Genomic DNA, 72,089 nt, shown 5'->3' on the forward strand with positions numbered 1-72,089 from the left:
TATTAAATAATGTCCTGTATTTGTCTTGGGTTGACTGCAGTAGTAATAACATTGTGTAGTGTCATTGGTCTTTATATATGTTTAATATATATGTTTAATAAACTGAACATGTTTCTCAGACATTTGAGGAACTGAAATGGAATAATGAGTCCCCAAAAAGGGGGGGGGGGGGCGGGGGGTTGTCAATATTAAAAGGAACAGTCAGTATCTGGTATCCTCCAGCTGCTTTAAGTACTACAGTGCATTTCCTCCTCATGAACTGCACCAGATTTGTGAGTTCTTGCTGTGAGATGTTACTCCACTCTTCCACCAAGGAATTAGCAAGTCTCGATCACATCTGGGGGGGTCACGGTTACATGTAATTTTCCACTGCAAGGAAGATCAGCTGTCCTTCCTGTCTCCCTGTAGCACTGTCTTAGGCGTCTTACATTACAGACATTGTAGTTTATTGTTCTGGACACATCTACAGTCCTCATGCCTCCCTGCAGCAGGCCTATGGCATGTTCACGCAGGTGAGCAGGAACCATAGACATCTTTCTTCTGGTGTTTTTCAGAGTCAGTAGAAAGTTCTCATTAGTGTCCTAAGTTATTGTAAATGTGACCATAATTGCCTACCTCCTGTAACCTGTCCGTGTTTTAAAGGACTGTTCCACAGGTACATGTGAAATAATTGTTTATAGTTCATTGAACAAGCATGAAACACATTGTTTAAACCCTTTCCAACAAAGATCTGTAAAGCTTATTTGGATTTTACAAAATTATCCTTATAATACAGTCTCCTGAAAAAAGAGACATTTCTTTTTTCGCTCATGAACACAAACTTCCTCGTGGGAAGTTTGTATTCAGGAGTTGTGAAGCCGTAATTATGATGTCAGGTGCGTTCGAGTCACTTTTGTCAGAGCAAGATGGTGGTGTACCTTCTCCTAATTAACTATGAAAAATACAGCAAGGTTTTAAAACTCTACTTCTAGGAAATAAAGCACAAAGAATGCGTATCAGGTGTCTTTAGCTTTTTTATGTTTTTAATCAATTTATAAAGCCACTGTAAATTTTATCGTTACATATTATATTGCAATTGTACCATGCCTTTGTAGTTTGTGCAGGCAGTTAGCTTTCAACAAATTTACCTTCAACTACAGACGTTGCATCCATTGATTCCACTGTGTTTTCTTACTGACACACCCCCAACTCGGAAACTCAGGGCTCAAAGAAAATCCAATTTTCCACTCGTAATTACGACTTTGTAGTTGGATTCATGTGCGTTCAACTCGTAAATACGATCTTTCCGACATGACTTGAGGGCACCATATAAAATGACTGACAGGATGCACATTCAAAGCCAAACAAGCATTCTGGACTGGAAGTTATTCAGTACGTTTACATGAACATCAATAATCCGATATTAACCAGATTAAGACGATACTCTGATTAAGAAACTACCATGTAAACAGCAATTTCTGATGAACTTAATCGGACTAAAGTCATACTCAAAGTAAACACAAATCGGATTAAGACTTGTGGAGTATTCCTATTTCAGTCGCATTATCGAAGTGCATTACAGACATATAAACACCTTAATCACACTATTAATGACGTGTGAGAGTTTTCACTGCATTTTGTGACATTTTGTGACTACAAGCATTTTGTATACACAAAAATTTTCTTTCCATTCAGCGTAATCAAATTCCATTAAAACAACTCTCCCACCAGTATTTACTTCATACTCTCATCCAGTACCTCCGAGTTTGTCGCGGTGGCATGAATGAAATGTTGGCGAATGAAAGTACAGAGGAGGCCTGTTGCTGGAAAAATTGTATCCGCCGTCGTCTATTTGCATGCATAGCATGACAAATAATAAACTGCACTTGAAGCTTCCGTAAAATTAAAAATGAAACACCCAAAACTGTATACAGTACTATAACAAAGACGAACTGTATGTTGATGCGTGAAATTCTGGAGGGAACATCGGACGACGTGGCGTGGGGACTTAATGACGTGACGTTAATCGATCTTTGTTCTATAACATGTAACATGGGAACATGAAAGGAATATTCTAAAATCAACTCATGTAAACACCTTAATCAGAAAACTGTCATTCAGAATAAGGTCAGTAGTTAGATTACTGCTGTCCATGTAAACGTACTCAATGTTCCAGATGTTAATTCATTGTTTGTTTGTTTTTTAATCATGTTCTACATATCTTACAGGTTCTTTGTACAAGCAAGAGAAAAAAAAACCCAACTATTGCACCTTTAATTCTTTCAGTCTACTGTAGGCATCACATTCATATTGGCGGCGCCATGCCTTGTTACTGACACGCCCCCATCTGTTACAATTAATTTACGACATTGTGTTGAGCTCTAAGTGCGCTCACCTCGTAATTGCGAATTTCCCACAGGCCTTTAAATCGCGTTATTATTATTATTATTACTATTATTATTATTATTATTGTTATTATTATTAGACATTGAACCGCTCACGCGCGGTCACTTTAAGGCGCCGCCACGCCCACAGGAGGCTCGTGCACGCGACGCGCTGCTTGTTGTTTGTGCTCCAACAAGATGGCGGTGGCTCCAGAGAGCAGAGTGCTTTCCTACACTGTTTATAAATGGAGTTCATACTCCTCGACATATTTACCCGAGTGAGTAATGCAATGAAACACTACTGCGATTTTTTTCCTTTCCTGTCCAGTCACACTGAAGCCGTGGCTCAGCTGGATAAAACGGGTGAAGTGCTCTACCCAATAGATAACCAGGGTATTTGCAAGTCAGCTGGGCGGTTAGCTAACGCTGCTTAGCTTAGCTTAGCTCAGCTCAGCTCGTGGAAACGTTCGCGCCGAAGCCCGCGCTGCATTTCCGCGTACACGTTCTAAAAATTAGGCTGAAATAGTTACGTTGCTAGGAAACCGCTAACTGACTAGCTCGCGAGCTCGCTCAACGCTCAGGCAGTCATGTTAGCTAGCTAACTTGCTAGCTAGCTAGCTAGCCAACTTCTGTGCAGAAAGAAGACCATTTTAAAGATATTGTTATCGCGGTTATTTTGTCATGCGTGACATGTATCTAATGAATCATCTGGACAAGTTATCCAAGCTATCTCTAACATGTTCGAGAAGTTCACCAGCAGGCTTCCTTCAGGGAAAGTTTAAGCTAATGTTTCGGTTTGGTCCGAATTGAAGGCTTTAATGCTCCAGTTAACTTCGCTTTAACTTGAGTTTATCCATAAACTAGCGAACTAGCTGTTCACTCTGGTTAAGTCCAGTGTGACGAGACGCCACAGGAATGTGACCCGTGTTTGTACCGCTATTTTTACCCCAGGTTCTGTCATCAGGCTGTTAACGCTTTTACACACACACACACACACACACAACTAACTTATGAAGTAATTTTAGCTTTGATATATTAATAGATAGAAATGCCACCGAGTAATGTTTATAGGGTTACACGCTTTGTAGCTGTAATCTCCGAGTGTGGCTTCAAGCGCAGAATTATTTGCACCCTTCACTCAACTGAGCAAATATGAGTGTGTGTGTTATAAACACACACACACACACTCATTTTTGCTCAGTTGAGTGAAGGGTGTAAATAATTCTGCGCTTGTAGCCACACTCTGAGATTACAGCTACAAAGCTGTAACTAATATATCTATATATAATAATATTATCTATAATAATATATTGTATATAATATCTATAATATATCTATATATTAGTGTATGTATATGTGTATAAACGTGTTAGTATGTTGTATAACTTTTAATACAAAATGTTGATGTATTTTAACACTTTTCAAACCGAAATACTTTTCTTTGTGTGCTTTCCCCTGTAATACTATGTAGAGTTTTTGGTGTTGGTTGTTATTATTTTTATTACTATTTTAGCTGATAGAGAGCAGTGGTGTGCTTTTAATGTTAGTAATGAAATTCCTTGAGTAAATATATAAAGACAGATGCACTTTAATATGGAAGCCCTATGCGTTGCTATGCATGCATTATTATTATTATTTTTCTTGTTTTCTCATGATCTCGACATAAGTTGTTTTCTCCTGCTGACCACTTGTATTCTCCACATAATAAACAGTTGTCTTCTCATCATAGCGATTGTTTTCTCGTGATCACGACTTTTTACTTTGATCAGGGACTCGCTCATGCTGAAATTGCTCTACAGTCGTTCAGTACGTGTACATGGACAACAATACTCTGATATTAACCCGATTAAGACGATACTTTAAGAAACTAGCATGTAAACGGTGATTATTGATGACCTTAATACGACTAAAGTCATACTCGAAGTAAACACGAATCGGATTAAGACAAGTGGAGTATTCCTGTTTTAGTCGCATTATCGACGTGCATTAATGACTCTGTTTACATGGACAGCAGTAATCTAATTTTTGACTTTATTCTTTATTCAAATAGACCACTGCTTGAAGCCGTGGGCTGTGTCCAGAATCGCGTACTTGCCTACTATATAGTAGCTGAGATACGTGCATTTCTCCTACTAAATAGTAGGAAAGTACGCCGTTTCGGACGCAGCCGTGCTCTCTTGTTTGCTGTCAAACGTTGAGCACTGCCGTGTGTGTACGTGTCCTGTCGCAAAATGTGGTGAAAACTCCCACACGACGTTAATAGTGTGATTAAGGTGTGTACATGTTTATAATGCGACTAAAACAGGAATACTCCACATGTCTTAATTCAATTTGTGTTTACTTCGAGTATGACTTTAGTCGGATTAAGATAATCAATAATCACTGTTTACATGCTAGTTTCTTAATCAGAGTATCGTCTTAATCTGGTTAATATCGGAGTATTGTTGTCCATGTAAACGTACTGAGTGTCTGTCAATGACTGAACGTCCACGTCATTGTCCGACACTCGAGAAGGGAACATCCCTCTCCTCTCTCTTAATGCTGATATAAAGTCCATCTCTACAACGGGCAATTATTAAATTTATGATGGCGAAGACAACAATGTGTATGCAACACCAGTCCCGTTCACAAGGCGTGAGATTTTCTTGTGATAAAATTAAGTTGTGAGAAAACAGCTTTTTGCTATGTGGAGCTCATGATAAACAAGAAAGAAAATAATAATAATGCATGGCCTGTTAGGGCTTCTGTACTTTAACCGTAATTCAATCCACATTTTTTCCCCCTGTGGCTCAATTTTAAATGATATACACTATATGTAGTGCACTGTGTAGGGTGTACAAGACAATGATGTTATACCCTAGAGTGCAAGAAATGCAGGTCAAATATTATTTTTTAAATAAAATATTTGTCAGTGTAGCACAATAACTTTCTGAATGTTGGTATCCACTTGAATGCGTTATTAATTTCATTTAATTTAGCTTTATTAATTTGAATGATGAAAAGCAGTGGGTCATTGGAAAAGTGTCATGTATTTTGCTTGTTCTTGCTTGCAGGAACATTTTGGTGGATAAACCCAATGACCAGTCTTCCAGGTGGTCATCAGAAAGCAATTATCCTCCACAGGTGTGTATTTGTACCACATTCAGCACAATGCCAAGCCCTACGTCTTGTAAATTAGTGCAGTACATTTAACCTGAGTATATTGTTGCACCAGAAACCAGGATTATTGGGGTCTTAAAAAAGTGCTCTTGCTTTGAGTATTTTGATATCTGGATCCTGTTAGGCTTAACATGCATGTTAAATATCTGCATTGCACTGATTGAGCTTTGAAACAACACGTTATAGTTCTTAGTGATCTCTCTGTGTACAGTCAGGTCCATAAACATTTGGGCATTGATAACGTTATTGCTATTTTAGATGTCTACTATACTATATAGGAGTTGAAATTGAATAATGCCAATTTCCCCTAAGCCTTTTTAAAGCACCAAAGGTAACTGGACAGTATTCTGCACAGTGGTGTTATTCCCTCGTTACGTCACTTAAAGGTAGCAGAAAAAAGGTCTAGGGTTGATTTTAAGTGTTTGCCTTTGGAACCTGTTGCTGTTAACGCTCAATACAAAGTCCAAAGAATTGTCACTGCCAGTGAAGAAAATCATCATTAGGCCTAAAAATTAAACAAACCCATCAGAGATAGCAAAAGCATTAGGTTTGGCTAGATCAACTAAGCATGAAAGTTTTGCATGGTCTTTCTCAGTGGTGTTTGTTGGTAAATGAGGCCTTTTAGCTGTACTCCTGTTCAGTGCATACGAGTCGAAGAGCTTTGACTGAACGCCCCTTGTGATGATGTCACATGACACTTTTTTTTGACCCAAATCTGTGGAAAATGTGCAGTAATTTCTTTTAAATTGCAAGCTTCTCTGAATATTGCACTGTTTGCTTGATTTTTGCATTAATTCCTGCGATCACAAAATCCTGGAGAGACTGTTTGGTTGTAAAGACCCTCAAATTAAAGCTGAAAGTCTGCTCTCTGAGCTCTTATTCATTATTTAAGTTAAACATTTGTATACTGTGGTAGATGATGCTAAAATTATGGTAAATTTACCCATGTCTAAATGTTTATGGACCTGTCTGTAAATGCTAAGTTAATTTTGGTCAGTGTTATGGAATATTCCATGTAATGTTATGCTGATGTCCATCGTACTCGAATAAGTAAATTTTCCTCAGTTCTGATCTAAATGTGTTTCAGTGATTTGGCTCAGAAAATCATGGATGTCCAGAGCAAGGTCATATTTGTATGGCTAGTCACTGTATTTGATAATCATATTAAGGAGACCTACAGTCATGTAAAATAAAATAAGTACACCCCATGGAAAATGTTGTCTTTCTTGGCCTATTTGGACAAGCAAACAATTGAACAAAACCACAAGGAAAATGAGCTTTTTCAATCATTTATTGAACAGAAATATCAATAGATGTGATATTCTTCTGTGGAAAAAGTAAGTACAGTCTTGGCCACAGAAGTTAGTATTGTCCCCTTTAGCAGAAATATAGTATTGTGGGTGATGATATGCACCCCTGCACATATATTTTGAGAGAACTCCTTCTGGCCGGTGGCTCTGAGTATCAGGTGCAAGAAGATGTTTGAGGGTTTTCTTGCATGTGCTGCCCATTTCAAACCCCCCCCCCCCCCAAACATTTAAATGGGATTCAAATCCGGGCTTTGACTAGACCATTCCATAACTCTCCATATCTTCTTTTTGTGCCATTCCTTGGTGGATTTACTTGTGTGCTTAGGATCATTATCCTGTGAAAATTCCAACTTTCAGACAGATGGCCTCTCATTATCTTCAAGCACTTTTTGATACGATGCAGAATTCATAGTTAAATCAATGAATGCAAGCTGTCCAGTCCCTGAGGCAGTGAAGCAACCCTAAACCATAACATTTCCACCACTGTGCTTCACAGTTGGTATGAGGTGCTTCTCCTGAAAATCTGTCTTTGGTCTGTGCCAAACATGTCTTTTTGTTACTGTGGCCAAACAGACAAATTGGCAGTCGTTTGAAATCTGTGCAATTTGTAAATGATTTTCCTTACAGTGGAATGATGTATTTCACATAATTTGGAGATCTTTTTACAGGGTTTCTGTGGGTCCTTAAAAAGTCTTAAAATGTCTTATTGGTAAATTGCTTAATGTAAATATAAGGCCTTAATTAGCATTAAAATGTGTTGCTTTCATGTGTCAAAATGCAACCGAACCAACACCGTAAAAAAGATTTAGATTTTATTTTTGCTTGTTGCTTTTTGAAATGGTAAACTCGTGTCACTGTGTTGCACTCAGCATGTGCATTGCACTCAGCGGCTCAGGTCACAGGAAATGCTGCTTCACACCAACTTCATCTCTGTCCGTGCTGTGGGATTGAGTCGCTTATAACCTGCTTTTAGACACAACACGTGCCAGGTTCACTTTAGTTTTACGTTAGTGTAATCTCAAATATTTTACAAAAAAGTTTACAGCATTTCATCTGATTGGTAATGAGAAGTGAATAAAAAATTGTTGGTAACTAAATGGAGGTTTTCCTGCTGTTTTCTGCCAAAATAAAGGTCTAACGCATAAAAGTGAATTAAGTCAGAAATATATTACTATTGGTACCCCCAAATAAAGATGTATTTTATTATTAAGTATTGTTCAGTGCAGTAATATTACAAACTAGCAAAGATTCAATTTTATTTGCATAGCGCTTTTAACAATGGACATTGTCTCAAAGCAGCTTAACAGAAACATATAAACACAGGATACAGATTTAAGTGTGTGAATTTATCCCTAATGAGCAAGCCGGTGGCGATGGTAGTGAGGAAAAACTCCCTAAGACGATATGAGGAAGAAACCTTGAGAGGAACCAGACGCCGAAGGGACCCCGTCCTCAACTGGGTAACAACGGAGAGTGTGAAAGTAAAAGAAAGTTCAGTATGGTTATATATGAAGTCTGTTTGTTGAACTAAACCAGTCTTCACTAAAGGACACTTGAGTGCAAAACTGCATGTTGTAATTGCAGTCCTGAAGGCATAGCAGCAACCGTAGTCCCAGCAACCACAGCACAACTGGTGCCACTATGGCACTTCAAGTGGCACCATCCTCAGCAGTCTCCAGGCTGCACTGCTTGGGGTCGTCCTTAGAATGTAGTCTCCAGTTGATAATAACTCCAACCAGAAGTAGGGCATCAGGATGGATCAGGAAGGTCCGGAGAGCAGAAAGGGTCAGGATCACTGGCATCTCTATAATATTGTGTGGCTCGACAGAATGAGAGAGGGAGATGGAGGTAGAGAGAGAGTGTTCGGTATGCTTACTATACCTTAATGGATAAGACTGTGTACTTTTTGCGTAAAAGAAAGTCTATTTATGGTAAGCTTGAGTAAACAAATGTTTTCTGAATGTGTCTGAATCCTGAACACTAATTGGAAGGCTGTTCCATACCTGTGGGGCTTTGTAAGAGAAAGTGCTTCCCCCTGCTGTAGCCTTCACTATTCAAGGTACCAACAAATAGCCTGCACCTTTTCATCGAATTAGGCGTGGCGGATCATGAAAGACCGAAAGTTCGCTCAGGTACTGTGGTGCGAGACCGTTTAGTGTTTTATAGATCAATAATAGTATTTTATAATCATTGTGGGATTTCACTGGGAGACCATGCAGCGTGGATAAGATCGGGGTGATGTGGTCATACTTTCTGGTTCTAGTAAGGACTCTTGCAGCTGCATTCTGGACTAACTGGAATTTGTTTATGCTCCTACTGGAATATCCAGACAGTAAGGCATTACAATAATCCAACCTAGAGGTGACAAAAGTATGAACAAATTTTTCTGCATCATGTAGTGGCATATTTTTTATCTTTCTGAGATGAAAGAAGCTTCAAATGAAAGACTGGAGTCAATAATCACACCAAGGTCTTTTACTGCTGCACATGATGAAACAGAAAGGACATCCAGAGTTACTGTGTAATCAGAAAGTTTTATTTTAGCTGCACGTGGTCCTAGTACAAGTACTTTTGTCTGATCAGAATTAAGTAAAAGGAAGTTAATAAGTATCCAGTGTCTAATGTCCTTTATACGTTCCTCAACTTTATTAAGCTGCTGTGTGTTGTCTGGCTTTACTGAAACATACAACTGTGTATCATCAACATAACAGTGGAAGCTAATACCATGTTTATGAATAATTTGTCCTAGAGGTAGCATATATAAAGTAAAAAGCAGTGGGCCTAAAACAGAACCTTGTGGAACGCCAAATTTAATCTTAGTATGCATGGAGAAATCGCCATTTATATCTACAAACCGATAACGATCGGTCAAATAAGACCTGAGCCAGGAGAGGACTGTTCCCTTAATGCCAATAACATTTTCTAGTCTATCAAGGAGAATAGTATGATCTATAGTATCAAAAGCTGCACTAAGGTCGAGTAACACAAGCAACGAGACAGAACCCTGATCAGAGGCCAGTAGCAGGTCGTTTACTACTTTAACTGACGCTGTCTCTGTGTTATGATGAGGCCTAAATCCTGACTGATACATTTCATGAATGTTATTCCTATGTAAGTATGAGCACAGCTGCTGTGCTACAACCTTTTCTAATATCTTGGAGATAAAGGGCAGATTTTATATTGTTCTATAGCTGGATAATTGACAGGGGTCAAGGTCAGGTTTTTTAAATTAGGGGTTTGATAACCGCTAGTTTAAATGATTTAGGTACATAGCCAGTGCTAAGGCAAGAATTTATTATTTTTAGAAGGGGTTTGATCACTCCTGGAATAATCTGTTTGAAAAAACATGTACTTAAGGGATCTAGTATACAAGTTGATGATTTTGCTGAAGAGATTAATGAAATTAGTTCAGTCTCTCTAAGGGGAGTGAAACATTCTAATCGTTGATCTGTTATTGCTATATTGTTATTTACACGGTTAGTTATAAAACTGTCTGGTTTGAATTTAATAGCCTGAATTTCACATGTAATATTTTCAGCGTTACTACTGAAAAAAAATATCATGAAATCATTGCTACTATATAACGACTGTGCACCTGTTTCTGTGATGGACTTATTCTTAGTTAATTTTGATACCGTGTTGAATAGAAATCTAGGATTGTTTTTTCTTTTCTTCTATTAAGGTGGAGAGATGGACTTTTCTAGCATCGCTAAGAGATTTTCTATAGTTCAGGAGGCTCTCCTTCCATGTTGTTTGAAATACTTCCAATTTGGTTTGACGCTATTACGTTCTAATTGTCGAGTGGTCCATTTTAAGGTATGTGTTTGATCGTTATACCAGGGTGCCAGCTTTTTCTCTGTAATTATTTTTCTTTTAAGTGGCGCTACCTTATCTAGAGTGTAGTGGAGCGTTGACTCGAAGCATTCAGTCGCCTGATCAAGTTCTTTGGGATCAGACGGTGATTCAAATATAGTAGTTATCTCTGGGAGGTTATTGATGAAACTCGGTCCAATAGCTGCCGTAAACGTACGTTTTACTCGGTAGCGTGGCGAGGTGCAAATATTATGATCGATACGTAATTTAAAAGAGATAAGATGATGGTCTGAGATAGCTTCAGACTGCGGAAGTGTTACTATATTTCCTATATTTAATCCGTATGTTAATATCAGGTCAAGAGTGTGACCACCATTATGAATGGGTCCTATTACGTTCTGGTTGACCCTTACTGAATGTAGAATAGACACAACCACTGTTCTCAGCGGGTCTTTTGGGTTATCGAAATTAATATTAAAATCGCCAACAATTAATGCTTGTCGAGTAGGTTGTGGATCTGTTTCTCCACAGCCTCCAATTCCAAGTGCACCATGTGCAGCTCGATCGAGTCCTCATCTGCACTCAAAGGTGGAGAAACAAGCGACATATTTGCCTTTATAAAAAGCGGAAGATGAGTGAAAAATATGTTACAATGCTAGCAGGCTACAAGCTAGTCGGAAATGGATGTATATGCATGAACAGAATCCATTATAGCTGATGTATCATGTAGCATGATTGCAGGTCTTACAGTTTTTTGGAAATGTCTTGAATGTGGTATTAAATGGTATTAAATTTGAAGTGCAGCTACCCTCTTTTAAATTTCTTGCCAGACTCCTAGGCATCCACAACCTTTTTTCTGAAGGCCTTACAGAGCTCTATAGATCTTGGCATGATGACCGCACGCACCTCAATAGCAAAGGGAACACCAGACACTAGATATGAGAGGGGTTTAAATAAGACAGGTTCCACCTGCACTCCCTAAGCAGGTTCTAATCAGTGTCACCCAATCTTCAACACCTGATTCTAATTTTATGCATTTGAAGCTGTGATAAGTGTAGGGGTGTACTTACTTTTTCCATGTGACTGATCTGTTTTTTTTTTTTTGTTAATTTAAATTGTGAAACTTACTGCAAAATATAAATTTTGTGTCATTTCATGGAGTATATCAACTTTTAATAGGCACTGTCAAAGAGGATCAAATGTTTGCTTGTCCAAATATGTAAAAAAAAAAAAAAAAAAAGCCAACAATTTCCATGGGGTGTACTTATATTTTCACATGAGCGCACTTGAATTATGAGAAACAATGTATGAGAGGTTAACTGTCTTATTCATCTTTGCGAATGAAAATGATGTCTCAGTGGTTTTATTGTGTAAAACTGGATAGAAATATGTTACAAAGCTGGTAAAAACATATTTACACAACACACAGCTCAGATCAAGTAAACATGAGTTTTATCAAGTAGAAAATAATGCAAAGTGAAATCTGTTTACTGTGAGTTTCTGAGTTGTTGACCGCTCCATTGCACTTGGGTGAAACTGCTTGCAGTGTTACTCCTGTGTCGTGATGATCTATTGGAGGTGTATTGGATCAAATGGTTGAAAGTTGCAGTAGATGCCATTTTTTGCTTCGCTAAAGATCCCTTAAACCTCGCTTCTTCATTCTTAAACAGCTGTATTTTCCCTCTCTGACACGGGGAGCTTAACACTACTAACTGCTGTTCACCGTGAGGGGAAAGAAAACTGTTGCGTGCCAGTACTGGTCCAAGATGTGGTCGTTAGAAACCTCAGCTCTAGGATAGCAAGCACAGTGGGAGAAATCTTAGTGAGAATTCTTACACTGTTAAAAACAGACTTTCTTCAAGGTTTCGGCTGTGTATTTAACTGGGTTGCTAAGCCACCTTTATGTTTCTTAAGGTTAAGTGGGTGGTGTAGCTCATCTCAAAAGCTATTATGGTTGTTTGTGGAAACTGGTCAAGCCTTTTGACACACTCTCTTCCTGACTCTCCGTTTTAAAAGGAAATACATTAGCGCATGCGATCAGATCACAGTAATTTCATGGGCACTCAAAAGAGCCATCGATTTAAAAAGTTCTTCTGGAAACCAAAAAATGGTTCACTCTAAAGGTTCTTTTTATGAGAGTGTAGACAGTTGCAGGGAAAAAAAGGTCGGACTAATCGTTATCGCAGGCATGGCAACTTTTTTCCTTTTCACAAATAAGATATTATGCACATAGCTAAGTGGTTTTGTGTTCTGGATCTTGATCAAGAGCATTAACGCTGGCGTTCGTCATAATCGTCATAACCACAGATTTCAGGCGTGATTTTGGGGTCTGTGGTCTGATGCATTTTCTTTTGAAGATGAAACACTCTGGTCCATACGCTGGCTAATCTTAAAATGGAAAGAGGAAGCAGCCAAGTGTTGTGTTGGCACACAAGACAGAGCAGACAGTCCTGCGGTTAGGCGGAGAGGAAACTGAAAGAGTTGTGTTTGAATGTTCGCATACACATTCAACTTTTAACCCCTGATTTTGCAGCATGCTATCATGATATGTAGTTTATTTTGCACATCACTAAATATCCCTATTTATTGTACTACAGTGTGTATACATATACAGTCAGAAATTTGTGTCAAATGTGGTCTGGTGCCTGCTGCTGTTAATGCTGAAGATAGCATAGACTGCAGATTCATTAAGTATGCGTTTCCAGACTAATAGTCATTTTGGTGGTGACTAGGAGCCAATTAAAATCGTTTTAAAACTCAGTGGTGCAGCAGTTTAATGTCTTTTCACCATGTTTGAATAAAACGAGCCTTCTGTGGCCAGGGTCCAAGAGAGCATGGGTTCTTCTCATTTCTTTATTCATGCTCGATTGCTTGTCCCCCCCCCCCCCCCCCCCCCAAAACTGCACCCCTTACCCTGAGGATGTGAGGATACAGGGTGAGAAACCAAGACGGAGGAATCGACTGCAGATACGTTTGCCAAATGAGACGTGTCTGCTTGCTGAAATGTCGTGTTAAAGCAGCGTCACTTATTGCTGACTTACTTCCCAGCTCTCCCACCTGTCTCTGGACATAACTAGAGCTGCAACAACTAATCAATAAAATCGATAATAATCGGTTATGAAAATCGTTGTCAATGAATCTTGTTATCGATTAGTTGGTCTGCGTGCGGCACGGGGTGCGTTTACTCACTGTTTCTTCTCTTCTGAAAACACGCATCAGAGAGTAAATACTAAAGTTGTGTCCCAAATGATGGACTGTATACTTACACTAAGCACTATATACTCTACTGTCTAGTGTATGAATTTTAGAAAGGTAATATCTCAAAAGTAATGCTAGCGGTTTTTATTTACTAACCGGAAGTATAAGCCACTTCCTAGTTGACAGCGCATGATGTCATATGCATGTAATGCCATGGCACTAGCTTTAGCCTAATACCCAGAGTCACTGACAATGACATTCTTCAGTTCACTGTTTGTCAACGTTACCTTTTATTCCCAACATGACCCAGTCCTCATCAGACGGAGGCGAAATCATCAAGTGACTGAGGAAGAAAGTGCGACCTCCAAGTCCTCTAAGGCAGGAGAGCATTTTATATTAAACACTACGGAGACGATCAAACTTTATAAAGTGGAGTTTGTGTAGCAGGGAAGCATGACAGTGATGCACTAGCACAAACTTATGTTTATATCCCAAATAATATGCCTAAAGGCAGTGAATAACAGAAACCACAAGGTGCAGTGAAAGTGAGTTTTTATTATTAATTTAGGACTGCAGCTTAATCCATTGCTTCTTGTGCATCCGTAAAAAAAATAATACGTATTTTGTGCATCCGTAAAAAATAATGCTTAAATACTATTTATGCATTATTTTTTACGGATGCACAAAAAGCAATGAAGTAAACTACAGTTCTAAATTAATAATATATATTCTGGTGAGTCTTGGGTTCTTTTCAGACTTATGTAATTGGACAAACAGTTGTGTAAAGTTTTAGTCTGAAGTTTATATTTGTAACATTCAAAACAATGGTACCGAAAGTTTAAACCCCCCCCCCCCATCTGATTAATCGATTAACTGAAAAAATAATCGGCCAACTAATCGATATATATATATATATATATATATATATATATATATATATATATATATATATACATACATACATACATACATACACACACTATATTGTCGAGTGCACATATAGAATTAATATCAGTGGACTTTCAGTGATTTCTAGGTCACAAGGATTGCAAAATGAGAAAATGTTAGAGAATTTAAAAGAACCCTAAATGACCCTGAACAAGGGTGGCATTGTCTCCCGCTTCTCTGATTAATACAATGATAGCCTGTCACAGGCGTCTATCTGTTCATGGAAACAGCTTTGTCTAGCATTGGTTTAAACCCGGGTGTCAATTGTCAAACTCTGTTTCCTCCTGCACCATGTTGGGGTTTTTTGTGTGCGCTCAAAGGGTAATAGACTGCATCTAACACGGGTTACAGTCGTAATGTGTGTGGAGGCTTGAAACATGCTGAAAGGAACATTTTGTACTATATTAAGTTATAAAACTTCTCAAAATGTGTTTCTCTCTTGTATTTGAACCAGAGTAAACATACAGCATTTTAAAGCCTGGTTAACTTGGGTAAAGGGAGAAAATTGCATTTAAAGGCTTGATTTTGACTTCATTAAAACTGTAATGCTGATCTTTTGCCTCTCTATCGCCATCCCTGTTTAAAACATAAAATTGCAAGTTACTTGCAGGGTTGTTATTATTCTTTTTTTTAAAAAATGGGTTGTGCTTCAGTACTGCTCCTCTGTGCGGATGTGTCTGATGGTTTGAGGTATGCTTATCAGAGTTGCCAAGTCCGCGTATAATCCGTGACTTTGGGCTTCTTTTTTTGTGCAGTAGCTTGAAAAAATCGCAGGTTGCGGTTTTCTAGGTTTTAAAAAAATATGGTTGCTTGACAATCTGACATTTATGGTCGCTATTTTCCCCTATGTATTGACACAGTCTGCTCATAGCCTCACAATAATGTCAGTGCTGTAGTGTGTTTCGCCCTCCCGCAATTATTACAAGTTATAACAAAAAAACAAGCATAACGTACTTATTTATTAATAGTGGTTATGGTTCTGATGTAATCTCCTTTTCCATCTCTCCAATCATATTCTGCTCGCAGGTGATCAGAGATGAGTGGATCGTGCCTGTCCTCCCTTTAAGCTTTGTTGCCGTTTGATGATTTCTTTTATTAAATAAATATTTTTTGCTTTTCAGACTGTGAGTGGTTTCAGTTTAATATGTTGCAGGCTCGTTTATTGTGTCTGTTTACATTGAGGCTATAACAGGCTGTAATAATATTGGGCTTGTTTTTGAAGCTGCAGTTGCTTATTTGTCTCATGAGACTTGGTAACATTGAGGTACACATTTGGGTTGTATATTCGCTCCAATACTTGATAACGGAGGTGGTGGCGGATACGGTTTTCTTGGAGTAGAGGTGAGTTGCTCTCTCTCATAGCTGGCAGAAAATAAGTGCAGTTTACTACACCGACCTTAGCTAATCAAACGAACAAAAAGAGGAAACACGATACCTAGTATACGTTACCTAGTACACGATACCTAGTACACGATACCTACCTAAATAGGAAACACGATACCTAGCTGAATCAAGCGAACAAGTGCGCTAATGTTAGATAGCTACCTACTGAGCCACTGAAATGTCCAACCTGTTCAGCAGAAAAAAAAACATCTCTGCATAAGTCTTCAATCCCTTCAGAACTATAGGTTTTCGCCACCTCTCAAAAGCCATGCCGATATTTATTCTCATTTTACCACAGGCGTTATCGCTTTCCCTTTTTGACCGCAGGCTCTCCGCAGTTCGGAGTGTCTTGGTTTTGACAACATCTGATTCCCCAGATGTCAACGATGATTGCTGTTTAGAACGATCCAGATTAAAGCAGCCATCTAGATAAGTTTAAATTCTAAGCAACTGTGTAAGAACAAGCTACAAACACTCCACCATCCTCAGCCCCTCACACGCGATATAGTAGCCAGCTCTTCTTCTTTCTGTTTACGGACATGACGTAACCACGCAAAGACGAGTGTCTTTAAGTATAATAATCATTTATAAATTGAGCTGTCGGGTTGGATTTTGTGGGAAATGACGTCATGTCATTTCCCACAAAATCCAACCCGACAGCTCAATTTATAAATGATTATTATATGCTTCCCATTATGATTCGGGGTGGGGAAAGGAGACAGTTTTGAACACTAATTTGTTTTATGTACTTGCTCAATTGATTTTTGTTCATTTTTAACAAAAAATTAGTTTTTTAAAAGCAACTGCTGCTTATTGAGTTCAGTTGCATTCGACTTAATATATGATGAATAAGACTTGTACATTACAATAAAAACACTGTCTTTATTTCAACTTTTATTTTATTCCTAGCATATACAGAGTGATAAGTTATTCAGAAGTCCAGATACTGTCTTGTAGATGAAGAATTCTCTCATATAGATTGTCATTATGCCTTTTCATTGCGTTTCAAATCTTGAGAGTGATGAAACAAGGAGATTCTGATATTTCTTGGAACTTCTTGACAGTAGAATTGCATCAAACGGATGGTGTAATGATTACACCTTCTTCCTGTAATGACTGCACCTTCTTCCTGTAATGCCTCCAGTTTTTATGTTACTCCTCATGCATGATGTATTATGACCCTTTGGTTCCACAAATAGATTTATGACTTTTTAAATTTTTAATCTACATCTGCAGTCACAGTTTTTCACCAGGCGTCACAACTGTGGATGTGGAAGGTCAGAGTCCAGCACAGCATGAGGATTCCTGCTCAGACACTCCCAACTATGCATGTTTTCTGACCGATGTGTTGAATCAGTGGTGTTTGTCTCGGGAAATCGTAGAGCTCTGCTGGACTCTGAACAGGACCTGAGTTAACCCCTTGTGTAGAGTTATGTCATGTCTGCGACTGGTTTCCTCACATATTTATTTGTTAAAATGAACCCTTTTCTCCCTTTTACAGTACTTGATCTTAAAACTGGAGAGACCAGCTATTGTATTAAGCATCACCTATGGCAAATATGAGAAAACGCACGTCTGCAACCTGAAGAAGTTCAAGGTGTTTGGAGGCATGAGTGAGGAAAACATGACCGAACTCTTGTCCAGGTGAGTCTAGGGGACTGGTGACCGTTAAATAAGGAATAAAACATTTTGATGTTATTGGAAGTATATCAACACCTGGGTGGTGTGAGTGAAGAGGCGTTATTGTCAGCACCCAAAGGCAGATTTTTTCCCCCAATAGCAGCACTCTCTGACGTGTTTTATTCCTCTTTAGCCCTTTTTCGGTTGGTTTAGTTTAGCTGGGGGGGTCTGCAGGAGGGTCACTGATATGCTACATACGAGACTGAATGTGGCAAGCAGAAGCAATAAAGCATCTTTTTTTCCATCACAAGGCAACAACTGCATAGAAAATTGTGGACGTTTCCAGATGGGACTAAAATGATCAGATGACCGTTCTGTGAGGCGATTGTGTTCCCGTTATCATTTGTTGTAGCAGCTATACAGTTGTTACCTCACCAGACTATTTTTTTTTCTCTTGTAGTTAGTAAGAAATAAAATGCAGCTGAGAAACCATTAAGCAGAAACTCCTGTCCTGTAAGCTTTACTGACCTTTACAAAGCGCTGACACTGGCGACTCCTTCCAAAAACGTTACATAAACCTCCCCTTACAGCGAGCTTCACCATATCAAGGATTGTACTGCGTTAAATTACAACGCTTGTTAACAAAGCTGTTGGTTATGTGGAGTGTCCGAAATACAGGTTACCATAGAAACGATAACGAACGCATTAATATAAACCTGTGACGTGAGTTACACTACCGTCAGAGCTACCGTTAATGCTGTTTAAATGAATCAAGACCTCTCTTAAAAATCAGTATCAGGAATTCAGAAGCTCTGTGGTAGAAACATAATGACTCAATTCTTTTGTCATAGTGGCCTTAAGAATGACTTCAACAAGGAGACATTCACGCTGAAGCACAGGATCGATGAGCAGATGTTCCCTTGCAGATACATTAAAATAGGTGAGTGATTCACTAAGAGAGTGACATCAGAGTAATCTCGGCAGGGTGACGCAGAGTTACTCAGTGCATAAATGATGATGGTGAGGAAAATCAAACTGAGTAGCACGTCTTTAAAGTATTACTGGAAAGCCGAACGTGTTGGGTTTTTTAAATTTTTTTTTTATATAAAAGCATTTTAGTGTTTCATTGTAAATTGCATTTGAAGACATCTCAGCTAATGGTGTTTCATCTAAACTGCTACAGAGATGTTGCCAAGGACTGGCCGAAGTGGCAGTTGTAAACATTTGATTTCCATCTTGCACGAGACAGGCAGTGAGTGTAGCGCTTTAGTAATTTGGCAGAGTGGGAAAAAAATGTCTGTCTTCAGAGACACAGAGGTGTGTTTCAGCTACTTACCATTTCAGAAAATAGTTTAAAACTTTAACTGCTAGTGATAGCTTATTAACAGTTCATTTATATATGTTTAGTCTGATTGTGATTTCAGGATTTTATTTTATTTTTTTTTATTTTGTCCAGTAGTGTTATATGATGACATGGTAACCAACTATATAATCCTCTTTGGACTTGAATATTTTTGAAGTGATGTTGAGAGATTCAAGCCTCTTGTCTATTTAAAATCGTGTAGTATAGCATGATCATTTTGCATGTAATCCATACTTTCTTTATGAGCCTAAATGTGTGTTGATAATTCGACGTTTCTTATTGCACCTTTTATATGTTAGGAATAAAACGGCTTGCCTGCTGTTTTCTAAGAAATGAGATGTGACGCCGAAGTTGATTATTTTCCTAGAAGTGCATTTCCCAAAGTGTTTTCATCCTTACATAACAGCAATTTGCCAAACATAACAATATTTATTAAATAACGTCATGTAGTTTCTTTTATCGGTTTATAGTTACCTTTAATGTCCGTGAAACAACTTACATAATAGCAGCTGTAAACAGGCATCCCCTCACCAGCCTCTCTCTTTTTCCTGTCTTTAAGGTAATAACACAAAATAAAAATCAGTTTGTCGTGTTTGAGAGAAACTGGAAAGCGTGAACTCGTCCGGGCTGAAGACTTCCCGGCAACATTTAAAGTTGCAGTTTTACAGCTGACTGCTTCTAAAAATGTTTGTTAAACATCTGCTCAAAGAAAACGTTACCTTATCAACAATTATAGCATCCACCATACTTTGAATAAGCGGCCAATATAGAATCGATAGTGTTCGAATGAGTGCATTAATTTAAACCTGTAATTTGCCTTGCAGCTGTAATTACTGTCAGAGCTGCTGTTATAGAAGTGTAATCAACACCTGGGTGATTAGGTTTGAGAATTCAGTGGTTTAAAATGATGCATTCAGAAGTACTTTCTCTATGGCGAGTATCTTGGAGTGGCAGCTACTGATGACTTGCATTTGTTCTTATTTCCTTTGTTGCCATGGGTTCAGTGCCTCTGATGTCTTGGGGCCCCAGTTTTAACTTCAGTATCTGGTACATTGAGCTGCACGGGATAGAAGATCCGGATGTAGTCCAGCCCTGCCTTAACTGGTACAGTAAGGTGAGTTGTTACATTCACCATCACCAGTGTGTTAGTAATAACCTCAGTGAAGTTCATGTAAGCTGGATGGTCTCCAGGTAGCTGAAATGGCACAGCTTTATGCTCTCGACATGGCAGAGCGCCAGATGCTTGTCCTTGCCATCGTAGAGCTAATTCAGATGCGTGAACTCAATGCCTTGACAGGAAGTCAGATTCTCACTAACTCTATTTTCGGTTATTACAAGTCTGGTTGTAAAATAAGTTTAGGCTAGTTTCATAGATGATATCTGTATTGATCACTTTCATTTTTGCCGTTTCTGTATGAACACACTTATGATTTAAAAAAATAATAAATTAATTTATTTAACGATTAAAATACTTATAACTCTGCATAGCAACCATTACATACAGCAGAATCATCGAGTCTAAATCATAGCACTGTCTGTGGTCAGTGCTCCAGTTTAGTGCTCTTTCTGTCTTCTGCGCTTTCTGTTTTGCTCGTTCTTTCTCGTCTTCTCTTTCACTTTTTCTTTCAATCTTTTTCTCAACACTCTTTTATTCCTTTTTGCTTTCTTTCACTTTCTTTCTTGCTATTTTCTTTTTCTTTCTTGCTTTCCTCTGCTGTCTTCTTTCTCTTTCATTTTCTTTCTTCCACTCTTTCTTTCACTTTATTTTGCTGTTTTGCTTCTTTCTTTGTTCTTCCTCTGTTTTGCTCTTTTTCTTTTGCCCTTTCTTTTATCATCATTAATAATATATATATATAATAATAGCAATAACAATGTGCAAAAGTAAATATCCGTGTATGCAGCAACCTCAACACCAGCAGTTTGAACCACATTCTTCTTTGCTCGTAGTTTTCTGCCTTTTTCTGTCCATGTTTGTAGCCTAGTGATGAATAATTTCCTTTTTATTGCCTCACTATCACATCATCTGCATAAACTGGGTCTTTTTATGTAAATGATTTGTGTATCTGGTAAATTAGGCGTGTTGAATGCATATGAAATGTACATAAGGAACTGATACGTGGCTTTTTTTCCGCATGACTGAAGCTGATTCCTCAGTTGCTGCTCATTTCACTGTTGTTACTTCATGTCATTAATCAGAAAAGATTGCATGTCATTTTCTGCCCTTGAATCTGTACTTGTTTCTTTAAAAGTTTAATGAATGAGAGCCGTTGTGACATTTTAATGCTTTTTAATGTTAATTACATTGTTGTGTTGATTGAATCTCGACAAGATTCATCTGTGTGTACCTTTCATCTAGAGGTGTAGCAATGTGAGAAAATCTTGCATTATAATCGGTTATTGTCGCTTTATGCTTCACCACAACGCAAATATTTCACACAAAATTGTATTGTACACTGCTTCAGTCATCTACAAATGGTTAATAGTCCTTTTAACAAATGTGAGCAAATTGTACATTCAACAATGTTGCATCACAGCTCATACTGCGATGTACCAAAGATCATGATATTGGGTTGTATGGCTATTATACCATTCTTTTTCTTTGCTTTTCCTCCTTTTCAGTAAGAACTGCTATCATACTGCAGTATTGATAATTTCACTTGAAATAAACACAATCACCTTATTCTGCAATCTGGTTACTGTAGGATACCTGTGCTGAATTACAGGCACTGAAAATACCTGTGCTGAATTACAGGCACTGAAAATACCTGTGCTGAATTACAGGCACTGAAAATACCTGTGCTGAATTGCAGGCACTGAAAATACCTGTGCTGAATTACAGGCACTGAAAATACCTGTGCTGAATTACAGGCACTGAAAATACCTGTGCTGAATTACAGGCACTGAAAATACCTGTGCTGAATTGCAGGCACTGAAAATACCTGTGCTGAATTGCAGGCACTGAAAATACCTGTGCTGAATTGCAGGCACTGAAAATACCTGTGCTGAATTGCAGGCACTGAAAATACCTGTGCTGAATTGCAGGCACTGAAAATACCTGTGCTGAATTGCAGGCACTGAAAATACCTGTGCTGAATTGCAGGCACTGAAAATACCTGTGCTGAATTGCAGGCACTGAAAATACCTGTGCTGAATTGCAGGCACTGAAAATACCTGTGCTGAATTACAGGCACTGAAAATACCTGTGCTGAATTGCAGGTCCTGCCTGTGCTGAATTACAGGCACTGAAAATACCTGTGCTGAATTACAGGCACTGAAAATACCTGTGCTGAATTACAGGCACTGAATTACAGGCACTGAAAATACCTGTGCTGAATTACAGGCACTGAAAATACCTGTGCTGAATTACAGGTCCTGCCTGTGCTGAATTACAGGCACTGAAAATACCTGGGCTGAATTACAGGCACTGAAAATACCTGGGCTGAACCACAGGTACTGAAAATACCTGGGCTGAATTACAGGCACTGAAAATACCTGGGCTGAACCACAGGTACTGAAAATACCTGGGCTGAATTACAGGCACTGAAAATACCTGTGCTGAATTACAGGCACTGAATTACAGGCACTGAAAATACCTGTGCTGAATTACAGGTCCTGCCTGTGCTGAATTACAGGCACTGAAAATACCTGTGTTGAATTACAGGCACTGAAAATACCTGTGCTGAATTACAGGCACTGAATTACAGGCACTGAAAATACCTGGGCTGAACCACAGGTACTGAAAATACCTGGGCTGAATTACAGGCACTGAAAATACCTGGGCTGAACCACAGGTACTGAAAATACCTGGGCTGAATTACAGGCACTGAAAATACCTGGGCTGAATTACAGACACTGAAAATACCTGGGCTGAATTACAGGCACTGAAAATACCTGGGCTGAATTACAGGTCCTGCCTGTGCTGAATTACAGGTACTGAAAATACCTGTGCTGGTATTACTTACGTTTGAACGCATAATCCTTTCATTAATTTGCCCAGTCTTGCATATGATGTATGACTCTAAGACAACCAAAAAAATAGCTGAAGGAGTATCACAGTCTGGTTAAGAAGATGTATTATTTAGATAATAATTATCTAATTAACGTTATTATCTAATCTTATTTATTTAGAACAAGGCAGTTTCCAAGATCAGAGTGTTCTAGGATGCTTTTTCTCTCTCCATTGCTGGCATATGTTTTCCAGGTGATGATCTGGAAAAAGGCCGGACTGTCCCTTTTTAATAAGCAGTGCTACCGGTGTTTATTTGTCACAGCTGTGTATCAGCTGCATAGCCTGCATTCTGACAGTCTGTCTAGTAGCACAGAGACAAAGCTCTGACCGCCTGCCTCCTGCTTGCCTTAGACTAAATGTTGAAAATGGATAATAATATAAATAACAACACACAGTGGCTCTCGAGTGGTGCAACAGAAAAGCATTTGCCCTATCGTCTGGAGATCGCAACTTCGAGTACAGAAGATGCCCCAGCCATCTTTAGCCTGGAGCCAAAACTGGCCATGCTCTCTGGGTGGCAGGGATGGCATACTCTCTTTCTCTTGTCAGTCACAGCAACACTAAACACTTGTGTGTTTATAACTTGTGAGTTATGTATGCAGAAGGTAGATGGCTCTTTACTCTGAGCGTGTTCTGCTTCCTTGTGACGCAGCAGTTGAAAATATGCAATTGGTTGTATTTATGTGTCTGGGCAGAAGCATGTGATGGTCTTCACCCTCCCTGGTTGGTACTGTAGCTATCATATGATTGGGGAGATTTGGCTGGTGAGTGGGAATTGGCAGGTGGCCAATATCTGGAAAGGAAAAAAATCAGCACAAAAGGTGCCCTGGTTAGCACTTTTTCTAGATTAAAAGTGAGAGAACAGCCTTAGGATAATGATTTCATGCAGAACAGATATGTTGTTTATTTTAAAAAAAAAAAGTGAAGTCGTATATCGTCCTATATTAAGTGTTTGTTACTGTAGTATAATCTGTAATTGTATTTTTTTTGTCAGTGATGATACAGTACTCACTTAAAATGAAAGTTAGCTGTGTTTCTAGTTCAATGCACTAGATTTATTATCATGCTAACTTATCTGTGCTTCTCAGACAAGATGCAGTTTTTACATACAGCTTTAGTAAACTCCTTAGGTTTTTTGCTTTTGTTTTCATCATGCTTTTTTTTCCCCAGAGTGAATCCTCATTGACAGTGTAGTCAAAGCCAAGACTAGTGTGATCTCTTCAGAAATCAGTCCCACAGCCCTGTCAGGACATGACGTGTTCTAATGTTTACCTCTTTCTGTCCCCCGTGCAGTACCGTGAACAGGAGGCCATACGTCTGTGTCTGAAGCACTTCCGGCAGCACAACTACACCGAGGCCTTCGAGTCGCTGCAGAAGAAGACGCGCATAGCGCTGGAGCACCCCATGCTCACACACCTCCATGAGCGCCTGGTCCTCCGTGGAGACTTTGACGCCTGTGAGGAGCTCATAGATAAAGCTGTGAGAGGTAGCACACTTAACACTGCATCTGTTTAATTAAGTGAAAGTTTGGGTGCTGTATGAGCAAATTGTGCTGCATAAATGGAGCTTGTATTTAATATCCCTGATGCGAGGTATTTTATAATGCAGCTTGGCTTGGAGCTTCATTTTTTTTTAAGTTCCTAGTGTTATTGGAATAAATAATGAAATGGCTCTGTGTAAGTGTAGTGCTGAATGTGTGGGTTGTAAATGTGGATCTGCCTTTTTCCATTTTTTACATCAGTTGTGGGGTGTGTGCGTATGTGTGTAGTACTTTTGCTAACTCATTAAATTCACATTTTCATCTGGTCAAGAGAAGTTTTATTGTCATTCCTCCATGTAACTTATATATGTTGTAATGAAATACAGCAGCATGGGTCACGGGACTAAATAATGTGCAAGTAAACAAGTGTGCGACAAGTGCACAATCTACAATGAATGCATCAGGCATTTAAATGCACAGGGTAGTAATACAACCCCAATTCCAAAAACGTTGGGACACTGTGTAACGTAAATAAGAACAGAATGCAATGATTTGCAAATCTGATAAACCTATATGTTATTCACAATAGAACATAGAAAACATATCAAATGTTTAAACTGAGGAAATGTCCCATTTTAATGAAAAAACAAGGTCATTTTGAATTTGATGGCCATAACACGTCTAAAAAAAGATGGAATGGGGGCAAGAAAAGGCTGGAAAAGTAAGTGTTGCTAAAAAAAAAAACAGCTGGAGGAATATTTTGCAACTACTTAGGTTAATTGGCAACAGGTCAGTAACATGATTGGGTATAAAAAGAGTATCTAAGAGACGCAGAGTCTCTCAGAAGTAAAGACTGTATGGAAGAATATATTGCTCTAAAACTTGTATATACCTTTCAGCATTGATGGTGCCTTTCCAGATGTGCAAACTGACCATTCCATAGGCACTAATACACTCCATGCCATCAGAAATGCAGGCTTTTGAAATGAGCGCTGGTATATACTTTTCCAGCCTTCTGTTGCCCCATTCCATCTTTTTTGAGACGTGTTGCGGCCATCAAATTCAAAATTACCATATTTTCTCCTTAAAATGGTACATTTACTCAGTTTAGATATGTTTTCTATGTTCTATTGTGAATAACATATGGGTTCATGAGATTTGCAAATCATTGCATTCTGTTTTTATTTACATTTTACACAGTGTCCCAACTTTTTTTGGAATTGGGGTTGTACTACAGCATGGGACAGAACACTACATAATGTACAGTAAATGGCAGGGCATTGCACGCTGGCTAAGCAGGTCAACAGAACAATAATGGATTATATTTTCCATTTAAATCAGCTAGCTTGACTGGTATTATATAAGCTAGCAAAGGTTAGTAATAATGCTTATTACCAATGCAATGATGTTCTTTCAAATGGATGTAAAGATGTTATAATTCCTTGCACATTAAAAGACATATTAAATAGATCATATACTTTGATTATGTTAATGTTTTAAGATGATATTTTCACTGATTCTTCACTACCCATATCTGTTTGGTTTATGTATGCTGTTTGGCTGCACACTCTGCATTAAACATATTTTATCATAATTAATTGGCATGTGGCCAAATGAAACATTGATGGACTTTTCTTTCTTTGGTCCAAGTTTAACTCTAATAGCTGTCTACAGGTTTAGATTAAAGTCCTAACTGGCTCGTGCATCTCTCTCCCTGGTTTGACTCCCATGTCTCTTGTTTCCTGTGCTCGTGGTTTTTTTTTTTTTTAGATGGCTTGTTTAATCAGTACATCAGCCAACAGGAGTACAAGCCACGCTGGAGTCAGATCATCCCCAAATGCACCAAAGGTAGTACCTCTGCTCCACTGAGCAGCCTTAATACTAACAGTCAGTGTCTCTGATAATACATGGCAGCGTATTAAATGTCTCACATGGCTGAAAGATTAAAGGCTGTTTTCATATTCTCCTGTTCTGTCCTCTCTCTCTGCCGCCTCTCTGCTGCTGCTTTTTATTTCCCCCAAATCCTCTCCCACTTGCTCTCTCCCACCTACATAAATGTTTGATTTTTTCAAATTTACATTTTACCTTTCTGTCACGTTCATCTCTCTCTCTCTGTCTCTCTCTCTCTCTCTCTCTTGCTCTCTCTCTGTCTCACTCTCTCTCTCTCTCTCGGCTAGGTGATGGGGATGACAGTAGGCCCGGGATGAGAGGTGGTCATCAGATGGTGATAGATGTGCAGACGGGTAAGATGTCTCGTCTGAACATAAATCATAGGATTTTGCACTAAATAGCTCTAGATCTGAGCACTGTGTGTATACGTGTGTGTGTGTGTGTGTGTGTGTTTTTTTTAAACTGATTATTATTTCTAAGCCAGACAGAGTGCAGAGATTGAGCTTAGCCGCTGATTTATCCTCTGAGAGCAAGAAATCAATTCCAGTGACCTGATGTAGTCCCTCTGGCCAGAATGGCTTTGAGTTACACGGCTACATCTGAGCTCAGTTTGCGTCAGCACCTTCGTTCCTATTGCCATAGCAATGCTGCCATGGAGACCCGTCCTGCACTCCACTGCCGCACTGCACTGCCACTTTAAACGAGTTATTTAAACTTAAATGGCTTTGTTATAGTTAGGATTCTGTACGGAAGTGTTTTTTTTTTTTGGACTGTATTATCATATATGTAAGGATGTTATGTAACAAACGTCACTATTGCAGCAGTACAGTAATAGTCCTGTTGTTTTCTGATGCTTTTTATAACACAAGAATAAAGCAGCACTGTTTCCTTGGGAGGTCAGACATCGAGACATCTGGTTGCAAACAACTTCTAACGCAGTGTGACCGGAGGCTATAACTGTTCTGCCAAACCCAATCTCTCTCTCTCTCTCTCTCACTCACTCTCTCTCTCTCACTCTCACAGAGACTGTGTATCTGTTTGGAGGTTGGGATGGCACGCAGGACTTGGCAGATTTCTGGGCCTACAGTGTGCAGGAGAATCAGTGGGCCTGTATCTCCCGAGACACGGAGAAAGAGGTGAGACGAGCAGGAAGTTATGATAGTGACTCAGCAACAACTGCCGAACAATTTCTCTGCTGATCTAGCGAGAATCAGAATTTGATCCCCCCAAACCCCCCAGAGATCGTCATGCAGCAGGCGAAAGTGGAACTGGATCTCCGCCATAGTGGTGCTTAAACCCATTCCACCAGACACCAGAAGTAAAATGTAGTAGCCGCAGCGTCATTAGCTAGTATCAGAGACCAGAGTTTACGCTATAAGGGTGTGTTATGTGACATCTGGAAGGTTCTTAGTGACTTTGACATTAGTACACCAATATACATAGACTTCGGTTAATTCTATCAATTGTCATATATAATATAATGTGCACTTTCGAATATCCCATTCACCCACGTGTAAGCAGTTTATGGTCAAATGTTTGTGGACACCTGACCATCACAAACTGTTTCCACAAAGTTGGAAGCACACAGTTGTACAGGATGTCTTTGTACACTGTAGCATTACAATATCCCATCATTGGAACTAAGAGGCGCAAGCCTGTTCCAGCACGACAATGTCCTTGTGCACAAAGTGAGCTCCGTGAAGACATGGTTTGTCAAGTTTGGAGTAGAAGAACTCGAGTGTCCTGCACAGAGCCTTGATCTCAACCGCACTGAACACCTTTGGGATGAACTGTCTGCACCCCTGGTCTCCTCACTCAACATCTCAGTGCCCGAACTCACTAGTGCTGTTGTGGCTGGAATGGCCCAGAGCTGCTGTTATCATTTCTCCACGTGTAAGGCAGTTAGCATTGTTAACACAGAGACTTGAATTTGTGACTGTAATATCAACTTCAGTAGATTTATTGTGAACACAGGCACATTTCAGACACTAAATGTCCTTGAAGTGCTGCTTTGATACTTGTTTGTTCCCGGCTAAGATAAAACAGTCACACACTGATCAGTGAGTAGATTCACATTAGGCAAATTTCAACCTATTTGCACATTTTGAAGCAAGGCTGTTCTAGCAATTCTAACCAAATCTGCATCAAAACAAAAACATGATTGTCTTGCAAATCTGTACACGGTAAACAGAATTCTGTAATGCAGATATAATTGTGTTTTTGATGCAGATGGTGAAATGTAAGAGTGTAAGCAGTGACGTTGGGGTGTGTTTTTGTGTGTGTCAGAATGGTCCCAGTGCACGCTCCTGCCATAAGATGTGCATTGATTCTCAGAGGAGGCAGATCTACACGCTGGGCCGCTATCTGGACTCTTCTGTCCGAAACAGCAAGTCTCTGAAGAGTGACTTCTACCGGTACGACATCGATGCGAACACATGGACGCTACTCAGCGAGGACACTTCTGCAGATGGAGGCCCTAAACTTGTGTTCGACCACCAGGTAATCACCTGAAGGTCCACATGCACCATAGTGCATTATACCAGACAACACCACCGTGTATTAAGTGCTGTGTATAGCACAAACCTAGAAATAAATGTACGTTCTGTACACTTTCTGTCATGCAGATGTGCATGGACTCTGAGAAGCACATGATCTACACGTTCGGCGGTCGGATCCTGACGTGTAACGGCAGCGTCGATGATGGACGCACATCAGAGCCGCAGTTCAGCGGCCTGTATGCTTATCAGTGCCTAGCAGGTACCTGGAGTCTTCTGAGGGACGACTCGTGCAACGCCGGCCCCGAGGATGTGCAGTCTCGCATCGGCCACTGCATGCTCTTTCACACGGTCAGTGACCCCTCTGTCACAGAGACCAAGCTATTGTAAACATATTAAACAACTGTCAGAATGATACCTCCCAACATATTAGCATTATAATCGTTAAGACCGCAGATGGAATCATTTTTTATACGATTTGTAACAGTGAGGTTTTTTTTCCTTCCTGACCAAGTCTTCAGAGTACTTTACTTTTTTTTTGTCTTATTAGCTTCGAGAGAGAAACTATTTATAGCTGCTATAACTTAAGTGATAACAGGAACATGGTGTTTTCAATTTTGAACAAAATATTTTTCATCATTTCAGCAGTTATTGTGCAGCCATAATTATAGTTGTGCCACACTGGTTTTGGGGTCTGCAGCTTGACACTGTTAGTGGTATTATTGTGTGGTATTTTCTTTTGTTCCCTATTATATATAATGTAATTTCAGAGTTGCTGCTCGATTACTGCTTTGTTTAAATGTTTGTTTGTTTTTTGGACAGGTTGATATATAATACTCTTGACAATGACACTGCTTCTTTTTTTCTTTCTCTCAGAGGAATCGCTGCCTGTATGTGTTTGGAGGCCAGAGGTCCAAGACGTACCTGAACGATTTCTTTAGTTATGATGTTGACGCTGACCACGTAGAGATCATCTCAGACGGCACCAAGAAAGACTCGGGCATGGGTAAGAATATACTACCACTACTGCCATGTTAATATGTAGCTTGTAGTGTTGAAAGTTACTTGGTTTTGAGGGCTTTGTGCTGTGTGACATTTTGCAAAATAAAAGCTCCTGGTGCTTGTTTATGCACTCAGATCGAAGTGCAGGTGTGACTTCATTTCTGTATCGTAAAATCTCAAGAGATGAAACTTAAAGGGTGACTCCTGTAGGCAACGTTATCGGAAAGCCCGCCATAAAAGGGAACGAAGGACTCTCGGGAACGAGAATGACCTCATTCTCAGAAATGGACAGGAATCAGGCGTGCATGATGTCACGCTGTGTACTGTAACTCTGAGACCCGGGAAGAAGTTAAGCTCATTACGTACCGAACAGTATGTACACCATCCCTCCTTTGATCAGCCGTCACTTAACTGCCAGAGTGTGAGGTATGAGGAAAGAGTCGACAGCACACTTCACAGTGATAAGACCGTAGCAGTAATGTTGAACAAGTTGCTAAAATTCATACCAGTCTCCATTTTCTTCAGTAAAACAAATAGCTTACAAGCACTGTTAGAAATGTTTGATATTTTCGAAACGCTCCAAAACAACACCTTTTTTTATTTAAAAGAATGAATCATCTTCCAAATGGTAGATCAAATTTTACTCTCGACAGTTTCTACTGCTAAGAAAAATATTCATTTAGAAATGAATAAATCATGATGGGGCATGCTGTTATAGCAAAATAATCAACGACTGAGCGGTGTGATGATTCAGTATAACCCTGAAGTTAATTCATTTCCTATTAAAGGATCTCCTGAAGTGGTTTATTCCTCTTATAACTCAACAATTTGCCAATCTATCTAAGAGACACACACACACACACACACACACACACAAAAAGCAGCTTGTCATATTATTGAGAAACATGTAAGTGCAAAATGTCCTCTGTGACAAAGGCAAAGCACTGCCGCTACAGACTCCTTCTATAAACATTTAATAAATCTATCCTTATAGAAAACTTAACGGTTTTTAATCTGTTTATCTGTCTAGATTATGTGGAATGTCTGCCATTCAGGTGCCATTGGTTTTTATGAAGTAAAGCCAGTGTCCAAGTTTGGGAACACCATCCTCCCCCTAGTTCTCGGCTGTCCTATCATTTCTCTCAATGCAGCGGCGGAACAAGGTCTCCGTCAAATTCTGAGAAGCCGACAGTCATTCTAGTGAAGTAACCGAGTTCTTAGAAATCCCTGTTCGCCCATGCTGTTTGTGGCAATTTACAAACCTGATGGTAATTTCATTGCTCAATTCATGACACCACACACATTTTATATGCATGTGCTGTCACAAACAAAATTACGAGGCCAGGCGTTTCCAAACAAGGCGAGGTTTATTAACTGGAAGGCTAAAAAGGGAACTGGTGTGGTGGCCAGCTCATTAGCGCTGTTTTTAATTTAGTTTATTTGTTTTAAAAACTTTGCAGCATCATTAATTCTCTTATGTCACCAATATGAAACATGTAGACGTGGTGTCACCTCCGTAACAGTGAAGAGACAAAGAAAGAAACCTAGACGCAGGCAGTGACACATTTCCTGTCCTTGTAAACAGATTTAAACTTCAACAGGCGACTTGACGCAATATGTATAAAAAAGCTCTCTGCGTTCTTTCTCTGATACTGTGTGTGTGTGTGTGTGTGTGTGTGTGTGTGTGTGTGTAAGAGAGTGAAACAGAAAGAGAGGGGTGGCAGGGAGCAAGAACACAGGCAAAAAGAACGGAATGTTTTTTGCCAGCAAGGAAGCAGCAAGTACAAACATTGTGCACATAATCAATCTCAAATGTTTATCTTGCTTCCTCTCAGAGTCATGAAAAGTATTTCCATTTCAGCGCCAGGCCTCTTGTTGTTCAGAACCGGCATCTCGGCCGGTCCGTGATCCGATCCAGTGTGCCGAGAGATGCTTCTTGTCTCACTGCATGGTTTCGTGTGCTGTTTCGGGCTGCGTGTGCCATTTCCTGTGAAAGCACTGCAATGACGCATGTACTCAAGCATGTGATGTATGACAGGTCTCTTGTCGGTTGTAACCTCAGTTTAGTAAATCCCACATTCAAGCTTAAGTAGATCAGATAAGCTGGCTTTGTAGATAAAAACTTTGTAGAATTCATCGGGCTTTCAGTCTTAGACCTTTGCTTTTCCCTGTGACATTTCTCTGAAAACTCATTTGGTTATAATTATATGTGGAGTTTATATATTCACAGCTGCATGTTCACAATGACCTCGACTTCCTTTTCTTGTGTTTTTGATGCCACATATAAGGAATAAAACCTGACTGGGCATGCTGTTAAGGAGAAATAATGGTGTGATGGTGCTGTGATGCGGCCCACTGTTATCTCCCTGAAGTTGATTTATTATTATTCTAATAACAGTGTTTTATTTCTCTTATACCACAGCAAATTATTTCTTAAAGCATGACATCTTGTACTTTTTATCAGTTTATAATTGCATTTAAAGTTGCACAACATCTGCAAGACAAGACAGTTCCTGTTATCACTTGCACTATAACAGCTGTTAAATTCATGCACTGGGATTTGGTTTATAAAGTGCCATTTTCTATGAACTCTTGGTGGTAAGATAATATTCTTTGCGGCCCCTGCTGTTTAGTGGTTCCCAGTGCTGATAGCTTTATCTCCTTTCCCCTCCATTGCAGTGTAAACACTTTGTGCTACTGCCAAGTATAGTAAGGAAATGGGAATCGAAATAAAGAGCTGGCACCCTAGCGGCACTCTGCGGGGGGTGGGGTGGGGGGACTGGGATTGTCCGTCAAGCAGCAGTGCACTCTGTTTTCCTTTACATGCCTTTGAATCCACTAGGGATTGTAACAGTTGGATGCATTGCTGAATAGACTACAACTTTTGTGTGTTTCAGTACCAATGACTGGCTTCACCCAGCGTGCCACCATCGACCCAGAACTGAACGAGATTCATGTTCTGTCAGGCCTTAGCAAAGACAAAGATAAACGAGAGGAGAATGTCCGCAACTCCTTCTGGATCTATGACATCGCCCGCAACAACTGGTAGTTTGTCTCTCTCTCTCTCTGTCTGTCTCTCTAACTCTCTCTCTCTCTCTCTGTCTGTCTCGCTCTCTGTCTGTCTCTCGCTCTCTCTCTATCTGTCTCTCTTTCCGTCTGTCTGTCTCTCTCTGTCTGTCTCTCGCTTCTCATTTTAACTCTTTTATTCTCCACCATATGTAAAATTTGCATTTTCTCTCTGTTGCTCAGTGGTAACTCAGAATTGTTTCACGTTGTCAAAATTGTTTTATAACGAGACCATCCATGCTGATACATACAGTGCATCCGGAAAGTATTCACAGCGCTTCACTTTTTCCACATTTTGTTATGTTACAGCCTTATTCCAATATGGATTAAATTCATTATTTTCCTCAAAATTCTACAAACAATACCCCATAATGACAACGTGAAAGAAGTTTGTTTGAAATCTTTGCAAATTTATTAAAAATAAAAAAACAAAAAAGCACATGTACATAAGTATTCACAGCCTTTGCCATGACACTCAAAATTGAGCTCAGGTACATCCTGTTCCCACTGATCATCCTTGAGACGTTTCTACAACTTGATTGGAATCCACCTGTGGTAAATTCAGTTGATTAGACATGATTTGGAAAGGCACACACCTGTCTATATAAGGTCCCACAGTTAACAATGCATGTCAGAACACAAACCAAGCCATGAAGTCCAAGGAACTGTCTGTAGACCTCTGAGACAGGATTGTATCAAGGCACAGATCTGGGGAAGGGTACAGAAACATTTCTGCAGCATTGAAGCTCCCAGTGAGCACAGTCGCTTCCATCATCCGTAAATGGAAGAAGTTTGGAACCACCAGGACTCTTCCTAGAGCTGGCAGCCTGGCCAAACTGAGCGATCAGGGAGAAGGGCCTTAGTTAGGGAGGTGACCAAAAACCCGATGGTCACTCTGACAGAGCTCCAGCGTGTCTCTGTGAAGAGAGGAGAACCTTCCAGAAGAACAACCATCTCTGCAGCACTCCACCAGGCCTGAAAGGTAGAGTGACCAGACGGAAGCCACTGCTCAGTAAAAGGCACATGATAGCCCACCTGGAGTTTGCCAAAAGGCACCTGAAGGACTCTCAGACCATGAGAAACAAAGATTGAACTCTATGGCCTGAATAGCAAGCGTCATGTCTGGAGGTAACCAGGCACCAGTCATCACCTGGCCAATACCATCCCTACAGTGAAGCATGGTGGTGGCAGCATCGTGCTGTGGGGATGTTTTTCAGCGTCAGGAACTGGGAGACTAGTCAGGATCGAGGGAAAGATGAATGCAGCAATGTACAGAGACATCCTTGATGAAAACCTGCTCCAGAGTGCTCTGGACCTCAGACTTGGGCGAAGGTTCATCTTCCAACAGGACAACGACCCTAAGCACACAGCCAAGATAACGAAGGAGTGGCTACAGGACAACTCTGTGAATGTCCTTGAGTGGCCCAGCCAGAGCCCAGACTTGAACCTGATTGAACATCTCTGGAGAGATCTGAAAATGGCTGTGCACCGACGCTCCCCATCCAACCTGATGGAGCTTGAGAGGTCCTGCAAAGAAGAATGGGAGAAACTGCCCAAAAATAGGTGTGCCAAGCTTGTAGCATCATACTCAAAAAGACTTGAGGCTCTAATTGGTGCCAAAGGTGCTTCAACACAGTATTGAGCAAAGTCTGTGACTACTTATGTACATGTGCTTTTTGTTTTTTATTTTTAATAAATTTGCAAAGATTTCAAACAAACTTCTTTCAAGTTGTCATTATGGGGTATTGTTTGTAGAATTTTGAGGAAAATAATGAATTGAATCCATTTTGGAATAAGGCTGTAACAGAACAAAATGTGGAAAAAGTGAAGCGCTGTGAATACTTTCCAGATGCACTGTACATTTGTGCACACAAAGTAACTCTCTCCCTATTTGTCCAGGTGTGGACAAATGATCATTAGCTAGCCCACCAGACAAGTAATAGTTCCAGTGTGCTCCCCACTCCCATGTTGTCGTTACCCAGAAACCTAACTGACTAGACAAAAAAAAACTGGTAGCTAACATATAATACTGTACGTGGACATGTGATTATATTTGTTGAGGAGAGTTATGAGATATATTCAGCTGTACTTTCTAATTAATCTACCTGGTAAAAATTTACCATTAACCAGATTTCTTCTTCGTCCATATGTGAGCAAGTGGTGAGATTTGGAAAATAGTTGTGCATACCATAGTTATAGCATCGAAGTGTAAATATCAACCTAGCATATGAGAACTTTGTTGTTGTGGGTTTTTTTTTTTTGGTTGCAAAATTCAATAAGTTTTTTTTGTTTGTTTTTAATAGTTGTTGTCCACATCTATATATTCTGACTTCCATGAACGAAATCTGTTTGTCCCGGCCACCCAAGCTACTGATTTGTCCACCTCTGCCCTGCACACACAATTAATTCTCTTTGAAGCTTTACCAAAGTAAATATTACAATGAAATAGAGTCTTGTAAAAACAAATGTTGAAATGAAACTGCTGAACCAAAAAGTTAGGTACAATTACAAAGGGTTTACTTTCCCAGTAACACACACGCTCCGCTCCGAGTGAGCACTTTCTAAAGAGAATGAACTTGAGGAAGTTCATGATCATAGTTCCTATTAACGAGTACACAGTGTTCTTGTCTGCCTGTGTGCAAACCCATCACCCAATCTCCTAAGGGGGATCCCCCCACCCCCCTTTTTCTTCTCTGTTAGCCGAGTTTCTTGCTGTCTGATTATGAAACAACAATCTGGTAGTGTTTCTTTTACTTACATTAGTCTGGCTTCTGTCGGCTTATGTGGCAACAGTCTGTGGCATGATGAAGCTATCCTTTGTCCTTAAAGCGGAACCATCAGGTTTTTATAAATAGCAGAAAGTGCTTCTGTAAAATGACAGGTCTGAAAAGATATGTCAGGAATATTTACAAAGCCATTTCCGAGAAAAGAGCCACAAAATGTTAACCTGTGACCTGTAATACATAATGTAAAGAAATCATAATGCAGGAGTGAGGATACTAGTCGTCCTGCTGGAAATGTAGATGTTTAACAAATGCCCTCACTTACCCGCTCATATGCACATTGCCTGTAATCACCAGCAATGTCAAGAAATTATATGGCAGGGTCTCTACCCATATCACTATCTCCACCGATAAATTAATAATCAACCTTTCAAGACACAAATGTGATGTTACACTGATTAGCATAGCATTGTGTAACATTAATTAACCGCCTACTACGACACTAATGGCACCGTGCTGAGTACAGACTGATTAACAAGAGAATGACATTTATAAAGCAATAGACGATTGTGAGCATCTTGGCATAGTCCAGTTATGGTTGCTCTGGTGCAAAGATGCTGAGAGAATAGGAAAATTATCACTGGCTGCGGTAAAGCAGCCGACAAGTAGCTGACAATTTAGTTTTGACTTGTTCCTCTTTATACTGAGTTTTGGTATCTATAGAGCAGGGGTGTGAGAGACTGCAGTCCTTGAAGACCACATCAAAACCTGAATTTTTACTCAGTCAGTCACAAAGTATATGTGATTTAAACAGACAGTACAGATAGTGTTTAGTAACTTGTTTGCCGTCGCTCATAACCACAGTGTGAAGACACACTCATTAGTAATTTTATCCCCCCCGACATTTTAGAATAATAATAAAGTCATCAAAACTCTGGAGTAACACAAATGGAACGATGGGAATTATGCTGTGATAAATCCAAATTAAATCAAAATAATTTAATATTTTAGTGTTTTCAAAGTAAACACCCTTTTTACCTAGAATTTCCAGAAATGTATTCTTGGCGTTTTCTCGATAGATTTCTTGAGGAATTTCCCTGAGATGCTTTTTAAACAGTATTAAAGGAGTTCACACCTACGCTGGACTCTTTATCAGCTGCTTTTCAGAATATTTCACTCCGAGTCGTCCGTTTAAAAAAATAAATAAATAAAAAATTTTGTAAATAAAATGTTAGTTTTCTAATGAAAGAAATGAATATGTTGGCGCAATTATATAATTTTTATATATAACACCGATTTCAAACGTTTAATCATACACCTTCAGATCAAAAGGTTAAGATCATGAGAGACATTTCAGTTGAGTGTCTCCAACCTTTTGACCGGTAGTGTACATCTCCCACATCCTTACTAGACATGACTGAGTGAGTTAAATGACATCAGTAAAAACCATACTTGGGGGTAGAGAAGATATGTAGTAATGCAATGATGTGGGTAAACTGATGGGCAATGTTCTATGTTGCAGGTCATGTGTGTATAAGAATGACCAGGCTGTGAAGGAGACCCCCAGCAAGACACTGCAGGAGGAAGAGCCGTGCCCTCGGTTTGCTCACCAGCTCGTGTACGATGAGCTGCACAAGGTAACGTTTTTAAAATGTAGAGGAGATGTCCATAATAATAACAATCAGTTCAACAATGGAATTTTTTTTAAGAAAAGAAGCGGAAAAAAGCTTTCATATATACCACTACTATCTACAACTAACACTTAACACACTATTGCTTGGCTTTGTATTTATTTGCTGACTGAGTTGCCTGTTTGTGGCAGGTGCATTACCTGTTTGGGGGAAACCCAGGCAAGTCAAGCTCTCCTAAGATGCGACTAGACGACTTTTGGTCTCTGAAACTCTGCCGTCCGTCTAAAGAGTACTTACTGAGACACTGCAAATATCTCATCCGCAAATACAGGTACCTTGGTTCGAGTAGTCTCTTTCCTGCTTGGAGAAGTTCCACATTAATGTAACCACATTTTGCATAATGTTCATTAATGATTACATGCAGTGTTTTGTTTTAACCATTAATGTTTAACCGGCTCAGTCAAATACGGAATTAAGCATGACTGTGCATGCTGTTATAGGAAAATAATCAACGACGGGGGGGGTGGGGGCGTGATGTGGCTCGACATGACACACCCCAAAGCTAGTTTTCCTAAAACAGTCTGTTCTCGAGCTGTTCCCTCCTTTTACAGCACAGCAGTTTGCAAACATTTTCTGATTTTTATTTCTTAAAGAATGACACGTCATACTTTTTAAATCTGTTTATAGTTCATTTTAGAATCGTGGAAACAAGTTCACTAATGTTAAAGCAGCTACAAAGCCATCCCCTCAGTTTCCCTGGAAGAGAATAAGACAGGAAAACGCAGCTTGTTATAACGAAACCATAACAACCTCCATCCCAAAGATTTTCCCTTGGTGCCAAATTTAGTTTACCTCTGACAAGTTACAGCTTTACGGCTGACTCCTTCATAAGTATTAAATAAAAATCCACCATTTCAACAATTATATAATTATACATTTTTCTTTGCTAAATTATGCATTAAAAAAGAAATCAGTTTATTATTAGCCTCAGATTATGCTGAGTGTCTGCCGTCGAACCGCCTGTCAGTACGCTGTTCCTGTAGAACGCGGACATATTAGAGCATTAATGAAAATGTCTGAATTGCTTTGCATCCTGTACTGCTGCTGCTATAGAAGATGAATCACCTTCTGACCAGTAAAATTTCAGAATTCAACAGTGCTATGGTATAAAAGCTTACAGGAGATCTAGCTTACGATTCAGCAGCTGTATCTTGTGGACAAGCAAGCCAGATGAACAAAGGACAAAAGCATTGTACCTGTCACATGGGCATGTTATGATTCGACTTGAGCAAAAACACATTCTTCAGTCACTTCACGTGAACACAGAGTTAGTAGATGGTTGTTTATGGTATTATACTCGCTGTATATATTATCTATTTTGGATATGGTGTTTGCGTCAGCAGCCTTGTTCCTGTGTCGTTTGGTAATTAGGGCTGTAGTCAGTGCGTTTCACTTCTGGCACTGAATCAGATTGAAGTAGAGCTGTAATTTTCCATGAGTCAGAGTCATTTCTGCTCAGTTAGCTCCCTCTGCTGGTTTACTTTGGTTATTGCTCTCCAAGTATAATAGTGCTCTGTTAATTTCTCACCGTGTCACGTTCAGTAGTAGTAGTGTTTAATAATAATAATAATTTACTGTTATTAAACTTGTAAAATTTCAACTTATCTGGTATAGCATCAATTACTTAGCTGATTATATAGCCGATAATATACTAATACTTCAAGGCTCTGGATGTCAAAGATTGAAGACCTACCTTTTAATACTTAACCCTCCGGTTTATGTTATGGGTCAGTTTGACCCATTTCCACGTTTGAGATGTCTGAAATACTGGTTAATCTTTCTCTTTCTCTTTGAATTTTTTTTACGTTTGCTCATTTAGGGTCATGAACTTATATGGAAGTATTTCTTCTTATGGCTTGTCTCGGAAAAGTCAAAATAAAGGTTTACTGTTTTAAGCTGCTGTTTGCTGTTTTGTCTGTGTGTGTATTTAAACTGTGGAAGTCATTTTGATCCATAACATAATGGATTTAACTTTTATTTTTCAAACATAAATGAATCACAAAAAATGAAACACACTAATGTGTCTCTATCGCAGGGTTTCAGCTTTATGGTATTATTAGACCAGGGCCTAGCATGAGGAATATATTTCAGTTGAGACAGCAGAGCACTCCTGTATGTTGCCATGGATGGGCATCTGCTAACTACTGCAAATATAAATATCATACAAAACTTACTGAAATTTTAATTCCTGAGTGCTTGTGGTGTTTGCAGGTTTGAGGAGAAGGCTCAGACTGAACCACTGAGTGCCCTGCAGTACTTGCAGAATGATCTCTCTATGACTGTAGACCACTCTGACCCTGATGAGACTAAAGAAGTAAGGACAGATGCCTCAATATTGTTCCACTTTATTAGGAAACACCTCTGCTCCTGCTCATTCATGCATGCAGTTGTCCCTGCAATTATCCAATTAGCCAATCATGCGGCTACAGTGCCGTGCACGAAATCATGCAGCTAAAGCCAAAGAGCTGTAGTTAATGTTCATGTCAAAATAACAGAATGGGGGAAATGTGATCTCTGTGCAAAGTTGATGGTACCATGTGTGTTGCAATGAGTATTTCAGAAACTGCTGATCATCTGATTTTTCGTGTGCAACTCGAGTTTAGAAAGAATGGTGCCAAAAAAAAAAGCCATCGCATGAGTGGCAGTTCTGCAGGTGGAAACACCTTTTGACGAAAAAGACCAACAAAAGAAAGAGAAGAATGACCATTCCGATGTTCTCTCGGACATGAAGGCTACAGTAACTCAAATAACCGCTCTTTACCACTGTGGTGAGCAGAAAAGCATCTCAGAAATGGGCTACAAGAGCAAAAGACCACAACATCAGGGTCCACGTCTGTCAGCCATGATGGTACAGAACACACACTCACCTAAACTGGAGGTTGAAGACCAACTTCGACTGGTCTTTTTTCAATTAGCGTTGTGCTGCTGTTACATGATTGGCTGATTGGATAATTGCATGAATGAGCAGGTGTACAGGTGGATGGTGTGTGTAAACACTTTATCCCGGACACTGATTAGTAATGCTAAATGACTGGTGCTCTACAGTTTCAGCTCCTGCCCTCAGCACTCTTCAAGTCCAGTTCAGACTTCATCCCACTAGGTAAGTCACTCTTGGTCACGATACTTCTGAAGAATTTACTGAAGTGGATTTATCACTTGACCTGATTTGAATTTCAAATGTTGCTTGTGTTTTTACTCTGTCCATATTTCAGGCTTTTCGGATGTAGATCAGACGTACGCCCAGCGCACACAGCTCTTTGACACACTGGTAAATTTCTTCCCTGACAACATGACCCCGCCCAAGGGTAACCTCGTCGACCTCATTACCCTGTAGCCACGCCCACCGAGCGCTATCCCTTCACTCTTTATGCCTCTAAGACTCGTCCCTCTGAAAACAGAAGTTATTTTTCTACATCCACTTCAGAATCACCATGCCGACTGAATGTGGTTTCTTCACAAGCAGGAAGGGATTCTGAACTACCCTTGATGGTAATTTAACCAAAATAACAAAACTGGAATATATCTGCATACTATAACACTTCATTTATTCACCCAAATCTGCAATCATAAAGTCCGTGAAGTGTCTGCAGCACTTGTGTACATTTATCTTTCCTCTTAGGAGGTGTCCGAGGAAGGTGAAATCCACAAATCCAAAACTCACCTTGTTTTTTCCTCTTTTATTCCACTCAGACTCAGACTCCAGTTTCAGGTCCTGCTCAGCTTCCATCTTTATTTCAGTTTCTGAAGCTGTAATGCTCACTGTAGTAAAGGGTACCTTAGTGATGATGGCCGCGGCCGTTATCTGGCCCTCTACATCTCACACACTTTGGTGATGGAAGCAGTTGGTTTATTGAATGTGGGCTTTGATTTGCACCATTTCATTACGCTTGGTAACGTTTTGCCAAATGAAGAGGAGTGTGATTACACGGCAAGTGTGCACTCTTTATTTCTAAGCTTACAGGATGGAAATCGTGTGAATGTGTCTTTGTTTTTTCTGAAAAATAGATTTAAATAATGGCCTCATTCTGAACCTGCTGCTTTTAAAGCAATAGGGCAACTTGGTTGCACAGAAATACTTAGTATTGAACGAATTCTAGTGATACAATTTGATCAGCTTGCTTCAGATGAAATTCTCTCCTCACTAATAATAAGCGATTATTTCCTTTCGCATTTCCTTTCCCATTTGTGCCATAGCAGTATTGTGCGTCTTTATCTCTGACTGAAAGTAATTCATACAATTTATTTCTCGCCTAAGCTGTCTCAAGAACAATGTAGTAACCGTTCAAATTATTGGATTGGTGACGGCAAACTCCTGCAGTGTGAAATTGTCTACCTTTTCTGGTCCATCGCGAGTCGTGTGTGTTTTGAAGCTTGCACTTGTCCACCAGGTCTCGGGAATCAAGGTACTCGATACTGCGATGCCGTATGTGTGATGATTTTAGGGATCCTGTGGCGGCACTACTGAACACGCAAGAATATTACTAAGGTAGTCTTCCATATAATGTAGTGTGTAAATATAGCCATGTATAAATGTGTGTGTATATAAGATCTCCTATTTGAAGTATTACTTATGGCCTGATTTTGAAGCACCCCCCCCCCCCAACTTCTCCCGAAAGCATAATATATTGAGACATCTTGTTGGCTTAATTGGTGTGTTAATAATTAGTTCTATGTTCAAATCAACTGGCTCATTGTCTCCTTATTGGAGGTATATCATATTAGTAAAAGGTGTAAAATTGAAATACAAGTTTATCCCATGCAAAGCTGTTTGCACACATCAGATTAATCAAGAAACACACCTTTAATATATGAATAGTGTGTTCTTTGGGGCTCTTGCCTTAACCTGTTCTACCTAGCTGCCCATTTCTTCATTCCAGCACTCGCTTTTAGAGACCCCAGTGCAGAACAGCACATTTAAGCTTAATTACCATTGTCATGCTGTTTTTATAGTGTGTGTGTTGCATTTATTTTCCCATTCATAGCCTCCGTTTTCCCAATTAAATCCCCGATTGTGTGTTTCCTGGGCTTGAGTGCAGTTAGAGCTGCTGCATGAGTCATTTAGTAATTTTGGGTTTTGTGCCAGGAAGTAGGTAAAACATGGATTGTGAAAAATGTAAAAGAGGAAAAACACAATGGGAGAACCTTTTATAAAAAAATAAACCCCCCCAAAAAAACCCCCTTTTGGCTTTTTTTTATTATTTAATTTTATTTTTTATATCCCTTTTTTTTCTTTCCCCTCCTGGAAAACATCTCACTTTTCCTCCTCTCTCTCATCTTCTGAGTGAGGATATTGGGATATGTGAACACTACACTGTGCAGACATGAATGTGTAGAAAATACTTTAAAACAAAAGCATTGTATGTAATGTACATAATGAATAAAGATTGTATTTTGTTCAGGTTTTCTAAAAACGGTGTCTTTTTTTGTATTAAACACTTTGATGAAGGGGAATTTTTTGAAATAACTTTATTCTCTATGAACATTTTTTTTATTATTTAAAAATGAAATGGTAAAAAGACAATGCAACAGCAGTGACAGTTTTTTTTTTTTTTTTCCCAGTGTATCAGACTCCTGTTTTTTTGCCTTCCCTAAAAGGCAAAGCTTCTAGCACACAATGTAAAATACATACAAAACAATATAATGGAAATTAAAGACATAAATCACATTAGACAGTTGGAGACCGTATAAATATTTAAGTAGAAGTATGTGAGGGTGGAAAATAAAGGAATTGGAGTATTTATTTAAAACTGATGGGTGGGAGGATTTGACGTAACATTTACTACATGAATTAATTTGATGACATTAAATTAACGCCGACCTTCCAGTAAGTCAGCTTTATGTTGTGCTTATGAGACAGAAACTGAAGGGGGAACATTTCAAGTAAATAAACTGTACAACTATACATCTCTTGTCCTATTGAGTTGAATACTAAATCTAATATTTTGTGTTTAAGGAGGAAAAACTATTGCTAATCAGAAGTGCTTTGGTCATTATGACTTGCGTTCCTGTTTACACCTTCGTGTTGTGGCTTTTAAGCAAAACTCTGCCCTGAAGCACATTAAATATGTTCATACTGAAATGTAATTCTGAAAGGTGCTAATTTGTTGGTTGCTGCTATATTTTCATTATTCCCATGAGAAGTTAGTGCTCGTGTGCTGCTCGTGATCTATGTGATGACGATGTGATGCGATAACGCCAACGGCATTCGCATGAAAGTAGAAGCTGTGGAAGCTGATCTGTTTGTGCAGAGTGTACAGATGAAGAGGTGAGTGAGCTGCATAGACTGAAGGGCTAAAGCGCTGCTGCATCGCCCTCTTTAGATAGAGGTAAGTGGGCATTGTGGGTAATGTAGGAATCTGGTATCCCAAGTGAAAATTGCAGTCTAAAACCAGGATGAACATTTATCCATTAGTGTTTAATGATTGTAAAAATGAATACTCATAGTCAATAAAAACATGCTAACAACGTATTCAAAACAAAACACTATTTACCGGTGCAGCAGTGTATATTTCACTTAAGTATTATAAGTGAAAAATTATTTTATCTGTGGGGGAAAACAATATGTAGGAAAATCGCAAAACTAAAAGAGAAATCTTGTGGATTTAACACACTGTTTGAAATGACACCAAAAACAGCATTGTGGGCCATAAACAGCCCAGGTTTATCTTAGAACATCTCCCATTAAGTTTCCTTTAGAGTTTTCTTAAATATTTCTCACTGTAGCTTGTGCCCTTTTAGCAATAATGAGGGTTTAATAGAAAATAAAAGGGAACCCTGAAGTCCATTTGCTATTTGGGCATTTGTAATCTTTACAGTCTGTTATGCAGATAGTATGGGTTTTGTACGATACATGATTGGAGAGCTGATGGGCTTGCGCACTTTACAGGTGTGTGTCCTCCTCATCAGGTATGTCGTCTTTGGCGAGGTTGTCAAAGGGCACAATCCAGCTGTCGTTAAAATCTCCATTCAGTGCCAGCTTCTTCTCCTGCATCTCTGGCTGCACCTCCATCACCTCCAGCGTGGGGTTGTCGTGGTAGCCGTTCTCCACCGTGTGCATCTCTTCAGTCAGGTGTTGCTGTGGAGCAGTCATGGACATTGGTGATTAAAGGTGCAGTCAGTGATTTTTAGTAGAAGTTAAAGAGCTACTTTTGGAATTGTGTGTGTGTGTGTGTGTGTGTGTATATATATATATATATATATATATATATGTGTATATATATGTATGTGTGTGAGAGAAAGAGATGTAGATATGGATATAGATACATCTCTTCAATGGTCATCAAAAAAACACATGTAGACAAACATGGACATGATAAAGTGCTTGTACATTTTTCAGTCTCTGAGTTTTGAATTCATACTTAATGAATTCAGTAGTGGGGCAGTGGTGGTTTAGCGCTTAAGGCTCTGGGTTACTGATCAGAAGGTCAGCGGTTCAAGCCCCAGCTCTGCCAACCTGCCACTGTTGGGCCCTTGAGCAAGTCCCTTAACTCTCTCTGCTCCAGGGTCGCTGACCCTGTGCTCTGACCCCAGCTTCCTGACATGCTGGGGTATGTGAAGAAAATAATTTCATTGTGCTGAAATGTATATGTGACTAATAAAGACTCATGGTCTTGTTAAAACGTAGAACACATGGTTCATGGTAGTATGTATGTTTTATACTTTTTAATTTTTTAAATTTAAAGCGTTTCATTTTGTCTTTGTTATGCTCTATAGTGGTAAGTTTCTACAGTTACATCCACTTTGAAAATAAATGAAGCCCTAACCAGTCAACTTTTTAAAGTTGAGATGTTCTTATATCCACTCTGAAGCCAAATTCGGACAGTTCTTCTCTCTGTGTTAGTGTGTTACCTGGTTCTTCCTGTAGGATAATCGATGGTAGCTGCAATACGCTGCAAACGCAACAAGGATGAGTGCCAGCGCACCACACGAAGCCAGAATGGCTATCAGTATCCTTTGGTTATCTTCAGACTACAGAGGAAAAAACAAACAGTGCTTTCAAACAAGAACTTGTTTCCCACTGATATTTACTCTTAATCTTGTGTCTTACCATGAAATCCATTGAACCATTAGTTTCCAATGATGGATCAACAACTAAACAGAAATTATGATACAGTATGTGAGGAATTGCACATTAGAGAAGGTGAATTTGGTATAAATGAGAAACTTGCAAGAAGTCGTCATATCCTCACCGTTTATAACGACAGACTCGTACTTATAACCACCAGCTGTCTCATGTCCAGCCATGTTGCACTTAATCGTTGCATTGAATATCTCCATGAGCTTTGAACAAATTCTCTCATGGTAGTTCTGTGAATGTAATAAGTATATACAGGCAGCTCTAGAATTAATGGCACTCTTCAAGGGAATGGTCATACCTGGCTGATCTTTCATAATGACTCCGTACATTCTTCCCAAATTATAAATTACAGTGAGCCAATCAGTGAACTCTGTGGTTGAATCCAGAGCTCAGAGAAAAATAGACGTGTCCCGAGGATTTCATTCCAATCCAGCAGCAATCCAACGTCTGCTTAGTTGGAATGAAAACCTGCACCCACATCGGCGCTTTCAGGATAACACTGGACACCTCTGACTTAGGCTATAGGTTCTTGGCATTAAAATAAAACCAAACAGTGCCAGAACCAAACTCAAAAAATATTACTCATTGAATATACCATACATGTGCGTTTGCTGTATTTGCTGACTAATTGTGTTGTGGATGTAGCTTGATGGAAAGATTAAAAGGTGAGTTTACCCCAGTGCTGTTGGCAACTACAGTCTTCTGCAGGAAAGAAAATTAATTTCACAATCAGTATGAAGCAGTGAGAATCAAACCATTTTCAACAATGAATAGATTTCAAAATAAAAACAAAATACCTTACCTTGAATGTCTTTGGTGTTGTTGCTGTTGTTGGTTTTGATGGTGTTGCTATTGTTGATTTTGGTGTTGTTGCTTGTGGTGTTGCTGTTGGTGGTTTTGGTGGTGGTGGTGTTGTTGGTTTTAATGATTTTGCCGGTGGTGTTGCTGCTGTTGGTTTTATTGGTGTTGCCGGTGGTGTTGCTGGTTTTGATGGTGTTTCTGGTGTTGTTGCTGGTTTTGATGATGTTTCTGGTGTTGTTGCTGGTTTTGATGGTGTTTCTGGTGTTGTTGCTGGTTTTGATGGTGTTTCTGGTGTTGTTGCTGATGTTGGTTTTGATGGTGTTTCTGATGTTGTTGCTGATGTTGGTTTTGATGGTGTTTCTGATGTTGTTGCTGGTTTTGATGGTGTTTCTGATGTTGTTGCTATTGTTAGGTTTGATGGTGTTTCTGATGTTGTTGCTGGTTTTGATGGTGTTTCTGATGTTGTTGCTATTGTTAGGTTTGATGGTGTTTCTGATGTTGTTGCTGGTTTTGATGGTGTTTCTGATGTTGTTGCTATTGTTAGGTTTGATGGTGTTTCTGGTGTTGCTGTTTGTGTTGGTGGTGGTGTTGATGTTGGTATTGTTACTTGAACTGGTGCTGAAGTTTGGGGTGTTCCTGAATTATGGGGCTGGGAGGATCCTTCTCCATTTACAGTAGGTGTAGCTAAAACAAGATAATTTAATAGACATACATTTTAGTCCACACTTAATAAACACCATTCACGAACAGTATTACCTTAAATCTTATTCAGAATTGAACTTAACTTTTTAAAAATATTTACTAGTGCAGTGAGATTCAAGATTACAGCACAAAGATCCAATGTTTTAGATTACACACACACACACACACATTTATTTTTGCTTTGTTTTTAAAAGGTCCTCCTTCCACACAACAATTATTATTTCAAGAAATTGATAACAACAAAACATTCACCTGCATAGATTTGTGAATAAAAAAAGTCACCTAAAGCCTACTCTAAAACTACTCAAGATATGAAGAACATCCTATTACAAAGTCTGGCCTTAAGACCTTTCATGATGTGGCTGTTCCTCTTTCTATGTTCAATAAATATAACATTCGTAACCAAGCGAATCCCATAAAACATATTATAGCAAGAAGCATTATGTAATCTGTGGTAACATCCATACAGAAGATTGTTTTAAAAACAATTTTTTAAACTATATATAATCATGAAGAGCTTTAGAAATGATTATTGAGCTGCTACCTGAAAAAACAAACATGCGAGAAAATGTGTGTAATTAATGCAGTTGGAATACATCATAAAAATATTTATATCTATAACTGTCAATTTCTTTGTAGATATTATGTAAGTGTGAAAATTATACATCTGAAAATTTTGATAGCGCGACGACTAGCTTGCTAGCTCACAATGATTTGTACATTCCTGTTAAAGGTGCTTCTGTTGACACTGGCGTCCCTTCTTCTTTTTTTCATCTTCATCTGACTAGCTTTCATATTTTAAGTCAAAAGTTGTATTCAGGAAAAATTTGGCATGTCCGCTGAAGTATTTTAGTAACTATTTCGAACTAGGAAGTGTAATTTTACGTGGCGAACACCGAACACAGGAGAGATACACACAGTGGAATGCCCCCAGTGTGGTTATACTAAACATAAGCACTCCTGAAAGGCCACACGACCAATCAAATTAGTTGACTGGAATTAACTGTCGTATAAAACTGTATAAACTCTTTACCTGTTGTAGCGTTTGTAAAAAGTGTGTTAGGGGTTCCCTGAGATCCTGGAGCAGTGGTAATAGCGGTGCTCTGAGTTCCTGAAACAGGGGCATTGGTACTGGGAATGAGAGTAATGGTGGCAGAGTTAGTACTGTCTCTAGCAACCGTCTCCATTTGGCTTTTTTCAACAGTACTTGTAATTGCTGTAGTCAATGGTGTGGTGATGCTGGTCACACTCGGCTGTGTGATGGGTTGGGAGGATGATTGTTGACTAGTGGTTGGTCCTGTAATGATTCTAACAGAATCTGTTTGGGATGTTGGTGTTTCAGATAGTGTAGATGATGATGGAATCTCTGATGGGTTCGTTACTGTTGGGCTGGTACTGTTGGTGGATTCAGCATATGCACCTTGGAGGAGAGAACCTATGGAAAACAAAGTATCATTAGTGCACACGTTAACATGTACAATAATATGATCTTAATATGAAAGACTCTCCTCAGATTGACTCTTGAGTTGAATTGCATGTAGTATGTCAAATCTTTTTGCCAAAAATCATGGCATACCATGAAACATTGGGTTGTACAAATTACTGAAACCTCAAAATAAGAAAACAAGGTGAAAGCTCTGTCAGTGTATGTCGGTGATGCAAGTTTACTAATTATTGCTTCTTAATCCTCTTTAACTTGACCCTGGATCTTCGCTAATAATGTTAATATTTCTTATTAAGTGTGATGCTTGGCATGATTAGCATTTCTGTAAGGAGTCTCCAGTGTTGGCGCTTTGTAGCTGTCAGGGATAATGCGGTAATTTCCCGGAATGCTTCGTGGTTTCAGTAAGATGACGAGCTGTATTCTTTGGTGATGGAACGACTGTTTATAGCTACTATAATGTAAGTGTTAAGATGAACAAACCCTTTTTTTTCAGGTTCCACAACATTAAATGATGCAACTATAAATGGATAAAACATAAAATGTCATTCTTTAATAAATATAAAAAAAAATTACGTTGCCAAATTACAATGGGAGAATAAAAGAAAGAATGAAACACTCTAGTATGTTCCGTTACTGGAAAATAATCAACTTTGGGGTGGAAATGACTGCATCATTGCTGCCTGTATTTGATTATTTATCTATAACAGCACACTTGTCATTTTTGATTCCCTACTTAATTTCTTATAGCTGAACTTGGCTTGAGGGGAATCTAAAGTTGGCTAAAGTTATGCTACGTGACTCGAATATTTTGGGTTTAGTGATATACACTTAATGTCATTTTATGTAGCTGTAGTTGTAATTATATTATAATTAGTAAACAGCGTATAGAATTTTAGTCAATTGTAATCACACTTTATTTACATGGCAATTATATCATGCTTTCCAGAGCTGATTGAAATTAGATGCCAGTATGTTTGATATTTTGTAAGAATGCCAGTAGCTTTTAAGATATATATAGGTGCTTGGGGTCATAGTAATTAAAATGTGAGTTTTCTTTTTTCCATACTTACACGCTGTCTTTATACACATGAAACTTCCTGTTTTGTTTTTTATTTTTTGTTTTCCACTATTGCACCTATTTTTTTAAATATAAAAAAAAATACACAGTATGTAGGTCAGAATGTGCTGTACTCTCCACCCATTAGGTTTGTGAATAAAATAATTATCAACAACAGCTTCACATCATCCGGGCCTTTTTTGTATCAGAAGAAGCATTGTTGGTGTATCGTTAGCTTTGGGACTTCAATGGTGTTTATAATCCTTGACCCATAATGTCTTTTCTATTTTGTTTAGCAGCTGTGCTTTATTGGGAGTCGTCTCTATTTATAGTTCACAGGGCAGTGTGTGTGAAACAATAAGCTAGGAAGTAACACACCTACTCTTACTGGAGAGGACTGAACAATGGTGTGCAGCCTCAAGAGACTGAGAAGAATGCCATTTCCTTATCTTATACACACATAACATGACTCTTTAATGCTGCACGTACATGCATCTACTAGGCTTTGTGTGAATAGTACACAGCACAGGAAATGATTTAGCAATTTTTTTTAAAAACTGTTTTATTTTTATTTTATTAAAAACCATTATTCCAAGTTTAATGAGTTTCCAGGGACCGAACCTTTTTGAGGCCTGGCATTACTATTGTTTTGCAGTGATGTCAGGGCTGCCATCAACTGTGGGTTTGTGTATATATGGAGAAAGGCTTGTGTCAGGCTTGTAAAACAAATTATGTTGCGATATGTGCAGCTGGAACACTAAGTTGGATTTCTTCTTCACTGTGGAAATCATATCTCATTGTGGATTTAGACCTGTCATGATTAAGACGTTTTGGCTGATGTCAGTTCTGCTTACCAGTTTCATGATCCTTTCGTTTGACTTTCTGCCATTTTCATCATAAAAGCATGACCATATATGGGATAAAAGACACTAGGATGTGTTATAGGAAAAAAATAATCAATAACAAAGCCTGGTGACATGAAGTGGAGGACCATCACTACCCCATCCATCCATCTTCTACCGCTTACTCCTTTTCAGGGTCACGGGGAACCTGGAGCCTATCCCAGGGAGCATCGGGCACAAGGCGGGGTACACCCTGGACAGGGTGCCAGTCCGTCGCAGGGCACAATCACATACACACTCACACACCCATTCATACACTACAGACACTTTGAACATGCCAATCAGCCTACCATGCATGTCTTTGGACTGGGGGAGGAAACCGGAGTACCTGGAGGAAACACCCGTAGCACGGGGAGAACATGCAAACTCCGCGCACACACAGGGCCACGGGAATCGAACCCACAACCCTGGCGGTCATCACTACCCCAAAGTTGATTATTTTCCAATTATAGCATGTCGCCAAGTGTTTTGTTCCTCTTATACCACAGCAGTTTTCCAATTTGTATTTATTAAACATTGACATATATAAAACCCTGAAAAGGAGTAAGCGGTTGAAGATGGATGGATATATTTATTTATTTATTTATAATTAGGTTTAATGTTCTGGAATGTTGTGCACTTCTGCAAATCACGGGTTTATTATTAATACACTATCATTTCAGCTCATTCACAGGAACTGGTATGGCATATTCGCTACATGATATAACTAATAATAAAGGCGTTAAAGACGTTTTTTGTTATTTAACCAAAAAAAAACAACAAACAAACAAACCATAATAATCATTGATATAATCTGATAAAAATATAAAATACAATGTGTCATTCTTCAATTATAAAAAAAAAACCCTGTAATTGTAAATAGTAATTTCCTGTGGTATAAGAAGAGTAAAACACTTCAGGTTGTGTTGTTATAGGAAAATGAATAACATTGGGGTGGTAACAGTAACTCCCGTGGCTGACTATTTCTGATAACAGCATGTCCTGTCATGGTTAACAAGCAGCAAAATAAACTCAAGACATATTAGGACTGTTTTCTTCCTCACCAATGTTGCATCAACACAACCTGATTTAACTTCCTATAAAGTGTTTCATGGGTTCTTTGGATGGTAACTGGCTGTAGATTTAGAGGGAAATCCTCATTTATAGTGTTCTACATACAGTAGAACCTAGTTGTATTTATTTAATCATTGCTTACATTTGCAACTAATAAGTGCATGTCATTACTGTATATACTATATCCTATATATACACACTATAGGAATATTGCTACTCTTAAAAATGTCCTTTTTTGTCCTCTGTGTTTTAAACTTTATACATGAAGTTTATATACATCCAGTCAACTGTATATTTATTTATTTATTTATATGGTTTGAGAGATCTGTAATGGTACTGTGTACCTGTGGTATTCTCCCACACCTCCTACATCCCAAGTTAAAGAGAAACCAGTGTCTTTTGAAGAGTAATATTAATAAAAATGTAAATGCTTGTTTATTTGAAGCTTTTAATACGTTCATACAAAGACTGAACACTTCCCCAAGACAGGATATTTAACACACTACAAATGACTCCACTCAGCGGTCCTGACTACTGGATTGGGGTTAAGTGTGACAGCTTGTCTTTACTCTCATGTCTCTCGCACATCTCTCGTTGGTTTCTGTTCATGTCTTCATCGTTAACCCTGATTAACCTTACTATCATTAGCTACAAGCCTGCTGATTATGTGCCTATCAGCAGAAACACCGTGTAGAGAACACTTCCAGAGTCTTCCTGTCCCATAATAATCCCACCTGAGCCTCCTCAGTGACACTTTTTTATTTCCACCTGCGCGCGCGTTCTCTCTCTCTCTCTCTCTCTCTCTCTCTCTGCTACACTTGCAGGTCATCTTTCTCACTGATAGCTGGTGCTCAGTCCTCTGGAACAGCCCCACCCCAGTGACTGAAAGCTGCAGATATGAAAGACAGGAAACAGATGCACTGACCTTCCTTTTATTTTTACTCTTAAGTGCTTTGCCACATTTCCTGAATCTACAGACTTCCACACAGCCAATAGTGGAAAGACTCTCTTTAACTGCTATCCACAACTAGGACTGAGAAATATAACAATATAATATTTACATTTTTTATGTTTAACAGTTTTTATTTTGACATTATAAAAAATATAATTCCCTTTTTGGTGTTAATTAATTTTTTTTTTGGTAGACACCCTCCTTTTCGGTCTTAAATCATTTATTTTGTAGATATTAAATAAAATATTAAATATTAGAAATATTTTTCATGTTTTTTTTTCTTCTTTTAGCTTTAGCAGATATTTTAATATCTTCTTAGATATTCAAATTTGAATACATTTTTTTGTAGATATAAATAACGTTTAGATATTTAACATGTAAACTAGTTTTGAAGACGGGTTTTCAGTGTTAAATTGTTATATTACCATATATATTATTGTAGATATTACCATTTTTAGATATTATAGATATTACAAATCTTCTTTTTTGCTCTTAAATAATTTACTTTTGTAGATATTAAATAAAAGTGTCATCAAACATTTTAAATGCAACTGCTGTTTTATTGGCAGGTTTATATATATATATATATATATATATATATATATATATATATATATATATATATATATATATATATATATATATATATAATATTATATAAAGCAAAGCTTCATATTGTAGAACATCTTTCCTGTGATACAATATTTTTGTTACATTTTCCACCTTAGCCACAAAGGATGTGCATTTGGGCAGAATGTCATAGTTAACTGAACGAGTTGTAACCTTTCTACGGAGCCCCTGAAATGACCTGTGCAAAAAAATGTAAAAATTCACAGAGACTTTGTCTGTGAGAACCTCTGATTTTTTCTCTCAGGGTCTTCCTGCCTGCTGTTGACCTCTGATGAAACTGGATGTGTATTTCCTGCCTTTAGTTAACCCATCATCTGTCAAAGCCTTATTACTATTATCTCATTATATTATTCGAAGTATTCATGTGGCATGATGGTGCAGTGTGTATAGTGTTGCTTCCTCACAGCTCCAGGGTCCCTGATTTGATCCTGAGCTTGGGTTACTGTCTGGGTTAATTATTTCTTAGTTAATTATCTTAAGATAAGAATGGAATATTTGATAGATTAAGTGCATGTGCTACAAAATGGCCACACATCCGGATAAAGAGTCATGTAGTTAAGTTCAGTTTGAATGCTCTTGTGTTAAACGTACAGGGCTTTGTTAAAACCGTTCAAAAGATAACGGCAGTCGGATGTAGGGTGGAGACCCGCTGAATAGTTCATGTTCCTGTTGCTGGTACGGTTGTAAAAACAACAAAGCCATAACACACACACACCCACATACATGGACACAGATAATAGGGTTTCATTTCAAGGTAACACGACATGATTATTTATCAGTTATACGATACATTATGATGTATTTTTTACTATAGAAACGCTTACTGCTTTTCACACTCCTGAACATTGTTATTTTCTGTGTGAATGTGTGACTTTTAATATTCCTAAATTTACTCAGTCCAAACACGTTTTCGAAGTCTTTTGCCTACATCATCCTTGTGTTTTCTTAATACAGGAGAAGGACTTGCCTTGTGGTTCTGTCCGTTTTTATGTAAAGCCAAGGGAGCACAATTGGCCGTGCTGTCTGAGTGGGAGGGATGGTATACTCTCTCTCCCCTGTCAATCACAGTGACACTAACCAGTTGTGGGAGTCTGTGAGCTTGTGCAGTATAATGGCAATGATGCTATTTTACCCCCAAGAGCTTCATGGCATCATGCATCAAGCTCCTTTTAGTAAGCTGGAGAAAGGCATCAGATTGTATGATTTGTCATACATAAACTGCTATGAAGGTAAGAAAATACCTATTAATAGAAGCGTACACAGACGAGACGAGATTCGTGTTCTTTCACAATGGGAATACAGTGCCCTCTACTAATATTGGCACCCTTGGTAAATATGAGCAAACAAGGTTGTGAAAATTTGTCTTTATTGTTTATCCTTTTGATATTTTGGTTAAAAAAATTCACAAAAATACTCTGCTCTCATGGATATCAAACAATTGCAAACACAATACAGGTTTATATATATAAACTGTTAAATATAGGTGTACAACAATTATTGGCACTCCTATGAATTCATATGAAGGAAAAATATATTTATAATTTTTTTAAGAACACCAGGGTAAATTAGGAACAGGAAGTTGTCCAACCCCGACTTCCTGTTTCACAGGGATATAAATATGAGGTAACACAGGCCAAATTCCCTTAATCATTCATAACAATGGGTAAGACAAAGAAATATAGCTGTGATGTGTGGCAAAAGGTTGTTGAGCTTCACAAAATGGTAAGTGTCTATAAGAAAATAGCACAAGCATTGAAAATGCCCATTTCCACCATCAGGGCAATAATTAAGAAGCTCCAGTCAACTGGAAATGTTATGAATCAACCTGGAATTGGACGTGTGTCTATATTGTCTCAATGCACTGTGAAGAGGATGGTTCGAGTGGCCAAATAATCTCCAAGGATCACAGCTGGAGAATTGCAGAAGTTATTTGTGTCTTGGGGTCAGAAAGTCTCCAAAACTACAATCTGAAGTCACCTACATCACAAGTTGTTTGGAAGGGTTTCAAGAAAAAAGCCTCTACTCTCATCCAAAAACAAACTCAAGCGTCTTCAGTTTGCCAGACACTACTGGAACTTCAGATGGGATCGGGTTCTATGGTCAGATGAAACCAAAATAGAGCTTTTTGGCAATAAACACCAGAGGGGGTTTTGGTGCACACAAAGAGGTAGCCATATGGAAAAGTACCTCATGCTCACAGTTAAATACGGTGGTGGCTCTTTAATGTTTTGGGGCTGTTTTTCTGCCAGAGGACCTGGACATTTTATGATACATGGCATCATGGACTCTTTTTCAAATATCAACAGATATTAAATGAAAACCTGACTGCCTCTGCCAGAAAGCTTAAAATAGGCCGTGGTTGGATCTTCCAGCAGGACAATGATCCAAAACATACATCAAAATCACCACAGAAACACACAGCACATCCTAGTATTTAGCCTTTAGGCATCTTTTCATAGTGTCTGTGTATGTACCTGTCAGTGTGTACGTGCCTTATCGATTGTGAACAACCGCTACAGGCATCAATGTCAGCCACAACATGCGCCTTCACCCTACACACCTTACAGCTTGTAACTTGCACTAGTGCACTCAAAAGTCTTATCTCCAGATTACACTATTTTCCTTGTGTTGTCTCACTCTAGCCTCCCTGCTGTGATCTGGGGTCCTCATTCGCCCATCCACCTCCCGAACAGCCCTCCCTTCCCCATCCTTCTTCCAGCAATGGTGTCCTATTCAAGCTAATTGAAGAGGCCTGTAGGGAGGGAGCTCCTTTATGAGGCTGAGTCACAGCTCAGCTCTTTCACTGAAGGGAGGAGGAACAGGAGAAGACGCTCGTGAATGTATAGATGTTTGGCAGGAATAATGGGTAGGAAGGAGGGTGCAAAGAAGGTTAGAGCGAGGCTGGACGGGGTCACCGGGTGTTTGTATGCTTTTCTTGGAACACATTCCTCATCACACACACACAAACACATCCCTAATGCTAAGCCCCATCATTAAAGAATGTTAATGGAAATTTAGAGGGAGACACTTTATTATCAGAAATTCAACAGCAATCGTTTTTTCAACCAGGTTTGTTGTTATTTAATCAGAGGTGTTAAAGGAATACGGCTTCAATTCTCTCTTTCTCTCTTTCTTTCAATATTTCTTTCTTTCTTTCAATATTTCTCCAGCTATTTATGAGTCTTTTTTATTGTACCTCTAGTTGCAGGAGTTGGGAATTAGGGGAATAGGAAGCTGTTGGTAGTGCCAGTCTCGGGAGTGATTAATAATAAGTATGTACGAGGAGGAGAAGAGAGGATGACACTGGCTTCACCGCAGGAATTTCACGAAAGATAAATGATTTCAGCACCCCACGTACATACTCCCTCGTCTTTCTTTTACTCTACATGCTCCGTGATGTAGTCAGTAGTAGAAAACACATCTTAAACACTACAGCGTGTCCTGAAGTGTTTTATTCCTCTTATACAACAGCAATTTGCCGATTAAAATTGTTCATTTATTAATAAACAACACACAATACTTGTTATAGTTACATTTAACATTGTGGAAGGTCCACAAGACAAGTTAGTTCCTGTTATCAGTTACCATCTATGTTATAAACATTCATTCCATCACCACCCTCTCTTTATTTCTCTTCAGCGAAACTAAGACCTATTACTGAGAAACAGGAAAGCACAAAGATTTTTGGTTACGGAAAACTTACTGATATAAAACCCTGACACTGGAGACTCCTTCCGTAAGCAACCTCTTTTCTTTTGTCTCAGTGAGAGAGACGTGACCTTCAGCTCAATGCCTGCATCACTGATGCTGGACTATTCAAACCAGACACAGAAGTAGGAAAGCAGAATATAGCATGATGCCACACCTTCAGTGAAAAAGGGGATGTTGATAGACAGCTTTCCCATCTATTGTTCTATATTTTCACGTGGTTTTGTGCCAGACGGTCCTGCCAAGGGGCTTCCATAACAAACCTTTGTCACTAGAACTGTTTTATTTTATTTAACCCCGTGAGAACATTGAGATATAGAGCCCTAGTTTCCAGTTAGCTCGTGTATATCCTTTTAGCATATTTCCTGGACTGATTCTGATTTTCCAATTCTCCCAAAGTCCAAGAAAGATTACCAATAAATCTGTCTTGCTTGTGTTAAGTCCACTCTGATCTAGAAATGTATGATGCCACACAGTTCTAACCCTGCCTCAGGTGTGTTTTACACTGAAATAGATCAAATCAGTCCATTAGTAAGTGATCGTGACTGTACTCTAATCCCTGAGAAGGCTAACCCATGTGACCTTTATATAGTGTTCAATTTTGTAGGTGCCAGAAATGAACTCTCATTCAGACATGAACTCTTTTTCATTAATATACGCAGTATTCTGCTGCTGTTACCACTTCTAACACTTAAGTAAGGAATAAAATACTTTGCAGAATGGGGGTTATAGGAAAATAATCAATGACTGGGTTGTGTGATTCAATTATTACATACTTTTATTAATTAAAGAATGAAACGTCATACTTTTTAAACATTTATAGTTACATTTAATGTCGCTGAACATCTGCATGACAAGTTACTTCAACACTTACATTACAGAAGCTATAAACAGTCAGTCGTTCCCTCACTGGTAAATAAGACATATAAAATACACAGCACAAACTCTTCTGTCTTGAAGACATTCCCATGATTAAAAAAAACCTTACACTGACACTGGAGACTCCTTCCATACACTTCCATTAAATAAACAGCTCCTTACAGACATCACCATCTCAACGGTTAGATATTTTTCTTTGTTCAATAGCAACACACTTTGAATCTGTTGACTTACTTAAATCTTGACTTCCTTTAAGTCTTCTCTTAAAACTTATTTTTATTCTTTGTCTTATGATGTGAGATTATATGATGTTTTATTTTTTTTTAACAGCGTTTTGGATCAACTACTGTTGTCTTTAAACATGCTTTATAAATAAAATTTGACTTGACTTCCTGATGTGGAGTGTCGGGCATGCAGGTAAAAACACAGCCAAGAATCTCAGAAGTGTAGGAAAATTTGTAGGAGAATTTTTTTTTTCTGTATATTTGTATACATGTCTCATTTTCTCTTAAGCACGTTCATTTATAGTGTGATGCAGATTACAGTATAAACGAGGTTACGGCTCTTCCAAATAGACATCGCACTGACAAAGGTGAGATTTGAACGCAGAACTGCCACTACGTATTGGCTCACACATATTTAATTTGAACAAGACCCACAATGCCAAGCAAACATAAACACCTGGCCTCAACTTTTTTGATGACTTTATGAAGTGGCAGGTGCAGCTCATGTAATTAAGAATAACAGCACTCCTCTGTCATCTCTTCACATTCAGCTCTAAGACTGTTATCTTCTGTTTGGGCAAACAATGTGCCCCCCCCCCAAAAAAAATCCGATAATGTTTTGCAGATGTTGCACTTCCCAGATTGCCTTATATGCAGGTTCTATAAATGCTCCTATCGCAATTTCAAGGCTTTACACAATTATTTTTGAGCCAAATCAAACATCTCACTAGTGGAACGTCATCCTTTACTTGCCTGACTAGTTAAATAACTATCTTTAATTAAATCATTTTATGTTTCTTTAAATAAATAAAAAAAAAAACAAGATGTAATTTTCCTGCTTTTTATTACACCTGTCTTATTTGGATACACATATCTATGTATATAATTGTGTTAGTCTGCCATTTAAAAAAAAGTGAGTAGTAAAGTAAATGACCATCTGTTTTAAATCATCTGCTAAGCCAACATTACTGAAAACTCAAACAAACCAGAAAGAAATAGCCAAATAACCACTGTTAAGCTTAAAAAAATGAGAATCCATGAGAAAACATTTACATTTTGCAGACTATTTTTAAAGCATATAGGCTATGCATCTGATTAAAACACAGTAATGACTCTAAAGTGGATCAGGAAGGTGCATTTGTAGCTCACAAGCTTTATTTCTGATTATGTTAGACACATTTCTTGAAAGTTCTCTGTTCATCTCCCTCTATTTCAGTATTCAGTATTGCGTTATCAGGTATTTATTCAGGAATTAAAAAACTGACTCACCTAACACAAGGATAGTCCACAGGATCTGCATCTTGGTGCACATGTTGCTTCTGTTGTGGTGTTTGTTGATGATCAGAGAGGTTGTGTGTTAAAAAAAAAGAAAAGTTGATGATGAGGCTGGAGGTGACACCCCCGCCTTGGTGCGCCTTTTTCTGCACTTCACAATTTCTGAGAGTTGAGCCCAAAGCCAGAGCTCTTTTGTTTGTGGCTGCTTCTGTGTGTGTGTGTGTGTGTGTGAGTGTGTGCGCGCGAGTCCCTCCTGAGCAGGGGGATTTGAGTCCGGAGTGTTTGTGGGTTTCCTTGGCTGCGCGCTGGCTGATGGTGCGATTCAGAGCGCGTGAGCAGTTCTCAGAGCTACAGAGAAACTTTCCCTCTGTGTATGTTCTGCAGTCTGGACTATCCTTACGTATGCAGGGGGGACGGACACACACATACACACACGGCACTGCCCACGTCCGAAAGCTGTCACCAGCACACTTATTACTATGCAGAACTCCGGACAGACAGAATAGCTTTTCAGTAGACTCCACTAGTCAGACTGAGGGCACTGAATGATATGCACACTGAATCAGTGAACTCCGCACTCTGTGCATCACAACTAACTAACTAACTAACTAACTAATTGCATACAGTGGGCTCCAAAAGTCTGAGACCACACTGAAAATCTGGGATTTTATTAATTTTTTCCATTTAAAACTGAAATAAACTGGAGGTTTTATCATTTTGAAATATTTACAAAAAGTAAATGTTCAATATCTTGTATATTTAATATTCAAGATTCTGCACTATTTCTAGGTCCCTAATTAAAATGTAAGCAAATTAGTGATATTGAGCATGTGAACGGCTTTGTAGAAAAGCTCAGACTCTCCTCACGCCTAATCTCTTCTATTGAAGCATGTGTTCAGGTGACCCTCTGAAGGATTTGAGCTAAAATGGATCATAAGGTTTTGCACAAACTTGTGGAGTTCATGGCAGCTCGAGTGCACACTGTCATTGCAGCAAAAACAGAACATGGCAAATACTAAAAAACACTGAAATTCAGGTCAATATTTCAAAGATTCTACTTTTCACTCAAACTGTTCTCAATAATAAAAAATTGTTGTATTAAATTAGAAAAGAATTCAAAATAGAAGCGTTTTCACTAGTTCCCTCAGATTTTTGGACATCTATCCATCTATCTGTCTGTCTCTCTGTCTATCTATCTGTTTGTCCGTCTGTCTGTCATTTAATTTGTACCACCGTGCTGTTGAAGTCGCAAATGATTGGAAGAATCTGACTGGCATCACATGAGTGTTTCTTAAACGAGTGCTTTTAAAGCAGACAGCAGTGAGCTGCACAGCTGTTGCCCTGTTTGCGTTTCAGACAGTTTTGGACTGCATGGGGAAAAAAATCCGTGTGTTTCCGGTCACCTGTTGTTATGGCAACACCTGTTTGCAGCTCAACGTTGAAAGCAGTTGACTTTTAAAGATGACCAGGAAATAAAATGGCTACAGATTCAGAGTGCGAATGTTTCTAGTTTTTGCTTTCTTTGACATGAAATATATCAGTTTACTATTCAACACAGATCATGTATAACAGGTTATATTTACACATTCAGGGTAAATCTGATTAAAACTTTTTGTTTAGTGTTTCTAGTAACTAAAATGTGTTTACCGGGCTACCATCTCATACCATGTGAGGATGTTTGTCCCGAAGGTTTTGCACATCAATCATCAGGTCTGTCTTAACTCCCCAGGTAACTCCCCAGATGATTTATCTGGTCAGCTCAAGGAAAAGCTGCATCTGTAGTGCTGACGCTTTCCATCCTGGATGTAATGTGATTCAAATCCTTATCATTTGGCAAATGCATCTTCCTACATACACAAACATCAAACAACCAGCTCTAAATAGGACTTTCTGATGAATACCTGAGTTTTTGCACATTCACGAACACTTCTTTTCTCTACACTTACGTATAAAGAAGTCTCTCCGGTTATAATTAGTGCAATTACAATATCCGTCAGTCAGCGCTGTTGAATTCTTGATCCTGATTGGTCAAAAGGCGTCGATTAATTTTTAATAACAGTAGCTCAGACTGTAGTTCTGGTGTAAGGCAAATCACAGGTTTGTATTAATGCACTTGTTCTAATATTATTTCTATAGTAACAACTTACACAGGGATTTGCATGGCTTTTGGATGGTATTCTGTATTTGTATAGATTTTGTATTGTTCCACATGATCTAAGACTAATCGTTAATGGATTAAAAACCGTGTTGTTATTTAACAAATATAATTGTTTACTTATTGATATGGTGAAGTTGTCAGTAGGGAGACTTTTATTTAACACATATGGAAGGAGTCTTGGTGTCAGTGCTGTGCAACAGTCAAAGATAAAGCTGTTGCGTTATGATATTTGGATATGCCACATTAAATGCTATACAGTAACCTGAGAGAACATACAATGTGTTGTTGTTTAATTAAAAATATAAATAGTGTTGCCAATTTGCTGCTGTATAAACACTTTGGGAAATGCCATTATTGGAAAATAGAAAACGTCAAGGTTGTGTGATGTGACCCACTACAGAAACAGAGCTATTGATTAATTTCCTATAACAGCTCACCGTATTGTGTTTTCTTTCAGACATGTCTTGTGTATATATTGTGATTGTGTGTTGCACCAAATCTAATAGTGCCTAATAACATTTATTCTGATCCTGATGACAGTTGTAATTCATAAACATTGGTATGTAACCGCAACATATCATCCTTTTCCAAATATATTTCAATAGTTTTTGTAAACCCTTGTGATACTTTACGTCTTTAAGGCAAAAGCTTAGCAGCCTCCCTCTGTGTCTGACAGGAAATTGTTATCTCCATTAGCCATTCCATTTCTGTTAGGTAACACCCAATGGTGACCACATTTCTCTCTAAATTCACTCAAGTGCTCTGAAGCAGACAGAGGTGACCTCACTGATGTGTACTCCTTTGTGATGTATAGGCTACGACTCATTCATATGATATGCTGTTCCTATGCTGGGACTGTGTGAATTATTTGGGGGTGGCAGACTGGAAATGGCCTCTGCTAGGCCCACGCCTATGCATGCCATTTCCTCCTATAGAAAGGAGGGAATCGCCCTGCTCCTGTTCCTGGGGAAGCTCCTGTTGCCTGCTTCCTGTGTCCCTCCCACAGTGTGCATAAACAGAACATTTCTGTGATGTGGTAACTACTATTTAAAAGTCCTCCACCTCTCCAAAAAAGGATTTTCCTTTGTTTCTTAACCATCCCTTCCATTTCTCCTTACTGTGGTTGTCTTTTCACTGTCTGTATAAGACCACACTAACAGGAACATGTTAAACAAACAATGTGGCGTGTCGTATCCTCCGTCCGACATCATTCATCGGGCTCCATCCATTTGTCCAGTCATTTCAGGGTGAAAGCCTGTAAAGGACATTTCTTTCAAGAGATGTGCAGTAAGTACACCGCCCCTGTCTAGGGTGACTGGATGACTGGTGTGGATCTCCTGTCCTTGCTGTATCGGTCACAGTAGGGGTCTTTACAGTAGAGTGAGTTTATAAATCCACATGGCTCCGCACTATCAGGCAAAAGATAGATTTCCAATCTAAAGAAAGTCTGTGAGTCAAATGTCATCGTTAAGCTTGTCTGTATGGGCTGGAGCCACTTGACGAGAATACCATTGGAATGTTCAATTGTTGTTTCTAAATGCAAAAAATAGGGCTGCCTGTGAAATCCTTGTTAAAACACAAACAGACACAGTAAATGTGCACCAGAGCATTCTGACAGTGGTCAATTTGAGCAGTAAATCATTGCCTTTCAAGTGTTTTAACTCTGTGAAATGCTTTTTCATGATGTTGGAACACTGCACTGGAGCAGTTGCATGACTCACTTTGATGTAATTTATGAAATATCAAATATTTATTTTCTTGACTTGAAATGGTATCACACCCTGTGCCCTCAACCATTTCTGTTTTGACTTGGATAGGTTATAATTCAAGGTTGTTATCTTGTCGAAAAATGCATCCATGGCCATGACTTAATCTTCTGACCACTAGGTTTTGTTCTGTCAATTCATGATGCAATCAATTTTCACTAGAGCCAATGGGCGCTAGTCAAATCAACAAAGCATTAGTGATCCACTGCCATAGTTTGCATCAAAGTTTGTGACATTTCCTTGCATACAGTCCCCCTTATATTTTGTATAACGCTGTCTACAACATTCATTCATTCATTCATTTTTCTTCCATTTTGCCTGTTAAGGGTCGCAGTGGCAACAGGTTGAGAAGGTCTGCCCAGGGGATCCCTAGGTGTTTCCAAGCCAGCTGTCTAATGAAGCCAGAAAAGTGAAATGCAGCCATCTTTTCACCTCACTTGATGAAGGATGGAGATCAGGCGCAATACCAGTGAAGTAGCAGGACTGTCATGGACAGTCTTAGATGGGCTAGACCCAATGAAAACTAACCACAGCACATGCTAGAATTTTACTTTCACCATTTAGGCAGTCAGTTCTCCCAAAGGTGCACTAAAATAAGCTCACCAGGCTGCTAAACTGCTAAATATCTTTCAGAGGTTCTTGGCTGACCTGCTCTATCTTTATGTCATAAAGAAACTCATATTGGTTGTTCATTTATAAACAAGTTTGTTGGAAGACAATCATCTTCAATGACTTATTGAGTGAATATTGTGTGACATAGCTTGTAGCATGACTCACACATGCTATGTATAAAGGTTTCTACCATGTTGAAATGCTAGAGAAAGTTAAAAGAATAAACATGTCAGAAACATCTTTGATCAAATACCTGCATGGGGTTACTTAAGCACTTGCGTACACATAGAGGTTTCCTCCCCCAGGCATCGGCTCCACTTGGTACCGGGCCTCTGATAAGGAGGTGCATAGTGTTCTGTGTCCTGTCAACTCCAACAACTCACCCTCTCCATACTTCATTCCTGGACAAGCTCATATGCTCCTGCACAGATAATACAAATCTATCTCATAATCAGAGCCAGTCTTCAAACTTTGGAATCTTCAGACCCCAAAATTTCCAATCTCTGCATGCACTTGCGAAAGATTATAACACTGAACACAAAGTGGTACAAAGTTTTAGTAAGGAAGTAGGCAGTTGAGGATGTTTTCACACATAAGTGTGATAGCAACCGTTGTCTTTCAATCTAATTCTGTACTATTTACAACATTAACCTGGGACAATAACTATATAGCGTTGGAGGAAACTGGTAAGGAAGGCATACAATGCATATAAAATGAAAAGATGCTTGCATTACATTATGGCTTAAGAATTTGCTTTCTAGGTGCTCTCTGCTCCCGACAGTTCATTGTGATCTGTCATTGTCCAGGGAGGAAAGCTAGCCTCTTTTTTTTTTTTTTTTTTTTACACCACTTCACTTAGTTCCAAGTATACATTAACATCAAAAATGCATGTCACTGTGCCCTGCTTGGAAAATTTTTTGGGCGTAATGGGTGAAAGAGCTTGACACTACTGGCTCATCAGAGGGAGGACTCGACCACAAATATGCGCCACTGATGCTTGGCACAACATCATTGAAGATGAACTTGTCTGAAAAGGAGCAGAAATCCTCATGCACGTGCACATGTACGCTCACATTCCTGGAATACTCCCACATTTGAGGGCCTCCAGTGAGCAATGAGTGAAACAAGGTCCTTCAGAGCCCCTTGATCAAGCTAATGGGGAAAGAATTCCAAAAGTTGAATGCCAAAGCAGGGCATTGCAAGGATTGCAGAATAAACGGCGAGCTCCAAATCTTTTAGCATTCACTCCATTGCTCATTGGCATTGCAACAGGACGTCACTGCCATCGCGTTGGCCCAAATGGAGTCTCGGAGACACAATGAAAGCCTCAACACACACACAATGCAATTCAGTTCAATACACATGCAAATAGACTCCTCGGTCTTTGTACAACCACCCGTAGTAAGGTGTTGCAGCTCTCATTACACATTCTCAAGCAGTCTGCTCAAGAATTACCTCAGAATGGGCAAAAACCTTTGTGTAACAAGAACAAGGCTATAATTAAAATTTTCCACCCAAATAAGAGCCATAAGAGTTTCTTTTTCAGTTTTCTCTCATAAATGTATTGAAACTACTGAGACCACGTTAGGTCTTTTTTTTTTTTTTTTTTTTTTTTTTTTTTTACAAAACAAGAATATTATACAAAGATACACCCCCATTCCCACTGTAAAATATGGTGATGAATAATTTTGTGATCCAGGAGTACTTGGAAGACTAATAGCATCAAGCAATAAAACCTTGTTCTTTTATCAAGATGTTAACTTGGCTATAGATAATGACTCCTATCATACACAAATCAACACAGGCTACGCCAAATATTAATTTGCAAGTACAGACCATGCCTTCAAGTAAATTATATAAAAAGTGATTGTGGAACTTATCATATAGAGACAGAGAAGAACTCTGAGAACTTGTCCTCCTTGTCTTCCACTAAAGACTCTTGGATAGAGAGTTGCTATTTACAACCCCAATACAGAAAAAGTTGGGACAGTATGGAAAATGCAAAAAACAAACAAACAAAAAGAGTCATTTGAAAATTCAATTCACCCGGTACTATATTGAAAACATTATTAACTCATTGTTTGATGTTTTACTTTGTGTATTTAATTTATTTGTGAAAATATACACCCATTTCAAATCTAATCACTGCAACACACTTAAAAAAGTTGGGACAGTCGACTGTTTACCACTGTGTAATGTCACCTTTTCTTTTAATAACACTTATTAAATGTTTGGACGCTGAGTGAAGACAGCAGTTGGTTAAGTGAAGTTTTAACACAATTATGCGCTTGTAATCTGGGCAGAATGTATTTTGACGTTGTCCTGCTCTGGATAGCAGCACATGCTGCTCCAAAATGTGTACATATCTTTCTGCATTAATGGTGTCCTCACAGATGTGCAAGTTACCCATGCCATGGGCACTGACACACCCCCATATCATGAGAGATGCTAGTTTTTGGACCTGATGCTGATAACAGCGTGAATGGTCCTGTTCCTCTTTGGCCTGGAGAACACGACGGCTGTTTTGTCCAAAAACTATTTGAAATGTTGACTCGTTGGACCACAAAACACGATTCCACCGTGCTACTGTCCATCTCAGATGAGACCGAGCCCAGAGAAGTCGGCGGTGTTTCTGGAGAGTGTTGATGTATGGCTTCTGCTTTGCATAGTAAAGCCTTAACTTGCATCTGCGGATGCAGCGGCGAATGGCATTGACTGACAAAGGTTTGCCAAAGTATTCCTGAGCACATGTCAGGATCTCCATTACAGACTCACGACAGTTTTTAAGACAGTGACGTCTGAGGGAGCGGAGATCATGTGCATTCAGAAGTGGTTTTCGGCATTGCGCTTTACGCACCAAGATTTTAACAGATTCCTTGAATATTTTAATTATATTCTGCACTGTAGAAGGTGAAATGCCCAAAATCCTACCGATTTGTCTTTGGGGAAGGTTGTTCTCAAAGTGTTGGATTACTCGCTGATTGGCATCTGTTGGCAGATTGGCGAGCCTCGACCCATTCTTGCTCTTGAAGGACTAGGACTTATTTGGAGGCCCCTTATATACTATGATTAGACAACTGTCTCACCTGTTTCACATCACCTTCTTATTTCAACTCGCCACATCACTATTAGTCCTAAACTGCCCCTGTCCCAACTTTTTTGGAACATGTTGTATGCATCAATGTCAAAATAAACGTTTATCTTCAAAAAACTATGCAGTTGATTAGGTAAAACATCAAATACCTTGTCTTTATACATTTTTTTGTTTAAATACCAGTCAAAGTACATTTACTCTTGTTTTTTTTTAGCATTGTCCATACTGTGTCAACTTTTTCGGAATTGGGGTTGTACAAGCTGTCTGAAAAGTCAGGAACCATTCGGAATATTTTGAGAAGATTGGAATATTTTTTAATCATATATGTTGAGCAAAATCCATGAAAGCATGATACCATAACTGAGATCAAAATGCATAGATCATAAGGGTGAACATGCAGAGAATATGTTGTGAATAATAAATACAAGATTAAGCATATGTAGTTTTACAGTCATTGGTTCCTGTCTTTTTGGACACTCTGTAATAATGAGGCGATGAAGAGGTGGTGGGTGTGGAGAAAGATGGGAATTAATAGAAAGTTAACTAGGAAGATGGTGGAGCTTCAGGAGTGGTCTTTTCCCAATCTTCAACTGTTTCTTAATTGCATTTTGCTGAGGTGCCAATAATTTTGAAACCATTTTGAATTAAGGTTATGTTCAAATAAATGTTACCAGCACCTCAATATTTTTATGCTCAAATATACTGCATGTTCTTCCTACATAAAAATCATTATATCAATTATACTGATCCTTCACTGTGAAGCCAAATGAGTCAGGAAAAAAAACCTACCCTTAATAAGGTACACTAATCACTGTTGGAGGGCAATACTAGATAAAATCTGTGAGAACGCTGTGAATTTGTAGTCTCCGGTGAATAAATAAACACCCACTTCCTGTACCAGACTGCTGGAATAACGGACTAAATCGTCAGTTCTGATAGACACATTGTTCCAAATTGAATGACAAGGATTAAGCTAAGTCTAAATACCTCAATTACAACCATTTTATTACTTTGGTAATCACCATTTGCTGATCCTCATCAACCTCAATCATTTATCTATGGACACCAAAAAACAAAACTGACAAGCTAAAATACTGTATCCTCCCACAAATATTTTAGACAATTCAAGACTAATGTCATGTAAACAAAGCACTTTTTTTATATATAAAATGACAATGCAAGTAATTCCAAACTCAGATAAGTCAAGGTTTTTTGCACATAGCCTAATAGCTGTATAGACCACGGCTTCATTATGTTAAATGTGCACAGTTAAATTCAGATACTGTGAAGGTTTTACACAAACATGGCCTGCTAGTGCTTATTTTTGTCCACAGCAAGCCATCAGGAAGACAGGCCCACCACACCCATGTGTTTAATCTACCAGGCAAACTAACATTTCCCCTCTGACGCTAACAAGCAGCACATTAGCCTAGCCTCTTATGACTGTGTCACACCTCAAATTGCCTCAAATATGTCTGTAGGGAAGAGAATAAACAGACCCTAAATATAAACTCATTTTAAAGCATGTTATCTGGTGCTATACTTTTAGTTACAGTTAATTATCAGAAAGCTGATAGTGATTAAAAGGTAAATGTTTGTTTGCTTAAATAGTTTGTCTCCCCCTATCATGTGAATGATAATTGACAGGTGATCAATTAGGAAGTTAATGCATTTCCATGTCGTTCAGCTCTTTACATATGTGGCAGTGAATCAGCATCCATCTGTATTCATCTTTGGCCTTTGGTAGCTTTGTTAGTATGTTTTAGTACTATTATTTATACATCTTCAATAGTATTTGATTATTTTTTGGTCTTTCATAATTATACATATAATTGTGTATGCCAGCTTAAATCTCTCATTAGATTGCATGGGAGCTATAGTATGCTCTTTGTATTCATTATTGAACTTAACTGCTGAACTTTTTAATTTAATTTAAAGTCATCAACAGTTAAAAGCAGTCTCATTAAGAGTTCAATCTTTTGTTGGTAGTTGTAGTGACAAATGACCATCTTGTGACTTAGAGTTGTTGTAGGGTGGTTTCTGATGCATGAGATCAGAACAACCCATGCTAGTCTAGTACTAGTCCAGTCTAGTACTGCTTTTATCCACTTAATTTATCACAAAGCTCATAGATATCATATTAAAATAAAAGTTCAAACGCATGGTAATCCTACCAGCTTACTTCCACCTGCACATGTCCTGACACCGGCAAAAATTGTTGCGCTTACCTCCATTTCACACCTGCCTTCTCTTACTCTCTGGCTACATGTATACTAATTAGACCCACACTCCGCCCAGTGTTAAACAATGGTGTTACATCAGACAATCGATACAACAGTATCGATTACAGTAGTTTATAAAAACATTTGTGAGAAACATATTTCATGTACATATTGTAAATGGAAATTCATGTTGTTTATTTATTTATTTTAGGGGTGGCTGTGGCTCAGGTGGTAGAGTGGGTTGTCCACTAATCGTAGGGTTGGCGGTTTGATTCCCGGCCCACATGACTCCACGTACTGAAGTGTCCTTGGGCAAGACACTGAACCCCAAGTTGCTCTCGATGGCAAGTTAGTGCCTTGCATAGCAGCTCTGCTACCACTGGTGTGTGTGAATGGGTGAATGAGACACAGTGTAAAGTGCTTTGGATAAAAGCGCTATATAAGTGCAGACCATTTATTGTTTTTACTTTCATTTAATAGATTTACCATTTCCTGATTAAACTTTGGAAAGAGACAATCTGTGTCTTTCAAGACTTGATGAGGGGGAGTTTAGTGTGCTGTCAAAATCTACCAAGGATGTATATAGAGGACAGTACAGTAAAACGACTGCTCTGTCAGGCAGGACATCACAGTTCATACTGATTCTACACAGTGTCAAATCATGTTGAAGAAAAGCTCACTAACATGGAAGACCACATTCAAGAAGCTCAACATTCAAGCAGCTCATCAACTTGCTCTGCTGCTCTAGCATGAGCAAAAGCAGAGGCTACAAAGGCATGCTTGTCATTTGCTGAGAAAGAAATGAAAATAGAAAAGGCTCGTTTAGAAGCCTCTATGGATTTGTTAAAACAAGAGACAGAAACATCTGCAGCTGTAGCAATCGCTGACGCACTGGAAGCTGCTGTAGATCATCACAGCATGAAAGAATAAGTTGTGGACTCTTACAAAATCACACTCCAGTAGACTCAGCACAGACAATAGACAAATAGAACAAACAGCCCATCTCTCACAATGCCTGGTGTAGAGCCATTTTCTGATGATCAAATAAGCACTTCATCTAGAGGACAACATATCTTCAGGCCTCTCATCTACCTTGCCGTGAACTTGTCACTACAGGATTAATGAAATTCAGTCAGAGAGTTACAGAGCCTGGAGATGTTCAAAGATTTAGACTTGACCTTCAGCGAAGAGATTGACCTCCTTGTCAAGTGACTGGGAAAAGAGTCTGCAGAATATGTCACATGGATTTGAACAGTGAAGGTAAATAATCCTGAGAGAGGGCTGAGAATGATTTGAGCCAGACTTGAGGAATGTTATGGTTCATCCAAGGTGATGGAGAATGAACTATTCAAACACCTTGAGAGTTTTCCCAAACTATCAAATAAAGATTATGCAAAACTAATAGAGTTAAGTGACTGGCTCATGGAGCTACAGTCAGCCAGGGTTGATAAAGACTTACCAGGACTTGCAGTACTTGAAAATGTTTGTGGTGTAAATCCTAGAGTTGAAAAAGTTCCTTTCAGACTTCAAGAAAGATGGGTATCTATAGACTCTGACTATAAACTGGCACAATGTCCCATTTCCTCCCGTTGACTTGTTTGTTGAGTTTATTAGTTGTCAGGAATGACCCGAGTTTTAGTTTACATATTGTGCTGATGCCCTTCCTAAACTAGCTTCTTGGAGACAGTATAAACAGAAGGATTTCCATTCCAAGGCACTAACTTGCCGTCAGGAGCAACTTGGGGTTCAGTGTCTTGCCCAAGGACACTTTGGTATGTGGAGTCATGTGGGCTGGGAATCGAACCACCAACCCTACAATTTGTGGACGACCCATTCTACCACCTGAGCCACAGCCACCCATAATCTGCTATCATAATAATTATCTGATATGTCATCACAATGCACTTACAGTATGGCCTTAGACGATCAGTCCAACCGGAAGTGTACTGCACTGGTAGCCATGAGTGGCTGAAGATCCGGGGTTTATATACGCTGCTGATTGATGAGCTGATGAGAAACAGATGAGTCCAATGATGCAATCAGTCAAGAAGAGCAAGAAGTGGAGCACCATGCCCAGGGACACATCCACATAGACAGAATCAAGAGGGAGAGAAAACACTGGAAACATGGGGAAGGGGAAAAACAAGGAAACACAGGGAAACACACTAGTGTCCTGGCCATGACAATGAGAACTAATCCTGGAGAACACTGACTAAGACTCCCCGCTACCACAGGACATGGAAGAGTCATGGGTCATGTGGTGAGATTCTCTGCAAGAGCTAAGGAATCTTCAAAATCCCTCTACCAAAGCTATAACTGCAATTGCTCATCTTAAGCTTGTTTACATCCAAGGTAACAGCCAACTAATCTTTGTTATCAGTAAAGAGAAACTTGCTCCACTTCCGGAACATACCATCCCAAGGTTGGAGCTATGTGCTGCAATCTTGGCAGTGGAATTGGCTGACCTCATTTCATCTGAGATGGACGTGAATCTTGATACCATCGCCTTCGACACTGACAGCACAGTGGTTTTGGGATGCATGCATACATACACCAGACCAGATGCTTCAATGTGTAAGTAAACCCCCGAGTCTTAAGAATAAGAAGATCTAGTCAGCCAAGGCTGTATACATCAAAATCCAGCAAAGATATAGCCACAAGGTCCATTTCTGATTTCCACCAATCCATTAGTTGACAAGCAAGGCCTTCTAAAAGTCGGTGGTCACATTACAGCAGCAAAACTGGATCAGGTCGAAAAGAACCCTCTGATCATTCCCAACAGGCACCATCTTTACTATTAAGGCATTGTCATCTACAGACCCAGCATCAAGGATGCCTGCTCACTGAAGGAGCTAGAGCGCCCTCCACTAATATTGGCACCCTTGGTAAATATGAGCAAAGAAGGCTGTGAAAAACTGTCTTTATTGTTTAACATTTTGATATTTTGTTTAAAAAAAAAATCACAAAAATACTCTGCTCTCATGGATATCTGTGCATGTCAGACAAGAGGAGGTCTGGCA

At 39.0% G+C, this 72,089-nt stretch overlaps 2 protein-coding genes across 4 annotated transcripts; one reads left to right on the forward strand and one right to left on the reverse strand.

The window, feature by feature from the left end:
* Positions 1-2,543: 2,543 nt before the first annotated feature.
* Positions 2,544-42,911, forward strand: mkln1 (muskelin 1, intracellular mediator containing kelch motifs). The gene is made up of 18 exons (XM_053649926.1): positions 2,544-2,641; positions 5,417-5,486; positions 17,676-17,818; positions 18,646-18,734; positions 20,162-20,271; positions 24,460-24,652; positions 26,417-26,494; positions 26,824-26,889; positions 27,560-27,672; positions 28,823-29,035; positions 29,161-29,382; positions 29,908-30,037; positions 32,931-33,078; positions 37,345-37,459; positions 37,645-37,784; positions 39,725-39,827; positions 40,559-40,613; positions 40,726-42,911. Exons 1-18 carry the CDS (start codon positions 2,562-2,564, stop codon positions 40,845-40,847), a joined length of 2,190 nt encoding a protein of 729 aa, XP_053505901.1. The 5' UTR covers positions 2,544-2,561; the 3' UTR covers positions 40,848-42,911.
* A 1-nt stretch (position 42,912) lies between these two features.
* On the reverse strand, positions 42,913-59,770 carry podxl (podocalyxin-like). 3 transcript variants are annotated; one of them, XM_053649928.1, is made up of 8 exons: positions 59,212-59,770; positions 48,127-48,528; positions 46,393-47,075; positions 46,266-46,289; positions 45,703-45,820; positions 45,561-45,604; positions 45,362-45,481; positions 42,913-44,588 (listed from the first exon to the last, which is right to left on the reverse strand). In XM_053649928.1, the coding sequence occupies exons 1-8, from the start codon at positions 59,252-59,254 to the stop codon at positions 44,394-44,396; spliced, it is 1,629 nt and encodes a 542-aa protein (XP_053505903.1). In that variant the 5' UTR covers positions 59,255-59,770; the 3' UTR covers positions 42,913-44,393. The 3 variants fall into 3 exon arrangements, with proteins under 3 accessions (XP_053505903.1, XP_053505902.1, XP_053505904.1); XM_053649927.1 differs by having other exon boundaries at positions 46,266-46,292; positions 59,212-59,769; XM_053649929.1 differs by lacking the exons at positions 45,561-45,604; positions 45,703-45,820 and having other exon boundaries at positions 46,266-46,292; positions 59,212-59,768.
* Positions 59,771-72,089: the final 12,319 nt, after the last annotated feature.

This window comes from Ictalurus furcatus, chromosome 19 (genome assembly GCF_023375685.1).
Source record: "Ictalurus furcatus strain D&B chromosome 19, Billie_1.0, whole genome shotgun sequence".
NCBI lineage: Eukaryota > Metazoa > Chordata > Actinopteri > Siluriformes > Ictaluridae > Ictalurus > Ictalurus furcatus.

Coding starts and splice junctions, on each gene's coding strand:
- mkln1 (XM_053649926.1), top strand. CDS start 2,562: ATGGCGGTGGCTCCAGAGAGCAGAGTGCTTTCCTACACTGTTTATAAA. Junction 5,487..17,675: donor AAAGCAATTATCCTCCACAG/GTGTGTATTTGT, acceptor TCCCTTTTACAG/TACTTGATCTTAAAACTGGA. Junction 18,735..20,161: donor TTGCAGATACATTAAAATAG/GTGAGTGATTCA, acceptor CCATGGGTTCAG/TGCCTCTGATGTCTTGGGGC.
- podxl (XM_053649927.1), bottom strand. CDS start 59,254: ATGTGCACCAAGATGCAGATCCTGTGGACTATCCTTGTGTTAG. Junction 46,293..46,392: donor CAACACCAAAGACATTCAAG/GTAAGGTATTTT, acceptor TCTTTCCTGCAG/AAGACTGTAGTTGCCAACAG. Junction 45,821..46,265: donor TAGTTGCCAACAGCACTGGG/GTAAACTCACCT, acceptor TTACATTCACAG/AACTACCATGAGAGAATTTG.